Raw genomic sequence first — 72,089 nt, forward strand, 5'->3', positions numbered from 1 at the left:
ATATATTTATCCATTGATAGACATTTGGGTTGTTTCCACTTTTTGCCTATTGTGACTTGTGGGGCCCTAAATGGGAAACCTTAAAAGAGAAGGGCTAGCTTTGCGGGTTTAGAGCTAAGATGGCGCCTGGTGGAAGAGATGAGGGCGCAGCCTATGTTGTCTGTCAAAACTTTTGATTGGCTCTCTTGATTTCTGTGCAAGTAGACAGCACGTGATCACCATAGACTCCTGTTATAATGATGGCACATGATGATTTGACCTTTAATGTGATTGGTGCAACTATGGAAAGTCCCTCACAAACCCCTCCCTGCTTGCCTTTAAAAACCAAGAGCTTACAACAATAAAGCGGAACTGCTTAGATGGAACCCCTGTCGTGTCTGATTGTCTCTCGCTCGCTGAGGGGCTGGGTTGGTGGACAGCAGGCTCACCTCTCCTCGGGACCCCCTCAGCTTTGCTGAGGGAAGTTCCACCGCCTCTCTCTTTCTGCGGTGTGCCCCCCACAGAGACTAATGCTCTACATCTGTGTCTCTGTTTTTGCTTTGCAAATAGATCATCTATACCACTTTTCTTAAGCCTTCCCTGGTGGCTCAGATGGTAAAGCGTCTGCCTACAACGCAGGAGACCCGGGTTCAATCCCTGGGGAGAGAAGATCTCCTGGAGAAGGAAATGGCAACCCACTCCAGTATTCTTGCCTGGACAACCCCATGGATGGTGGAACCTGGTAGGCTACACCCCATGGGATCGCAAAGAGTTAGACACAACTGAGCAACTTCACAAATACCATTTTTCTAGATTCCACCTATATGCATTAATACACAATATTTGTTCTTCTTTTCCTAACTGACTTCACTTTGTATGACTCTCTCTTTTCAAATGACATGATTGTCAATGTAGAAAATCCCAAGAAAGCAACAACAACAAACTGCCTAAAACTAACAAGTAAATTCAGCAGCATCGTAGGTTTCAAGATCAACATACGAAATAATTGCATTTCCATGTACTAGCAATGAACACGTGGAACTGAAAATTAGAACTACAATACCATGCACAGATGCTTAAAAAATAGCTTAAGTGCAAATCTAACAAAATATTATTCAGGCCTTATATGCTGAAAACTGCAAAATGCTGATGAAAGAAATCAAAGACCTAAATATACAATGAGATCTACTCTATTCTCAGATTTATTCATAGTAGAGATCTCAATTCCTATCAAAATCCTAGAAAGACATTTTGTAGAGACACACAAATATATTATAAAATTTATACAAATAGGCACAGGCCCTAGAATATCTAAAATTCTTTTTTTTTTTAAAGAAGAAAGTGGCAAAAATCACCCTACTTGGTTTCAAGACTTACATAGCTGCAGTATTCACAACTGTGAGGGATTAGAGGACAAAGAGACACTTCAATCAGTGGAACAGAATAGAGAGCTCAAAATGTCAGATGTAAAACCACAGAACTCTTAGAAAAGGACATAGGAGAAAAGCCTAGGGACAGGGAATCTGGTGAAGAGTTCTTAGACTGGACGTCAAAAGTATAACTAATAAAATTTAAAAAGGATAAATGGGACCTCATCAAAATTAAAACCTTTGAGAAGGAAGGTATATATGTATACATAGAGCCAATTCACTTCATTGTACAGCAGAAACTAACACACCAGTGTAAAGCAACTGTACTCCAATAAAAAATTTAAAAATGAAAACTTTGATCCATGAGAGACTCTGTAAAGGGGATAAATAACAGGGTATAAACAGAAGGAAAGATTTACAAGCCACTTATTTGACAAAGAATTAGCATCTAGCACTCCAGTACTCTTGCTTAGACAATTCCATGGATGGAGGAGCCTGGTGGGCTACAGTCCATGGGGTCGCAAAGAGTTGGACACAACTGAAAGACTTCACTTTACTTTCGCTTTATACAAAGTGTACCTTCTAAACTCAACAGCAAATAGGCCAAACAGTTCAATTAGAAAATGTGTAAATATATTTTAAAAAACATTTCACTGAAGAAGATACTGGGATGGCGAATAAACACATGAGAAGATATTCAATATCATTTGCTATTAGAAGAATGCAAATTAAGACTCAGTGAGATATCACTGAACACTTATTAAAACAGCTAAAATAAAAGAAAGGAGACAACACCAAGGATGTGGAGAAACTGAAATTCTAATATGTAGATGTTGGAAAGTTAAAATGTACAACCATTCCAAAAAGTAGTTTGACAATTTCTTGTTGTTGCTCAGTCACTTAGTTGTGTCCGACTTTGCAACCAGCATGGGAAGGCCTGGACTTTGCAGCACACCAGGCTTTCTTGTCCATCACCAACTCCAGGAGCTTGCTCAAACTCATGTCCATCAAGTCAGTGATGCCATCCAACCATCTCATCCTCTGTCATCCCCTTCTCTTCCTGCCTTCAATCTTTCCCAGCATCAAAGTTTTTTCCAATGAGTCAGTCAGGTGGCCCAAGTATTGGAGCTTCAGCTTTAGCATCAGTCCTTCCAATGAGTATTCAGGACTGATTTCCTTTAGGATTGACTGGTTTGATCTCCTTGCTGTCCAAGGGAGTCTCAAGAGTCTTCTCCAGCACCACTGTTTGAAGGCATCCATTCCTTGGGGCTCAGCCTTTTTTATTGTCCAGCTTTCACATCCGTACATGACTACTGGAAAAAACAACTTTGACTAGAGGACCTTTGTCGGCAAGGTAATATCTCTGCTTTTTAATATGCTGTCTAGGTTGTTCATAACTTTTCTTCCAAGGAGCAAGCATCTTAATTTCATGGCTGCAGGCACTATCCACAGTGATAATGGAGGCCAGGAAAATAAAGTCAGCAGCCACTGTTTCTACTGTTTCCCCATCTACTTACTGTGGAGTGATGGGACCGGATGCCATGATCTTAGTTTTCTGAATGTTGTTTAGTTTTAAGCCAACTTTTTCACTCTCCTCTTTCACTTTCATCAAGAGGCTTTTTAGTTCTTCTTCGTTTTTTGCCATATGGGTGGTGTCATTTGCATATCTGAGGTTATTGATATTTCTCCCGGCAATCTTGATTCCAGCTTGTGATTCATCCAGCCAAATATTTCATATGATGTATTCTGCATATAAGTTAAATAAGCAGGGTGACAATATACAGCCTTGATGTACTCCTTGGCAATTTTTTAAAAATCTAAATATACAAACCATAGACTGGACAAGCAAAGTGAAGAGAAGTGTTAGTCACTCAGTTGTATATGACTCTTTGCAACCACATGGACTGTAGCCTGCCAGGCTCCTCTGTCCATGGAATTCTCCAGGCCAAAATACTGGAGTGGGTTGCCATTCCCTCTTCCAGGCGATTTTCCTGACCCAGGAACCTGGGTCTCCTGCACTGCATGCAAATTCTTTACCATTTGAGCCACCAGGAAAGCGCAGAATGGACAAGCAAACTTTTTGTCATTTCTCAAAGAAATGAAAACATACACACAAAAATCTGTGCCTGGCTCTTCATAGCAGGTTTATTTGTAATAGCCCCAAACTGGAAACAACCAAAATATCTTATTATGAGTGACTGGTTAAACTGTGATATACACTCAGCAGTAAAAATGCAACTACCGATACACCTAACAACTTGGATGAATTTTAAAAGCATTATGCTGAGTGGGGGAAAAAATCGATATCAAAAGATTGTATACTGTATGATTGTTTATACAACCTGCCAAAATACAGAGCCGGAGAATAATTAGTGATCAGCAGGGGTTAGAGGTAGGGGGAGTACTGGGTGTGACTGTAAAGGGATAGCTTTATGGAAATCTTTGTGGTGAGAGAAGAGTTTTCTGTCTTGGTTTTGGTGGTGGTTACAGGCATCTACACTTGGTATAAAATGACACAGACCTACACACACAATATATCACACACATATCAGATTCCTGGTTTTGTATTGTATTATAGGAAGAAAAGTTATGACCAACCTAGATAGCATATTCAAAAGCAGAGACATTACCTTGCCGACTAAGGTTCATCTAGTCAAGGCTATGGTTTTTCCAGTAGTCATGTACGGATGTGAGAGTTGGACTGTGAAGAAGGCTGAGCACTGAAGAATTGATGCTTTTGAACTGTGGTGTTGGAGAAGACTCTTGAGAGTCCCTTGGACTGCAAGGAGATCTAACCAGTCCATTCTGAAGGAGATCAGCCCTGGGATTTCTTTGGAAGGAATGATGCTAAAGCTGAAACTCCAGTACTTTGGCCACCTGACGCGAAGAGTTGACTCACTGGAAAAGAGTCTGATGCTGGGAGGGATTGGGGGCAGCAGGAGAAGGGGACGACCTGAGAATGAGATGGCTGGATGGCATCACTGACTCGATGGACGCGAGTCTGAGTGAACTCCGGGAGTTGGTGATGGACAGGGAGGCCTGGTGTGCTGCGATTCATGGGGTCGCAAAGAGTCGGACACGGCTGAGCGACTGAACTGAACTGAACTGATAGTTAAACAAGATGTAATCAATCAGAGAAACCAGGTGCAGGATACAGGAGACCTCTCTGTACTATCTGTGTGATTTCCTAGGAGCTTGTAATTATCAATAACACAGGAGAATAATTAAAAATAAATCTCATTTTGCCTTGGCTGGCTGTAGCCCTATTATAAGAGGAGAAACCGTGAGACTGTGGAAAACCACAGTACTCAGTTTTACCCAGACGCAGGACCTGGGGCTCCAGACAAGGTCTGCGTGCCAGAGACTGGGGAGCAAGGAGGAGTTTCCCACTCCCCCGGGAGGGTGCGGAGGCGGGGTCCCCGGGCTGAAGCTGGGAGTGAGCGGCGCGCAGCCGAGCTCCCGCGCCGCCCTCCGCCGCTCCGGAGCCGGTGCAGCGTCCGCACCGCGTGGCCGGGGAGTGAAAGGCGTGGGGACTGCCGCTCCGGCATTCCGGACGGCCACAGCGCCTGGCCTCAGAGAAGAGCAGAACTTTGACCTAGGAACAGTTTTGGTCAATGGGATAATCTCCCTCGCTTTGGCTCTCGATTATGAGTTAAAGCCCTGCACTGTTTTCCCTCCCCCGAACCTCTCGAGCTGCTGGCGGGAGCCCTCCCGCGCGCCGGAGCGCAGAGCAGAGGCTGCCGAGGCCTCCAGGGGCGGGAGGCGGCCGCCGGGCCGGTCCTCCAGGAGCCCGCGCCCCGCTGCGCGCGAGTCCGTGCCCCGGAGGTGGATGGCGCTAGGGGCGCACGCAGCATGCAATCGCTCAACATCACTCCGGAGCAGTTCTCCCGGCTGCTGCGGGACCACAACCTGACGCGGGAGCAGTTCATCTCGCTCTATGGGCTGAGGCCGCTCGTCTACACCCCAGAGCTGCCCGGGCGCGCCAAGCTGGCCTTCGTGCTCACCGGCGTGCTCATCTTCGCCCTGGCACTCTTTGGCAACGCGTTGGTGGTCTACGTGGTGACCCGCAGCAAGGCCATGCGCACTGTCACCAACATCTTCATCTGCTCCCTGGCGCTCAGCGACCTGCTCATCGCCTTCTTCTGCATCCCGGTCACTATGCTCCAGAACATCTCCGACAACTGGCTGGGGGGTGAGTTTTCTCCCTTTCCTTCTCCCCTAATCCCCAGCCTTCTAGGGAATCCCCCACCACAACACACACTCTGTGCTTTTGACTTTCTTACTCCCCCCCCCCCATCCCCCCTACCAAATGAATCCAGCGCCCTTTCTCGGAACTTTCTTACCTGCTCTCGCTTGGAGATAAGTTTTGGCTGCTTTTGTTTCCTTTCCACCGTTTTTCTTCCTGTCGCTTAGAAACTCAAGTTAGGAAGCACTTAGGAGAGGCTCGGGGCAGTGGGATGGGAAGTCACATCAGTCATTTCAGCTTCCTTTTCCATAGTTCCCTGGGTGAGTAAGAGCCCCTGGAGAGGGGAATGGCAACCCACTTCAATATTCTTGCCTGGAGAATTCCATGGACAGAGGAGCCATGGGGTCTCAAAGAGTCGGACAGGACTGAGCAACAAACACACACTTTCCATAATTATCAGAACTTTTTCCTTTTTATTTTAAATAAAAGTGAGATACTTTCAAATAATAAAAGCCCCAACATCTCATTCCTCTAATCTCCAGCCTCACTCCCCAGTTTGCCTATACAGGTATTTGTAGTGCAAGTATATTTACGGACTTAAAACTTTAAAACAAACCTAATGCATTAGCAAGAAAAAAAAATCTAGTCCTCTTAAAAAAAAAAATAGAGTCATACTTGGAGAAGGAATACAGAAAACATAGTCCCCCTGAAAGAAGAGATTATTTCTCTTCCTTAGGAGAGCAGAAATGGAAGAGAACCATTTGGAACCATTGTTGAGAGTAGTATGTGGGGAAAAATAGACACCGAACTCCCCTCAAATGATCCAGTCTTTCCAAAGACACATAGTTAGAGCATGTGTTTTGTAGTCCTAAATAGTAGTGGGTTGTATTTTCACCAATGCTTATGGAGTGCCCTGAGGAGGAAGCATTGGTTGTACCTGTATTTTCATGGGTGTCTGTACTCTTGTGACCACATCAAAATTCTAAAAAATGGTTGGAAATATAGGGAGAACAGGGAGAAGCTCTGTTTCCACCCATTCCTGAGCTAATCTCTTTTATTCTTATGGTAGGTGTTTATTTCATCCTACTATTACCAATGAGATCCTCAGTTTAAGTCTCTGGTGTTGTTTTTTGTTTTTCATTAATTTGCACTGGATTTATTGTTAGTGGATCAGGATGCTAAAATCTTTGTTTCCCATCTCATCTATGGTGTATGTTTTTCTCCAAAGGCATCAAACATTAGAGTACACAGCATTGGCTTAAAAGTCACACAATGCAGTGTCATAAATTGACTTATGGATTACTGACTTTCTTATGCACTCTGATTTAAATCATTACACTTCGGTATTTTAAAGTTGCTCATTGTAACTAACTCCACAGCATTAATGGAAAAACTTTTAACCGTCACATCTAGCTTTTTTTTTTTTTTTTTTTGAGAAAATGGCACAGGAGTCTTCATTTCTAAATGTTTGTGAAGACAGATTTGTGAAGCATGTTTGTATCGCTGGATGATGATAGCAGCATTTATAAAGTTGAATGTAATTAAGCAAAGTGAGTTCTTACACTGGGAATCAGAAGACTTGGATTACTACTTTGGCATTAATGGAAGTTAATGCAACATGTCTGGACCTCAGTTCAATTAAGTATTAGGGATTCTAGAAGCTTGAAAGTGGGATGGGGCAAATCTTTAGCCCCTATCATTGGAGAATGATGCCTAGGGAAGAGTACCTAGTGGACCTTCCCTCCCGAGGATTTAGGTGAGCATTGCAGATTTTTTTGAACTTCCTGTTTCCCTAGTTCATGGTGAACATTTCACTTTAACTTCAAATGCTGAAAGAGTATACTACATTGCTTACATATATTTCAGAGTTAGTGTGAGGGTAAAGTGTATTATAAAAAGTGCTTTGAAAAAATTTACCATTCCATGAATATGTAAGGAATTAATTCTATGAAGAAGTGTTTAAAGATGATCTATGTTCATCTGGAACCAGATTTATAGAATAAATGTTCTTATAAATTGAATAAGCAACACCAAAATTGAAAAAAAAAAAAAAAAAGCTTGTAGGCCAACTGGAGATAGTAGTACAAGGAGAACTAACTTGTACTTCACAGGATAGGATAATAATGGCAAAACTCCCCTGATGAATTACAAAAAGACAGTTAAAGGGAATGTAATCTAACAGTTGAAATCAGTTCACAGTTTTTTACTTTATAAAGCTATTGAGGATCTCCTTTGTTGGCAAAGCATTTTACTATGAGAATACAAAAATGAATAAAGCCCACATGTGGCTCTATGGGCCTCAGAGAATAGGAAATAACCTAAGCTGGGGCAAAAGGTAGGTATGGTAAGAGAGAATTTATTGAGCCCTGCAGCATGGAAAAGTCAGAAAGGTTTCATCAAGGCAAGAATCTTGAAGGGTAATTCAGACTGTTTCCAGAAAAAAAAGAAGGATGGAATGCATTTTAGGAACAGGACTTCAAAGTGTGGAGAAAAGAAAGGAAGTGATGTAGTCCGAGAATATTATTTAAGGAAGGCATTTCAGAGAATCCGGAAATACAGATTTTTATGCTGTTGGCATTAATTCAGATTTGAAAATAAAATGTAGTTGGGTAAAAGCAAACCTCTCTGTGGGTTTGGCCACATATCACCTGATGTGAAGAGCTGACTCATCGGAAAAGATCCTGATGCTGGGCAAGGTTGAGAGCAGGAGGAGAAGGGGGTGATAGAGGATGAGATGGTTGGATGGCGTCATTGACTCAATGGACATGAGTTTGAACAAACTCCGGACGATAGCGAAGGACAGTGAAGCCTGGTATGATGAAGTCCACGGGATTGCAAAAAGTCGGATGCAACCGAGGGACTGAGCAACAGCAACACAGGCCTCCAGTTTGTGACTTCTCTCCAAAGCCTCTCAGACATTTCTGAGAACAGAAGGGTTGGAAATGACTTGTGTTTCTTCTTTTAGTCTGCTCTCTCCCAAGAGCAACTTCTGAGTTAAAGCCTATGCTTTGATAAGATCCTCAAGTGATTCACACACACATGAAAGTTTGAGAGATACCGCTTTAGGTAATGGTTCTCAGACCTGGCTGCACAGAGAATCTCCTGAGGGAGTGTGAAAGCTGAGCCGGGCCAGCCCCGTCCAGACTGGTTGCATCTGACGCTCTGGAGTACTGACTTAGAGCCACCGTGTGCATCTCTACCCACCTCCCTGCTGCAGAACATGATGTTGTTGCCTTGACACTGGTCATGGCAGGAATATTTGAATCATGGAAATTGTTAGCTATATATTTGTCCTTTAAAAAAACCCAGACACTTGTTTTCCAGCATACCCCTGAGCAGAGGTATTGAGTTTCCTTTTGCCCAGTGATGGCACATCCATGACAGTAAGACAAAGTGTAGCCATAAACATTTAGTTTATTTATGAGATACAACTGATACTCAGCATCTAGGTGTTGCCCAGCATTGTGGCAAGCTGATGTACAATCCTGTTTATATCCTGTGTCTTACCATCCTGATATCAACTGTCTTTGACCTTTCGATTGACTTATTCCCAGGCTACTCCCGAGAACTGCTTCCCACATGGAATGAGGATTCTCTTCCCCCCAAAATAATAAATAACATTTGCTCCTAACTTTTCTTTGATCACTAATACAAGGATGTGTTATTACCATAGCAATTAACAGCAGGGCCTTGAAAGTTCTGTCTCCAATCTACTCTGATTTATTTGGTCAGACTCCAGCAGTGAGCTTGCTCACTGTGTTTGGGGCCAGGGAATTTACCTATCCTTATCTGTAGCCTACTTTTCTTCATTTTGTCTCTTTCCTCCTCCTTTTATCTTTCTTTACAATATCTACATGTGCCTCCACATTCACTGACTGAGTGTGCTCAACTTTTTTTCCAGCTAAAATCAGTGTAATAAATTGGGCTTCTGAGTAATGCTCTGGGACACTTTGCTCTCTTCTCTAGCTTTCCCATAAACTTCCCTTTTCCTTCTACCTTTGTTGCCTTTATGTCTCTGTCTCTTTCTTTATGCTTTCCCTTTGAATGCTTCTCACTTACCCTTATTTTTTTGCGTACATATCCACTGAAGCCTAGTATGCAGTCTTTTTTTCTTTCCTCATTCATTTCTGCATTGAGGCTACAGCCAGGACTCTTCCTTACTTTCCTGATGATTCTGAAATCAATATCTAATCATTATCTTAGGCCATAGTTCCTCACTCAGTTTGAAGGCATTTACACATGAATATTCTTTGAGCCCCTTTTTGGTGGGGGGGGCAAAAATACTGGAGTGGGTTGACATTCCCTTCACCAGGAGATCTTCCCGACCCAAGGATTGAACCCGGGTCTCCCGCATTTTAGGCAGATGCTTTACCATCGGAGCCACCAGGGAAGTCAAGTCATCTATTTCTGCTTTATTGACTATGCCAAAGCCTTTGACGGTGTGGATTACAATAAACTGTGGAAAATTCTGAAAGAGATGGGAATACCAGACCACCTGACCTGCCTCTTGAGAAACCTATATGCAGGTCAGGAAGCAACAGTTAGAACTGTACATGGAACAACAGACTGGTTCCAAATAGGAAGAGGAGTACGTCAAGGCTGTATATTGTCATCCTGCTTATTTAACTTCTGTGCAGAGTACATCATGAGAAACGCTGGACTGGAAGAAACACAAGCTGGAATCAAGATTGCCGGGAGAAATATCAATAACCTCAGATATGCAAATGACACCACCCTTATGGCAGAAAGTGAAGAGGAACTAAAAAGCCTCTTGATGAAAGTGAAAGAAGAGAGTGAAAAAGTTGGCTTAAAGCTCAACATTCAGAAAACTAAGATCATGGCATCTGGTCCCATCACTTCATGGAAATAGATGGGGAAACAGTGGAAACAGTGTCAGACTTTATTTTTGGGGGCTCCAAAATCACTGCAGATGGTGATTGCAGCCATGAAATTAAAAGACGCTTACTCCTTGGAAGGAAAGTTATGACCAACCTAGATAGCATGTTAAAAAAACAGAGACATTCCTTTGCCAACAAAGGTCTGTCTAGTCAAGGCTATGGTTTTTCCAGTGTTCATGTATGGATGTGAGAGTTAGACTGTGAAGAAAGCTGAGGGCCGAAGAATTGATGCTTTTGAACTGTGGTGCTGGAGAAGACTCTTGAGAGTCCCTTGGACTGCAAGGAGATCCAACTAGTCCATTCTAAAGGAGATCAGTCCTGGGTGTTCATTGGAAGGACTGATGCTAAAGCTGAAACTCCAATACTTTGGCCACCTCATGAGAAGAGTTGACTCATTGGAAAAGACCCTAATATGGGAGGGATTGGGGGCTGGAGGAGAAGGGGACAACAGAGGATGAAATGGCTGGATGGCATCACCGACTCAATGGTGGTGAGTTTGAGTGAACTCTGGGAGTTGGTGATGGACAGGAAGGCTTGCAGTTCATGGGGTCTCAAAGAGTCAGACACGACTGAGCAACTGAACTGAACTGGACTGACAGCCTCCAACATTCTCTCACCCTACTTTGTCCCTCTGCCCAGGGTCTAGGTTATTATTAATAGTACTGTGAGTCATTCTTGTATTCAGCATTTCCTAAGTATCTGCTCTATTTATTAGAATATTGTACGTGTTGAAAAAGCTGTGCCCTGGTGGAATAGCCAGGTTTCAGTTAGAGCGAAAAGGGAAGCAAGCATTCAAAGAAAAGATGGAGAATGCAGAGGATTTTGTTGATGTCAGAGTTCCAGACTACATAGTGGAGAAAGCACAATGCAAGTGTTGGGCGGCAGGGGCTTGAGTCAAGTTGGGACGAACCTGGATTGGGACCAGGAGCAAGGGACAGTCAAAGAGAATGGGCTTCACAGTGACTGAGGTACATGTGAACTTGAGGCCCAAGGGGTTATTTTATTTATTTATTTGGCTTCACCATGCCTTAGTTGAGGCAGGCAAGATCTTTGGTCTTTATTGGAGGTAGAAAGTCAGTTCTAATTCTAGGCTTCTTTATGGCTCTCAACATTAATAAGGTGAGATTGGGAGTGTTTGGGGAGAGGATGGAGTGGTCCCTTGTTGGCAGGGCTCTGTGCCCACTTTAATCCTGCTGTGCTTGTAATCACAGCCAGGGGCAAGGATGGTCTCCTTGGGTGTACAGAGAGCTCCGTGGCTCTCCCTGCAATCCTGCTTAGGGCAATGAAAAGAATTTTCTAATGGTTGTTAGAAAATTAAGCAAAAGCTCTTCTAAAAAAAGAAATTCTAAAAATATCCTAGGTGATGGCTGCATCAGTGAGGGAAGCGTATATCCTTGTCTACACTTGAGGACTTCCAGCTTGGGTGATAAAATGTAAAATATCAGAATTCCCCCTAGAGCAGTGGCTCTCAGTCTTGGAAAAACACACAAATCACCTGGGAAGTTTTGAAAACGATGCCTGATGCTTTTCCCCTAGAGATTCTGATGTAATTGATCCCTGAGTATCAGTGTGATCCCAGGGTATCCGATTCTCAAGTTTCCTGATGGAAAATATTGTAATTATAACCAAGATTGAGAACCACTGATGTAGGATAAATGCACCAACACTTGGACTGTTGTAAAGGTTAAAAGAAAGAATGTATGTAAAGTGCTTAAATAGCATGATACCAGTCACATGTACCAGTGTAATATATTGTAGCTATTATATTTTTTAAAATAGTAGTTGGAGTCAGAATGCTCAGAAAATACAGAAGCAGGTTGCATAAAATTGAGGCCAACATGGAACTCTGAGGCAATTCTTTTACTGTACACAGCCAATTTCATCTATACTGATGCCCTTAATGTTTTTTGGAGTCTTTCCCAATGGATTTGAGAAGAAGTAAAAAATGATTTTAAAAAAATGTTGAGATCTAAGCTATGCAAAGGTGAGAAGAAGTTTTCTCTCATCTGGAGAATAGAACTCTAATACTAAACTAGCACATCCAAGCCATAGTGGCTGGTGGGGGTGGGTGACTTGTGACAGATGAGGTAAAGCTCTCAAGCTTCATCAGAACAACTCCCTTCTTTCTTTTTAATAGATAGGGTTTTGCCTAAGATTTCCTTATGAAAAAGAACAGTTTTACTGAAAGGAGGAAGGGAGGAAAAGAAAGAGCCCTCACTGAACACAGCATGACAAATTTAGGTGAATTTTTAGAGATTTTGAGCTGATGAATTGTGAAGTGGGTTATTTTAAAAAGTTGTGAAAATTTTATTTGATGATAAGATCTTAATTCTTTGGGCCAGTTCAGAACAGAGAGATTAGATTGAACTTCTTCAGGTCTATATTATTGTTTTTTTATTGACTGATTAGTGGTTAGAAAATACCATTTGTACTTATTATAATAATTTGTTCTAGAACAGCTCAGAAACTTCAGAGTCCCAGGGGAAATTTAAATATGGTGAAATTGATGTAAAATCAGCAGTATTACGGACCTTTAAAAAATCTTTTCAGAGGGATAATGAAAGTTATTGATGAAGAATAGTCTCATTAAAGTATAAAAGAAATAAATCAAAGGGAGGCCCAATAGCAACAGCAGTTTGGAAATAAAATAAAAAATTGTGCCATGGGGCTGGCCTCTGGGTGATCTTTCCTGGAATCAGCTATGTGCACACTTTGAGAAGGAAAGATGCCAGGGGTCAGAAAATCACTAAATTTTCTCAGATGGTTAGATTGTCAGTAACAGCAATGGGATTTGTATAAAATATTCTCTCTACTTAAGACAAAAACATTTTACAGTTAAAATAAGGAAAGGATTTAACAATCAGAAAGTTTGAAAAACTTTATTGTTCGCATAGAATGAAAAGAATCTTCTTATAATTTGCTTTTCTGGAACATAGCTCAGCATGTTCTTTGACAAGTGGTTGGTTTATTAGGATTCTTGTTTGCAAGTAGCTATGGTTTTTCCAGTGGTCATGTATGGATATGAGAGTTGGACTGTGAAGAAGTCTGAGCACTGAAGAATTGATGCTTTTGAACTGTGGTGTTGGAGAAGACTCTTGAGAGTTCCTTGGACTGCAAGGAGATCCAACCAGTCCATTCTGAAGGAGATCAACCCTGGGATTTCTTTGGAACGAATGATGCTAAAGCTGAAGCTCCAGTACTTTGGCCACCTCATGCGAAGAGTTGACTCATTGGAAAAGAGTCTGATGCTGGGAGGGATTGGGGGCGGGAGGAGAAGGGGATGACAGAGGATGAGATGGCTGAATGGGAACTCCAGGAGTTGGTGATGGACAGGGAGGCCTGGCGTGCTGCGATTCATGGGGTCACAAGGAGTCGGACACGACTGAAGCGACTTAGCAGCAGCAACAGCACGCTGTAGTGTGGGCGTCCCAGGTGGCACAGTGGTAAGGAGTCCACCTGCCAGTGCAGGAGGCGCGAGAGACACGGGTTCAATCCCTGGGTCGGGAAGACCACCTGGAGAAGGAAGTGGCGACCCTCTCCAGTACTCTTGCCTGGAAAATTCCACAGGCAGAGCAACCTGGCGGGCTACAGTCCATGGGGTCGCAAAGAGTCAGACATGACTGAGCGACTGAGCACCACACCACACAGACACTGTGGTATATACAGAAGTCAAAATACAGTGTACACATGAATTTTATATAATGATACAAGCCAATGTCTTCAATACATTCTTTAAAGTGTTAGGTGCATTGGTGTGTAGAATGGTTTTATAATCAATAAGGATGATAGAATGAAAACGCTGTCTGTACCATGTTACTAATATCTCAGATACATATGATAATGTATATATACAAAACAACTACAAATAATCTGGCCCATTGATATTTTTGTTGTTAAAATCTTGAAGATATTCACTTCCACATGCAGACTATTATAAAAATTCAAACTAATCATTTGTATTTAGAAAATAAAAGAGTGCTTGATTTCTTTTGTCTCAGAAGCAATAATATTTAATATATCCCTAGAGGAGAATTAGGTGGTAAAAAATGTGTTGGGGCTGGTGCAGATTTTTGTAATTCCTTGCAAGGCTCCTGCCTCTTTCCAGGCCACTCCAGGCTGCAGGCGCGGTGTTGCCATGCCCATGTCAGTGCCAAGCTGTCCCACTGAATCGTGCCTCCTCTTATAGTGCAGAGTCTTAAGGTCCCTCAACTCCTCTGTGCCACCCTCCCCATCCCACCCCAACTGAACCTCCCTTGATTATGAATCTGTGCTGCCGGTACCTTGTGAACATCCCTGCTGCCCAGCTGATGGCATGAAAAGGCACATCAGGCACCTCAGCTTGACAGAAACATGACCAGAGTCATAGCTGTGGTGAAGCATTGACATCAGTTTCATGACTGCTGTCCTTTACTCTCTCTTGCTGGCATGTGAGATTTGCTGGGATCTGAGCAATTCTGGGGCTTCCCAGGTAACACTAGTGGTAAAGAACCCACCTGCCAATGCAGGAGATATAAGAGATGGAGGTTTAATCCCTGGGTCAGGAAAATCCCCTGAAGGAGGGCATGGCAACCCGCTCCAGTATTCTTGCCTAGAGCATCCCATGGACAGAGAAGCGTGGCGGGCTACAGTCCCTAGGGTCGCAAAGAGTCAGACACGAGTGAAGCAACTTAACACAGGCAATTCTGGATGCTAGAATCTCATCGGCTCTGTAGAGAAAAGAGAATATTACTGAAATGAATACCAAACTCTTACTATAGAGCTTTCTATGTGCAAGTCTATTATTATCCCCATTTTACATGGGAGAAAATGAAGGGACAAAGAGATGGTGCTATGGATCATTTATCTGTTCTGCATAACTACTCACACTGGTGGATTAACAAACACTCTGTTTATTTGCTCATGATTCGGTGGGTTGGTATTTTTAGCCTGGCTCACTGGGCAATTTTTTGCTAGTCTCACCTCGGCTTTCCAGGTAGCACTGCTGCTGCTGCTGCTGCTGCTGCTGCTAAGTCACTTCAGTTGTGTCCAACTCTGTGCGACCCCATAGACAGTAGCCCACCAGGCTCCCCTGTCCCTGGGATTCTCCAGGCAAGACCACTGGAGTGGGTTGCCATTTCCTTCTCCAGTGCATGAAAGTGAAAAGTGAAAGTGAAGCCGCTCAGTCGTCTCTGATTCTTAGCGACCCCATGGACTGCAGCCTACCAGGCTCCTCCGCCCATCGGATTTTCCAGGCAAGAGTGCTGGAGTGGGGTGCCATTGCCTTCTCCGACAGGGAGGTCTGGAGTGCTGCAATTCATGGGGTCGCAAAGAGTCGGACACGACTGAGCGACTGAACTGAACTGAACTTTCCTCAGAAACCTTGATGAGAAGTTGTTCTTCAGTTGCTCAGTCATGTCCCACTCTTTGCGACCCCATGGACTGCAGCATGCCAGGCTTCCCTGTCCCTTACCATCTCCTGGAATTTGCTCAAACTCATGTTCATGAAAACTCATGCTCAAACTCCTGCAAAATGACGCTCAGTAGCTCTTCCCACCAGTCCACTAATAATTGGACTACTAATACACACACAGAGTCCATACTAATTGAGATACAGAAGAAATTGTCAGGTTAATCTACAGATGAAACCCCATGCTTGGCTTTTTAAAACTTTCTCTTTCCTGTAATATCCACAGATAATAAAGGACTTCTTTTTATGAGGAGGAATTTTATTGGATCAAACTGTAGTCTTAGTATCAATAAGAAACTGATCCAAGCAGGGATTGTCTTAAATGGACTCTGAGAAAGAAATAGTAGTAAATTCATTTTAAGAGAACAGTTTTACTTTCTTTGTAAGAACAGGCTTAGAAATTAGCACTGATCTAGTGCTTAAAGCAAAGTAAGTGAGACTTAATGAAATAAAATACAACACTTTGAGTAAGATGTAGATCCTGTTGAAAATTTCACATTACCTATAAATAGAATCATTAGGTTTAAAATGTAGATCTTCACACTGTGTCTGCAGGATGCTAAAACAGCTGGTAAATTCAGCCAGCACATTATTCAAATTAGATTTTCAGTGTTGGAGAAATAACATATCTAAACTTTATGACTTTGAAGATACAATTTATTTGAGTATATATATATATATATATATATATATAAGCCCTGGTGGCTTAGACAGTAAAGCATCTGCCTGCAATTCGGGAGACCCGGGTTTGATCCCTGGGTCGGGAAGATCTCCTGGAGAAGGAAATGGCAACCCATTCCAGTACTCTTGCCTGGAAAATTCCATGGACAGAGGAGCCTTGTAGGCTACAGTCCATGGGGTCGCAAAGAGTCAGACACGACTGAGCAACTTCACTTCTTCTGTATGAGATATATATATATATATATATATAGGCTTCCCAGGTGGCACTAGTGATCAAGAACCCAGCTGCCAATGCAAGAGACATAAGAGACACAGGTTCGATACCTGCATCAGGAAGATCCCCTGGAGGAGGGCATGGCGAACCACTATGCCTAGAGAATCCCATGGACAGAGGAGCCAGGTATGGGCTACAGTCCATAAGGTCGCAAGAGTCAGACATGACTGAAGTGACTTAGCAAGCAAGCATACATATATGTGTGTGTGTATGTATATTTGGTGTCTTTCACTAGAATGGGCTCCCCTGGTGGTTCAGACAGTGAGGAATCCACCTACAATACAGGAGACCTGGATTCAGTCCCTGGATCCAGAAGATCCCCTGGAGAAAGGCATGACAACCCACTCCAGTATTCTTTCCTAGAGAATTCTGTGCACAGTGGAACCTGGCAAGCTACAGTCCATGGGGTCGCAAAGAATCAGACACTACTGAGCGACTAATGCTTTCACTAGAATGTAAGTTACATAAGGTCAAAGATTTCATCTGTCTTGTTTATCCAGCACTTAGTTTGTTGCCCAGCAATAGAAGGTTCTTGGTATCATGTAAGAGGTTATCAATAAATATTTTTAATGAATTTATATAATCTTATCTATCATTGCACTGATGTTTGAGGCTTTTAATGAATAAGTTGTATTTATTTTTGTGATGTGCAGAAAAATGAGATTGCATTGACTTTTGGTTTTTTGGTTGCAATGAGCAAAGATTCAGTTTACCTCAAATAATTGGAGTTTTGGTGAGGCTGTTTTCTCAGCAATAAAGGAAAAGGGCTTCTGTGTTGAATTTAAGGATGGTGACAGGTAGATCTCATGGAAACTGAAGTTGGACCCAATTGGCAGCTGTATGGAACACCCCATGAGAAGTCATGAATCTTCAGAGCTTAGCCACAAATGTGACTTTGCTTCCCTTCAGCAATTGAAAGGCCTGCTATTTAAATCTGATTGCTTTTTACTACCACAGTGTTTAATCTTTGGTTTATTAAGTCTTTCTACTGTCTCATATCTTCTGCCTTCTGCTTTACTCTTGGTAGCCTGAATAAATCCTAGTGTTCTAGGCTAGGCTAGGCCCAGGCTAGGTACTGCATCACATTCTAAGAAACATAGTCCAGTAACCAACACTCATGTAAAATAATTTAAAATTTTACTTGTATACTTCAAAATATTTTAAGGTTTTAGCTCACTTTTCACAAGGTTATTTCTTAAAACCCCTTTCTTCTCTTCCACTCAGGTGTTTTCTGTCACAATTTGTCATGTCTCACAAGACTCTTCTCAACCTGCAAGTCTCAGGTATCTTTTCAGACCATCTGTACTTCAGACACAATGTTGCCATGTTGTATTAATGCAAAGCCCTCCCCCTGACTCTTGCCCTCCTCCTTGGTAATCCTGGACCTCTAGACTCCTCAACTCCTTTGTGCTACACTCCCCATCCTTCCCCAAGAGAAGCTCCCTTGATTACCTTCCAGTTATCTTGAGTATATTCCAGTTGTCTTGAGTATGTTCCACTTATACTGTGGACATTCTTGCTCTTTAAGTCCTTTCCTTTCTCCAGCCTGGTCAGTCTTTTCTCTCTTTTTTCCTTTCTTCGCTGCTCTCATTCCTGTTCTTTTTTTTTCTTCTCTCTCTCCACCTGTTCCTTTTCCTCTGTCCCTTTCCTTCTCCCATTTCCTCTCTCTGCCCTTTAAATCTCAGTCTTATTGACACAAATACCCCATCCTAATATCTACCCCCCCACACTTATCCCACACAATCTGGCTAATAAAATGGCCCCTAGAGGGAAATATCTAGCAAATATTTTCCTTAGTTAAGGAGTGAAGTGTTGAAGAGAGAACAAAGCTGGGAAAACTCATCCTATTCTATTTATTCATCTTTAGCTTTTCTATTTCCTCAAAATCCTGTGGTCTCCACTCTTGCTTATGTCTTTTCTGTGTATCTTCTGGCTTCATTTGACCCTGTATCTTTATTTAATTTACTATGTCTTAGCCCAAAGAGAAGCTTTGATTTGGGGCACAATATGCTTTGACATTGGGCCCAATATCCAGTCAGCAAAGGGCTGTGGGAGAAGGGGCAAGGTCATGAGACCCACACAGGGCATCTCCTTCGGCAGACTTGGAGAGAAAGGGTAGTGGTGTGCTGTGGCAAGATTGACACATGAAGCAGGATGTAGTTTGGGCTCCTTCCTTGGGAAATTTCTGGAGGCTGCAGAATACACTAGGCTTGTGTGGACTTCAAAGAGCTTAATTGACTAATTTGTTTCCTTTAAATTTATCTATTAAATTCTCAAGTCTTTGGAAGAACTGTTCTCTGTGATAATTGATAATTTGCAGAGTTATTTCAATAATTATGATGGGAATTTCATGGGATAAGTATAAACCTTGGTGAGTTATCTAGATTGGATTTGCTTTTTATCCTTGACAGACTTCTCTTTAAATAGTCTTTATTGTAGTAAACATTCCAGAGAAAGACTTTCTCTTTAGTTAAAGCATCTCTATATATATTCCCCATTTTTCCTCTCCTTGGAAAAAGGTATATAGTAAAAACAAAACAAAACAAAACAAAAAATCTTTAATCAAGGAAAGGAACTGGAGGAAAACTACACCTTCATTTTTCTATTATTGTCAAAAACTCTTGACTTATAGATGTTCCTGACACATGGGAAGCTGACTCTCTGAGACTGGGATTTGATTATCTTCCATTAAAAACTTGAAGGAAAAAAAAAGTTAAGTTAGAGGAATATGAGCCAAAATAGTACAGTGAGCTGTTTGGGTTCCATGTGACTTTTATGTATCTTTTCAAGATGTTTCAGTTCTATGTAGTAGCAATGTAGAGAACTGACAACAACTGAAGTTTCTGATGTCAATGAAAAGTGGCTGCTTCACTGATAACTGGAAGATATCTTATTCTGGGAAGAATAGTACTGGTTCCTTTTAATTTGAAATTCTGTGGAGGGAGGAAAGGCTGCTGTTTGGCTGAAACAGTTCCTCCAGCACAAGTCATTAGGTCAAGTGGTCATAGGACCTGCTTGTGGCCCAGTTACCTTGGTAACACAAATATTTGAAATGGGAAGTAATGCTGCCTAGGATCAAAAGAGAACTTCTTCAATAAACTGTGTACTTTTCATGAGTGCTTCGTACACGATGATCCCATAGTCTTACAAAAGCTGTTGCATTAGAAACGCTAGTATTTCAGGTCAGTAATGCCAAAGCGAGGCTTTTGTAGTTGTAATTTTGTTTCTCAAACTGGCCACTTCTAAAATGTAGACATTAAACATAGATGTCTGCAAAAAATAATAAAATAAAAATTATGTGCTTTTCTTGTTATTTGGGCTTAAATAATGCTTTCCTTTCTTGTTGGACTTAAAGCTCAACATTCAGAAAACTAAGATCATGGTATCTGGTCCCATCACTTTATGGGAAATAGATGGGGAAACAGTGGAAACAGTGATAGACTTTATTTTGGGGGGCTCCAAAACCACTGCAGATGGTGACTGCAGCCATGAAATTAAAAGACTGTTACTCCTTGGAAGAAAAGTTATGACCAACCTTGACAGCATACTAAAAAGCAGAGACATTACTTTGCCAACAAATGTCCATCTAGTCAAGGCTATGCTTTTTCCAGTAGTCATATACAGATGTGAGAGTTGGACCATAAGGAAAGCTGAGCGCCAAAGGATTGATGCTTTTGAACTGTGGTGTTGGAGAAGACTCTTGAGAGTCCCTTGGACTGCAAGGAGATCCAGCCAGTCCATCCTAAAGGAGATCAGTCCTGGGTGTTCATTGGAAGGACTGATGGTGAAGCTGAAGCTCCAATACTTTGGCCACCTGATGTGAAGACCTGACTCATTTGAAAAGACCCTGATGCTGGGAAAGATTGAGGGCAGGAGAAGGGGATGACAGAGGATGAGATGGTTGGATGGCATCACCGACTCAGTGAACATGAGTTTGGGTAAACTCCAGGAGTTGGTGATGGACAGGGAGGCCTGGTGTGCTGCAGTCCATGGGGTCACAAAGAGTTGGACATGACTGAGTGACTGAACTGAACTGAACTTTCTATTTAGAGTCTGGGCAATAGACCTGTAGCATCGTATCACCTGGAATCTTCTTAAAAATGCAGTCTCAGATTCTGTTCCAGACCTAGTGAATCAGAATGTGCATTTTAACAAGATCCAAATTCACAAGGAAGTTTGAGACCTATAGGTCTCAAATACACTATTGATCTCTAATACACCATTGATCTCTAATGCGCCATTTCTGTGTTCCACTTCGGGACAGATTATTTTCCCTGATGGTAATAGGCCACCACTAAGCATTTTTCATTAGCAAATAAACAGGCTAAATATTTCTCTTTGATTGTCTATTATACCACAGAAGTAGTTACTACAATAACCAGGACTTATGTTATTACAGCTCATTTTTCCAAGTCATCATTATACCAAGGTTGTGTGGAACTTAATACACAGTCAATTTTATTTGTCTGTCAGATTTGTTGATGGCCAAAATCCAGCTGAAGCAAATTAAATGGGGGAAAATTTCCTCAAAGTAGATAAGCTTTTATGAAAGTGTTCACTTTAGTTTCCAGAAATTATAATTTTCCTTAGTAAATCTCTAGGTTATTGAGTGCTTTTTTGCCTTTCTGTAGCCTAAACCTACATTTGCAGAGTGAAATCTGTGGAATGTTATTGTCAAAGTACATTATTTGAATAGATTTTTATCTAATTTTTCCTTGGTTCATTATTCATTCACTTACTGATTCACCTAATATTTTTTGAATCCCTAGTTTATGCTAGTCATTATGCTGAACTCAAATACAAGGATGAACAGTATACAATTTATGTTGTGTAAGATTTTGAGGAAAGAGCAATTTTCCTGGAAAATGTGAGTAGTCTGTATTCTTGAAGTTTAGCATGCAAAGAGAAAGTGGTGAGAGATGAAGCTGGAGAGGAAAAGAAAATCATAAAGAGCCTTCTAGTGCTATACGAAGGAGTTTGAACTTTATTCTGAAGCAGAGACATTTATATTTTGGAGCAGTGAATTTCAAACTAGAAGTTGAAACCTGTTAATTAGTCATTTGTGCATCAGGATTAGCAATTTTTGAAAAAAGCTGAAATAGAATAGAGAATTTCAAAGAGCATTTACATAGTAAAAATTTGGTTGTTTGTGTATGTATAATCATATATGTATACACACATGTAGTAAGAAATTAAATTTCACGTCTGTGTGACTAATGTAAAGATATTTCCTATTGTAGGTCATGGTCAAAACTGCTACTGTAAAGGAGATCAAGTTAGAGCAAGTACAGTTGCCCACAAGCAAACAAAACCCAACAGAATTCAGCAGCGTCATGGTTATGTTCCATTACTACATGTGGAAATACTCTGTCAGCCAACTCTCAGAACTGAATTATTAAGCTGGAGGAATTGATGATGCAATTTATATGAAACACAGTTAATTTTAAAAAATTTATTTGGGTTGCTAATAAAGTAGAAGTTTGTATTCCTCTTGGAATGTGTGAGTGTGGAATTGTTCAGTTGCTCAGTCGTGCCCAACTCTTGGCAACCCCATGGACTGCAGCACACCAGGCTTCCCTGTCCTTCACCATCTCCTAGAGCTTGCTCAAACCCACGTCCATCGAGTCACTGATGCCATCCAGCCATCTCATCCTCTGTTGTCCCCTTCTCTTCCTGCCTTCAATCTTTCCCAGCATCAGGGTCTTTTTCCAATGACTCAGTTCTTCGCATCAGGTGGCCAAAATATTGGAGCTTCAGCTTCACCATCAGTTCTTCCAATGAATATTCAGGACTGATTTCCTTTAGGATAGGCTGGTTTTATCTCCTTGCAGTCCAAGGAGATAAAGACTCTCAAGAATCTTCTCCAACAGCACAGTTCAAAAGTGTCAATTCTTCGGTGCTCAGCCTTCTTCATGGTCCAACTCTCACATCCATACATGACAACTGGAAAAAACAGAGCTTAGACTATACGGACCTTTGTTGGCAAAGTGATGTCTCTGCTTTTTAGTACACTGTCTAGGTTTGTCCTAGCTTTTCTTCTAAAGAGCAAGCAAGTGTGGAATAGACCATGACAAAGGCAAAGAGATGAAATGAGATTGAGATGAGATTTGTTGAAATGAGATTATGCCAAAAGATGCAGGTGGTGGCTGCATGGAAAAATGGCTGTCTTACATGGTTTTTTGCCTCAGGCCACCTAGCTCTCTGACTGCTTTTATTACTGCAGCAAAATCAGAGCTGTTCCTAGAAAAACAAAAATATGGTGTGTGTGTACGTGTGTGTTTGTGTGTGCTCAGTCGCTCAGTTGTGTCCATCTGTTTGTGACCCCGTGGACTGTAGCCTGCCAGGCTTCTCTGTCCATGGAATTTACCAGGCAAGATTACTGTAGTGCGTTGCCATTCCTTCCTCCAGGGGATCATCTTGACCCAGGGATCAAACCTGTGTCTCCTGCACTGGCAGGCGTGTTCTTACCACTAGCATCACCTACGAAGCCCATAAGGCATTAAACAGGGGCAAAGAAAAGAGAGAGCAGAGGCAAGCAGAGATAGACTTTCATGATGTTGCAGAACTGCAGAAGTCAATGAGAGCAGTCTAGGGAAAGAGTTGAAAGAGAAGCATGTTAGCCAGGGTTCTGCTGGGAAACGGAACCAATAGTACATGTGTGTACGTATGATCTATTGTAAAGAATTGACACACACAGTTATGGAGGCTGAGAAGTCCAACAGTCTGTTGTCTGTAAGTCAGAGACCAAGAAAGTGTGTGGTGCTGGTAGTTCAAAAGCCAGAGAGCCACGGAAGCAACGTTGCAGATTTCAGTCTGAATCTGAAGGCCTGAGAACCAGGGGTCTTCAGGACAGAAGAGCAGTTTCTCAGCTCAAGCAGTCAGGCAGAAAAAAAGTTCAACCTTCCTCCAGGCTTTTGTCTATTTAGGCCCTCAAAAGACAGATATGCCCAACCACACTGGGAAGGGCCATTTGCTTTACTCAGTTCATCAATTCAAATAATAATCACCTCTGGAAACACCCTCAAGTAATGTTTAACACACCCAGATGCACCCAAAAGTAATGTTTAACCAGACATCTGGGCACCCCATGGTCATTCAAGTTGATACATAAAGTATCACAGAGTATTGAACAGAGTTCCATGTGCTATACAGTAGGTCCTTGTGAGGTGGTAGATGTTAACTATATTGATTGTGGTAATCATTTTGTAATATATACTTGTTTCAAGTCATGTTTTACACCTTAAACTAATGCAAGGTTATACGCCAATTTTATCTCAATGAAACTGGGGGAAAAAATAAACATTATAAGTCCACTTCCCATTTTCTTTTCTTTCTATTTTGAACATTGTTTAGTGTCTAAGCCCACACCAGTGCTATAGTGTTTATTGAAAAGACTTTTTAGGATATCTAAATATTGTATTTGGAAAGCCCTTCATTTCTTTGACCTTCTCTTTCAGAGCTGATTTAGCTGTGTAGGAACCTTTATTTTTCCATAAGCGTTTAAAAATAAGTTTGTACGTACTAAGTTGCTTCAGTTGTGTCCAGCTCTTTGCAACCCTGTGGATCATAGCTCACCAGGCTCCTCTGTCCATAGGATTCTCCAGGCAAGAATACTGGAGTGGGTTGCTGTGCCCTCCTCCAAGGGATCTTCCTGACCCAGGGATCAAACCTGTATCTCTTATGTCTTCTGCCTTAGTAGGCAGATTCTTTACCACTAGTGCCACCTGGGAAGCCCCCCAAAAATGTTTGTTCCCCTGGAATTTTGATTGGTATTGTATTCAATTTATGTGTCATTTTGGAGATAATTGGCATTTTTATGATAAGTCACTGTGCAATATTAAGTCGTGTTAATTCTATGTGATAAAACAGAATACTGGTCCTTCAAAGATGTCTATGTCCTAATCCTTACAGACTGTGATCATGTTACTTTACTTGGCAAAAGGGATTTTGCTGATGTGACCAAGTTGAGGATCCAGAGCTGGGGAGATCAGCCTGTATTATCTGGCTGGACTTTCTTAATCACAAGGATATGTAGAGTCAGGAGTGTCAGAAGCAGAGAAGGAGATGTGGCAACTGTGTCACAGGTCAGAATAATGCAGAACTTTGAGTCAAGGAATGTAGGCAATCTCTAGAAACTGGAAAAGGTGAGGAAACAAATTCTTTTCTAGAGCCTTCAGAAGGAATACAACCCTGCAGACCCATTTAAACACCTGACTTCCAGAACTGTAAGGTATAAATGTGTGTTCTTTTAAACTACTAAGATTGTGGTAATTTGTTGTACCAGCAATAGAGAATTAATAATATCACCCTTTGCAAATAGGATAATTCTATTTATTTAGGTATTATTGGGTATTATTCCTTCCAAGCAGAAACCTGGTATGTTAGGTACTGGATGGACATGTTCTTCAGGGATATTTAGGATCATTCTCAGCTCTAGGATTGGATTTCATTAATTTAGGTCAGTATTTTAAATTTCATTCCCCTTGTCCATGATGAGTTATAAAATGGGCATACAACCCATTTTGGCCATGGGGGGCTGGGGGGTAGTCCAAGATTTTCCTCACTTTCATAAAGGGTTTGAGAAAAGTATATATTTTCCTTTCCTCTCTTGGCTTTTGAATATTGTTTGAGTTGCAGTGCTTAGAGATAGTGTAGTCATCTTATTTGCACAAAGGTAGCATGCTAAGAATAAAAGCAGAGCCATGCTAAGGAGGATGAAGTAATCCAAAGGAGAGAACGCCAGTCCATGGTGAAATCATTCAGCTATAGAATTTACTTCCCCATGATTGCTCTACCTTCGGAATCGCTTTCATGTGAAGTAGTACATCTCCCTTATTGTTTCAGCCAGTTGAGATGAATTTTCTTTTATTTGCAGTCCAAAACATCCTAATTAACATACAGAACAAACAAATATGCATGCAGAAATATAAAGAAAATTTATGTATTTCAAATCCAGAGGTAATTATAATGAGAATTTTAGTGTGTTATACTTTAGTTTTCCCCTGAATATATTTTTAGCAAAATAGAAACTCCAGTGTTTGAGTGTATGTGTGTGTATGTGTATGTCTAAATGTATATATCACTTGTTTACTGCTTGATTTCAGTTAGTTTTCATTTTAAATCATCCATTGAAAGATGGCTTAATAATTTACATTATATTGACACAAAAATTATTTACTCATACAGCTGTTTTTTGCATTATGTTAAATTAATTTGACATTGTTTTATGTTTGGTGATCAACTGAGTACATAAATTACATGAATGTTTAATATTTTTATTAAGCTTTTCTTGGAAGAACACTTTATAATGCTCTTTTTTTGCATGATAACCTTTATATCCAAGAATTTTTTCCCTAATACCTAACCTGGGTTTCTGTATTTCTTTCCTCGTATACAAAAAAAAAAAGGAAAGGAAAGAAAGAAAAATCCCTCCTTCATTGTTTGATGGTAAGTTATTTTAACATTTTAGCCTAATGAAGCCACATTTTTTCTGCTTTCTGTTTTATTACCCTGATGTTTAACTTGGGCTTATTTTATTCTATTATTTGAAAATCTCACTATTGCCATTAATGGAAAGTAAAAAGTCAATTCAGTTACTTTTTAAAAATAGTATTTGTACCTATTAGAGTAATGCAAATAAAAATAAAACTACCAGAAGAGATATAATTTTACTTCGGTCTACTTGTTTTTTCTAGCACAAATATACATGCAGAAGTTTCTTCTTCTAGAATAATTGAAGGAAGCACTCTGAGCAGGACTACAGAACTAGTACCAACTTGGCTCCACAGGGAAAAACCTCAGAGTCCTGCAATTTGTATGACCTCTAGAGGAAGCCCATTCATCCTAAATCAAAGTCTTTCTGAGGACAACTCCAGCTCATGCACACAGAGAAGCCAGAAGTCTTTCATGTTGCTCCATTCTTACATGTGTAAAGGCAACCAAGGATTGTTAGGCAGTTGAAGAAAGTTTGCAGAATAAAAGGGAATAAGACAAGGCAATGGCACCCCACTCCAGCACTCTTGCCTGGAAAATCCCATGGGCAGAGGAGCCTGGTGGGCTGCAGTCCATGGAATCGCTAAGAGTCGGACACGACTGAGCGACTTCACTTTCACTTTTCACTTTCATGCATTGGAGAAGGAAATGGCAGCCCACTCCAGTGTTCTTGCCTGGAGAATCCCAGGGATGGGGGAGCCTGGTGGGCTGCCGTCTATGAGGTCGCACAGAGTCGGACACGACTGATGCAACTTAGCAGCAGCAGCAGCAGAACATCAAAATCACAGATATTTTGAACAGCATGCCTAGTGTCCACAAAGGGATGTGTGTACAGAATGTTGCTGACATTAATAAAAGAAACCACACCATTTCACACATTCTCATTACTTCCTTGGTAGCCTAGCTGGTAAAGAATCCACCTGCAATGCAAAAGACCCCAGTTCAATCCCTGGATTGGTAAGTTCCCCTGGAGAAGGGATAGGCTACCCATTTCGGTACTCTTGGGCTTCCCTGGTGGCTCAGCTGGTAAAGGATCTGCCTGCAATACAGGAGACTGGGTTCAATCCCTGGGTTGGGAAGATTCCCTGAAGGAGGGCATGGCAACCCACTCCAATATTCTTGTCTAGAGAATCCCCATGGACAGAGAAGCCTGGCAGGCTAGTCAATGGGGTCACAAAGAGTCAGACACGATCTAGCAATGAAGCACATCACACATTCTTTGCAACTGAGCCATTCTTTGCAATCATTAGTTTTGAAAAGGAGACTCACTTTGCAAAGAGGTCACTGGAAAAGAGATCAAATTCTTTAATTGCATGATGAGAAATTAACAAGTACTGAAGTTGTTCAGAATATTAGTCTGAAAAATTTAATCACAGTTGTAACCAGAAGGTATTCAATTAAACTACTAGATACTGCTTGCTAAAAACTATTTGTGGATTCTGCAAATACATTGATAATCATTATCTCTGAACTTGGCTGCCAGATATTTCTTATAGCACCATGCAATAAGACTAGAGGAGAGTAAGTAAAGCTTTATTCTGAAATTTTTCATCCTAAAATATCAACTATCTCCCCTGAAGATTCATTCAGGAGTCTTTACCTGAGCACAGAGGTGATATTAAAAAAAAAAAAAAAAAACCCGACAGCTTCTGAATTTTATAGTTTGCTTGAAATTGTACCTTTGCACCCCAACTTACCCATGATATCATTCTCCACAACCAATGACAATGATTACACTGCAACCCTCCTTGCCTCTCAACTTTCTTCAAATTTCCAGTCTGTTCCTTTCTTCATGGGTAACAGGTCATCCAAGGTGATTGCCCTGTTTTGTTGCAAATTATACCTGAATTTTTCTCACATATTCATTAATTTCTGTGTGCTGGTTGCTATAGCGTGTTGGAAAAAAATATTCATGATGTCCCATGAAAATGCTGCATACAGAACAACATGCACACAAACAATTAGATGAGAACATTCTAATTGCTTTTGCAGTTGGAAGCAATATTTTAAGCACTTTTGCATGCTTTAGTTACACTTAAGGAATTCTGTTGGAAGTTTAATTTGGAATTCTAAATAATAGGGAGTAGGCTCCGAGTGCGCACTTTCACACAGAATGTATCATTTTCATGAATGAGTTACTGATGATAAGTGGGAGGTGTCTTGATTTAAGAAGAGATTGACTTCATAATTCAAGAGCAAGCATTTCTGAAAAGAAACAATTTGAGAATAAGAAAAGCTCTTAAAAGTGAAAATATGATTACTGAATTTATATATAAGAATTGGAAGATAAAGACAAGAAACTTTTTATAATGTGGACCAAAAGGACAAAGAGAATTTATAAGATAAAAAATATGTATAAACAAAAGATATTCAACATGGAGGATACACCTAGGAATTCCAAAATCTGATTAATAAGAGTTTCACACCCCCCCCCAAAATGAACAAAACAGAAATAAAACACAGAGATAATGGAGTCAAAAGTCTCCAAATTCAAAAAGCACACAAAGAGCAGAAGAATAAATGGGCCATGCTTCAACACATATCCCCATAACATTTCAGAATCCAATTACAAAGAGATCAATAAAAGCTTCCAAATAGTAACCAGGGTACTCATAAGGGAGAAAAAGTCAGTCTGATGGTATAAATATGTTAACACCAAAAGTGGATGTTAGAGATCAATAAAGCAAGATTTTCAAGATTCCAACGGAAGATGATATTGAACTTAAGTCAAATTATAGCCATTTTCTGATAAGCAAGAACTTACTTTAAACTCATTATTTTGAAGAAGTTATATGAAAAAGATTCATGCAAAATGAAGATGATATGCAAGAATTAAGTAGCAATGAAATAAAAGGAACAGTGGAGAAGGTATCCATTCTAAATGAATTTCAAAATTATGGCTATAGAACAATCTTAAATAAATAAAGAACTGCAGTCATCAAAATTGGAAATCGATAGTGTTCTAGGGGAAAGTTTTAAAAGAAAAATGTTAGAAAAATAAATAACAAATAAGGACCTACTATATAGCAGAGAGAATTCTACTCACTACTCTAATATCCTATATGGAAAAGAATCTTAAAAAGAGTGATTTGGACACACAATTAAAATGAAAGTGAAAGTAAGTGAAGTCGCTCAGTCGTGTCCGACTCTTCAAGACCCTATGGACTGTAGCCCACCAGGCTCCTCTGTCCATGGGATTCTCCAGGCGAGAAAACTGGAGTGGGTTGCCATTTCCTTCTCCAGGGGAATCTTCCCAACTCAGGGCTTGAACCCGGGTCTTCCACATTGTAGGCAGATTCTTTACTGTCTGAACCACCAAGGAAGTGACGGACACACAGTTAACTACTGATTAACTCAAGATTCAAAGCCAAGCAGTCTAATTCCAGAAGGTGAAGTGAAAATGAAAGAGTGAAAAGTGAAAGAGTCGTGTCCGACTCTTTGCAACCGCATGGAATATACAGTCCATGAAATTCTCCAGGCCAGAATACTGGAGGGGGTAGCCTTTCTCTTCTCCAGTGGATCTTCCCAACCCAGGGATTGAACCCAGAAGGAAATGGCAACCCACTCCAGTACTCTTGCCTGGAAAATTCCATGGATAGAGGAGCCTGGCGGGCTACAGTCCATGGGGTTGCAGAGTCGAACACGACTGAGTGACTTGACTTCTTCTTCTCCCACATTGCAGGCAGATTCTTCACCAGCTCAGCCACAAGAGAAGCCCCTAATTCCAGAGCTCATACTCTAAACTACCATACCGTGCTGAAGAAGGTGCATGTTTCTTCTTCAAACCAGAAAAAAAAGTAAAAAAGAAATGCAAGGAAAAATGAAATAAATGAAAATGCTCTACAAAAGAGCATAGCCTTGATCAAAACCACATTAAATTATGGCATACTTAGGGCAGTAAGTAAATTCACAAGGATCATGACTATAAAATCAGAGAAAGAGAAATGTATTTAGAGCATACCTACTGGCTTTGTACTTAAAATATTTAAATAGTCATACTGATGAAAATGCTGTTTATAGTTTTAATCTTTCATAATTAAAATGTAGGCCAAGTGCAGAAGATTTAATATGGCTATGAAACAGAATGAAAAGCTATTAGTCTCGATAAAGTACATGTAAAGGTATGGCTGATAGAAGTTATAGGGAAGAAGAGAGAAAGAAAAGGAGGAAGGAGGTGATGCAAGGAGGGGAGGTATTATCATCTTACAAAGTGTGGGGTGAGATAAACTGTTGGAAGCTGAGAAACTAAGGAATAGCATGTTAAGTATATTACTTCATGAGTCAAAGATAGGGGAAAACACATACTTGAATTTAGGAATCACACTTCTCAAAATCTTTTCAAAGAAATTATTGAAGAAAGTGTTTTAACTATAAGAAAACTAAAAGGAGAAGCAGACATAGGAGGTGATTAAAGTGAACTAAAAGCCCATCTTTCCTAGAAGAAAGTCAATGCAGACCATCTAAAATCAGTAAATCAAAAACCAAAAGCAGTTAGATTAGAGATGTAAAGGTGCCTGACAGAAGAATACAACACAAGTAGATGTTGGAAGTAAGACAGCAGGTGAGTGAGGGTGGGAGAGACCCATTCTTTTTTATTGTAGCCCTTTTGATTTAGAAACATTTGCTCATAATTCTTTGACTAAAAAGATATTCTTAAAAGGAAGAGACACAGTTAGTTTGCACCCACACAGCTGCCCTTACCCCCAGAAAAATCTCCCTGCCCAGATGGTTTCACTGGAGAAATCTGCCAAATATACAAAGAAGAATTACTACTTTTACACAAACTCTTCCTGAAAATAGAATAGGAAAAAACATTTCCTAAACCGTTTTCTGAGGCATTTTTTCCTCTGGTAAATAAACTAGACAAAGACAGTACAATAAAAAGAAAACTGCAAACCAGTGTCTCTCACAAACTTAAACATAAAAATGCTCAGTATATCAGCAGACAGAATCCAACAGTGTATAATAAAGATTATACACATGATCAGGTGGGATTTATCCCAGGTCTGAAAGTGTGACTCAGCATTCAAAAATCAATGCAATCCACCATATCAACAAGCTAAAGAAGAAAAGTCATAGAAGCATAGCAAATGACACACCAAAAACATTTGACAAAATCCAACATACATTTAGAAAAAGTTCTCAGCAGGTTAATAACAGAGAGACTCAGCTTTATAAAGAACATCTATGAAAACCTACAGCTAACACCACATGTAATAATGAAAAACAGTTTTTTTTTCCTTAGACTTGGAACAGAGAAAGGATGTCTATACTCACCACTCTTTTTTTTTAATTTATTTATTTTAATTGGAGGCTAATTACTTTACAGTATTGTAGTGGTTTTTGCCATACATTGACATGAATCAGCCATGGGTGTACATGTGTTCCCCATCTCGAACCCCCTTCCCACCTCCCTCCCCATCCCATCCCTCAGGGTCATCCCAGTGCACCAGCCCTGAGCACCCTGTCTCATGCATTGAACCTGGACTCGTGATTCTTTTCACATATGATAATATACATGTTTCAATGCCATTCTCCCAAATCATCCCACCCTCGACCTCTCCCACAGAGTCCAAAAGGCTGTTCTATACATCTGTGTCTCTTTTGCTGTCTCGCATACAGGGTTATTGTTACCATCTTTCTAAATTCCATATATATGCATTAGTATACTGTATTGGTGTTTTTCTTTCTGGCTTACTTCACTCTATAGAATAGGCTCCAGTTTCACCCACCTCATTAGAACTGATTCAAATGTATTCTTTTAACTGATTCAAAAGTAATACTCCATTGTGTATATGTACCACAGCTTTCTTATCCATTCATCTGCTGATGGACATCTAGGTTGCTTCCATGTCCTGGCTATTATAAACAGTGCTGCGATGAACATCGGGGTACACGTGTCTCTTTCAATTCTGGTTTCTTCCATGTGTATGCCCAGCAATGGGGTTGCTGGGTCATAAGGCAGTTCTATTTCCAGTTTTGTAAGGAATCTCCACACTGTTCTCCATAGTGGCTGTACTAATTTGCATTCCCACCAACAGTGTAAGAGGGTTTCCTTTTCTCCACACCCTCTCCAGCATTTATTGCTTGTAGACTTTTACTCACCTCTCTTATGTAATATAGTGCTTGAAGTTCAAGCCACTGCAGGGAGGCAAAAAAAAAAAAAATGAAATGAAAGACATTTTTAAGTTTGGAAATGAAATATAAAACTGCCTGTATTTACAGATGACATTATTTTTGGCATAGAAAATCCCAGAGAATCTACCAAAATCTTTGAGAATTAAGGGAATTCAGCAATGTCAAAATATACAAGATCAACACACAAAACTCAATGGTATTTCTATATTAATAAGCAACATGCAAGAAGTGAAATGAAAAATACCACACTGCTTCCAACTACTCCAAGAAAATGAAATACTTAGGTATACAGTAAACACAGCACAGTTTTCCATTCTATGTACCTGAAAATGACAAAATGCAGGTGAAGAAAACCAAAGAATACATAAATAAATGGTGAGACATACTGTGTTAATGGTTTAGAATACTCAACATATTAATGATGTCAGTTTTCCCAAAAGTGATCATAGGTTTAAAGTAATTCCTATCAAAATCTTAGCAAGGATTTTTTAAAACATAGATGAGTTTGTTCAGAAATTTATAATAGGCACAGAGACTAGAAGAGCTAAAATAATCTTGACAAAGAAGAATGAGGTGGGAGGAATTCCTCTGCCTGTTGTCAAACTTTTTATGTAGATAAAGTAATCAAAACAGTGTGGTATTGGCAGAGGGATAAACACACGTGAATGGAGCAGAATGGAAAACTTAGAAATAGACCTACACAAATATGCTCAACTGATTTTTAACAAAGGTGTGACTCAATGGAGGAAGGAATGCCTGTTTCACAAACAGTGCTGGAGCAGTTGACATTTGTAGGCAGAAATAAACCAACGAAACAAACAAAAACTACTCATCTTAAATCTGACACTTTATACAAAAGCCTACTCAAAATGTGTGATAGACCTAAAAGTAAATGTAAGGCTATGAAACTTTGGGGAAAACCATAGAAAATGATCACGGGTGAGCACGGAATTCTTGGGATTCTTAACCAACACCAAAAGCTCAGTGGTAAAAGGAAAAACTGATAATTTGGACCTCATCAAAATTAAATACTTCTTCTGTTAAAGTCCATGTGGGAAGATGAAAGGACAAGCTACAGATGGAGAAAGAATGTGTACAAAATGTATATCTTACAAAATACTCGTATTTAGAATATATAAAGAACTCTCAAAATTCAGCAGTGAAAAGACAGCGTAATCAGAAAAGGGGCAAAATACATGAAGAGAAATTTCATCAGAGAGGATATACAGATGGCAAATGAATACATGAAAAGATGTTCAGCCTTATAAAAATCAGGGAATTGAAAACTGAAATAATACCAATACACATAAATCAGAATGGCTAAAATAAAAAATAGTGACAACATTGACTGTTGGCAAGGATATGGAGAAACTGAATCACTTATACATTGCCAGCAGGAATGTCCAATGACACAGCCATTCTGGAAAATAATTTTGCAATTTATTATAAAATTAAATATGCAATTACCATTCCATCAGAGAATTAAACTCTTAGGTATTTATCCCAGAAAAATGAAAAGTTTTGTTCATACCAAAACTTTTGCATGAATATTCATAACTGCTTTTTTGTAATAGTCAAAAACGGGAATACCCCAGATAGTCCTTAGTGGATGAATTAAGCAAACTGTAGCACATACATTCTCTGGAGGATTAGCATACAGAGGAACAAACTATTGATAAATGCAACAACTTGGATGTGTGTTCAGGGGTTTGTGCTAAAAGAAAAAACCCAATCCCAAAATGTTATTTACTATATTACTATATTTACACAATATTTTTGAAATGAAAAGCTTAAGGAATGGAAAACAGACTAATAGTTGCCAGTGGTTAGGGACAGGGAGGGGCAGAGACAGGAGGAACATGGGTGTGATTATAAAAAGGCAACGGGAGGAACTAGTCAGTATCTTAACTGTGGTGGCAGATACATGAACCTATTAATAAAACTCCATAGAACACAAATAAGTACAAACAAAATCTGAATAAGATCAGTGGATTATATTAACGTCAATGTCTTGGTTGTGATATTTGTGTAGTTTTACAACATGTTACCATCAGGGAAAACTGGGCAAAGTGTACAAGGGGTCTCTCTGTATTACTTCTTACAACTGCATGTGACTCTACAACTATCTCATGACATTTTCAATTAATAAAAAGAAAGAAGAAATAAGAGGTCAGGAGAGCAGAGTCCTCATGAGTGGGATTTGTGCTCTTGTAAGAGAGATCCCATGGGGCTCTCTGGCCCTTTCTGCCCGGTGAGGACACTGTGCAAGGTCTGCAAACCTGAAGGGTCCTCCCTGAACTATGCTGTTCACTTTGACCTCAGGCTTCCAACCTCCACAGCTGTGAGAAGTAAATCTCTTTCTTTATAAGTCATCGCATCCATGGGATGTTCTTACAGCATCTCAAATGGACATGCTTCCTCTCAGAGCCAGCTGGGGGGCCTTCTGTCTCCTTCCCTAAGTATAACAAGAATTCTGGAAAAAAAAAAAAAAGTGGCTTATCTCCCTTGCTGTCAGTTTCCTCCTACTGTCTCTCAACAGAGACTCTCTCTTCTTGGCACCTGGGAACTGTAAGATTTTTCTCCTTGCCCCTCTACTCTGCAAGAGTCAAGGTGCCTTCTGCCTCCTCTGAGCCTTCCCCTTCGCTGGGAGCCAGGCTTTCCTTTCCCTCGGCTCAGTTCCTCCCTCTTTTCTGCTGCACAGATGTAGCATTATCGGAAAGTTCGTAAATCAGAGGATAATTACTAGATCGCTTTATAAAGGTCTTACACTAATTAGGGATACAGTTGACCCTTGCACAACACAGATTTGAACTTCAAGGGTCCACTTATATGCAAAAATTTCAATAGTAAACACAGCAGTATTGCACAATCCAAGGTTGATTGAATCCTTGGATATGGAAGGCTGACTGTGAAGTTACTGTCTGATAATCAGCTGTGCCCTAGTCAATGCCCTAACCCCCATGTTGTTCAAGCATCAACTGTAATTATCAGGAGGGCTGAAGTTTTAGGAGAGATTTGTCACATATCTGTTTTAAATTTTAGTCTTTTATGGTTTAAATTGGCAGAATCCCCCAGTCCACTTTGGAGTTCTTTTTTTTTTTTTTTCCAGAAAAACATTTACTTCTGCTTTATTGACTAGGCCAATGCCTTTGACTATGTTCAGTTCAATCGCTCAGCCATGTCCAACTCTTTTTCATCCCCTGGACTGCAACACACCAGGGTCAGTGCAAACTGTGGAGAATTCTTCAAGAGATCTAATGCCTGATGATCTGAGGTGGAGCTGATGTCATAATAATAGAAATAATACTGCACAGTAAATGTAATGCATTTGAATCATCGCCCCCATGAAACCATGCCTGGTGTCACAAAGGTTGGTGACTATTGCTCTAAACATTTTCTTGGGGTGGAATGTTTTTCCCTGTTTTTAAGTACTCTTACACCTTCACAGCTGTGGAGACTTATGGTGAATGAATCGCTTTACTGCCCACTGGGTATGAGTGTATTTTTTCTGCCAGAATTAAGGTTCTATAACTTCTTTGAAACTGCCGGTGACTTATGTGCTGGAACCACGTTAAGTTAAACTGGATTCAGGTGGACTGATCCAGCTGCAGCAGGAATGGAGCTCAGAGCCTCCTCTCCTTTCTTGGCAGTTCCTAGAGCCTGCCTGCAGGAGCACAGGGCTCCATGGAACACTGATGGAAACCCTCAGCCTGGATCCTTGCTGGCAGGGCCTTCCTGCCAAGGAATTCCACAGTTCTGTTCCATTGTGGTTCTCAGCCACAGGTTGTATAGCAATTCTGACTCTGACTGTATTTAGTTTGTTCCCAACCATTGGATGTGGTTGAGGGAAATGCGGTTAGGATTCAGGATTTGGTAAATTTATTAGCAGCTAGCTGCTTAAGAGGAAAAGGCAATGGCAACCTACTCCAGTACTCTTGCCTAGAAAATCCCATGGACGGAGGAGTCTGGTAGGCTTCAGTCCATGGGGTCGCGAAGAGTCAGACACGACTGAGCGACTTCACTTTTACTTTTCACTTTCAGGCATTGGAGAAGGAAATGGCAGCCCACTCCAGTGTTCTTGCCTGGAGAATGCCAGGGACAGCAGAACCTGGTGGGCTGCCATCTATGGGGTCGCGCAGAGTCGGACACGACTGAAGCAACTTAGCAGCAGCAGCAGCTGCTGCTTAAGAAATGCTGTAGAAAAAAACTAGAAACTAACAGCCATAATGGGACAGGATCATCAATTGTTTGAATATGGCTTAATTTTTTTGTACAGGAAATTAAATCCCAGATTGTTTAGTAGTTTGTTAGACTATTGTTTCAAATAGTGGTTCTATAAAGTAATCTTTCCTTTAAAACTGCAAATATCTATTCATTTTGTTTATTACCAACCTTGGAACAAATTATTCACAGACATCATCATAGTTATCATCATTTCTTGCAATCATAGCTCATTCTACCATTTTCTAAATTAATAAAGGAATGTTTTTAATCTTTTCTAAGTATGAAAACTCTGGTTGTTTTTCACTCTGTCCTTTCCACTTGGATCCCTTTTTAAAGTCACTAATACTGGCCAAGTTGTTTTCAATTTCCAAGTATCATTTTTAGAAATAATGAGATCTTGTTTTGATTCGAATCATTGAGACCTACACTATATACGATAGGAGGTGAGGACCAGTATGGGTAGGTAGAAGAGTGGATATCATTCATATGCAGAGCAAAGAGTTCATTTTCTGGAAAATTAAGTTGTATAAACGGGTGGTGAAAAGAAGGCTTTCTGTGCTTAGTCGCTCAGTCATGTCCAGCTCTTTGCAGCCCCATGGACTGTAGCCCACCAGGCTCCTCTGTCCATGGGGATTCTCCAGGCAAGAACACTGGAGTGAGTTGCCATTCCCTCCTCCAGAGGATCTTTCCAATCCAGGGACTGAACCCAGAACTCCCGCATTGCAGGTGGGATCCACCAGGAAAGAAGGCAATAAATAAAGAAGGAAATAAATATTTAATCAAAGCATTTGTTTCTAATCCAGTAGGCAAAGGAAAATTATTGTAAATTCTTGGGAAAGAATTTGATGTAGTAGAAATAGAACAACAATGGAAGCAAACTATAATAGTAGGATTTGAACTGTTATATAAGCCTTAGCAATACACACAGGAGGAGTGCTAACTGGAGTATTCTACATTTTAGGAAATCTACCTTCCAGAGAAAAAGTGATGAAAGAGAAGTAGCCAAAAAAAGTTTACTTGGTCTGCAGTTGATAGCTAAGTAGCTTAAGAGAAGGGGATATACCAGAAAGATGTTGGAGGCTCACAAGATCATGAATCTGTAGGAAGGACCTGCAACAGGCAGGGACCAAAGGTGCACAGAGGTGAGCAGCCACAACTAAACAGTGTTCTGTTCATGCTCATGATCTGGTGAACACAGGGCCCACCACTTCAAATCTCCCTTCCATCTTCACTGCACTCTCTCAGCAAGTTAAAAAAACTGAGATAAATTTGGCACATTTGGAGCCAATAGATTCTTTGAGAGACTCCATCCTGTGTTTGCCTTGTCTTCTCTAGTAGGGCCTCTTCCCTAACCTTCTTGCATAGAGGGGAGTTCATGCACCAGAGGAAATTGTGCTTCTATTAGAAAGTGAAGGTAGATGTTAAACAATCAAAATGTGAAAAATAGAGAATTTCTTGGCAGTCTAGAGGTTTGCACTCAGAACTTTCACTGCCAGGACCCAGGTTTTGATCCCTAGTCTGGAAACTGACTCACAAGCCACAGTCCAGAGTCCAGTTCAGTCACTCAGTCGTGTCCAAGTCTTTGCAACCCCATGAACCGCAGCACACCAGGCCTCTCGGTCCATCACCAGCTCCTGGAGTCCACCCAGACGTGTGTCCATTGAGTCGGTGATGCCATCCAACCATCTCATCCTCTGTCATCCCCTTCTCCTCCTGTCCTCAATCTTTCCCAGCATCAGGGTCTTTTCAAATGAGTCAGCTCTTCACACGAGGTGGCCAAAATATTGGAATTTCAGCTTCAGCATCAGTCCTTCCAATGAACACCCAGGACTGATCTTTAGGATGGACTGGTTGGATCTCCTTGCAGTCTAAGGGATTCTCAAGAGTCTTCTCCAACACTACAGTTCAAAAGCATCAATTCTTCAGCGCTCAGCTTTCTTTATAGTTCAACTCTCACATCCATACATGCCCACTGGAAAAACCATAGCCTTGACTAGATGGACCTTTGTTGATGAAGTAATGTCTCTGCTTTTTAATATGCTATCTAAGTTTGTCATAACTTTCCTTCCAAGGAGTAAGCATCTTTTAATTTCATGGCTCTAATCACCATCTGCAGTTATTTCGGAGCCCAGAAAAATAAAGTTAGCCACTGTTCCCATTGTTTCCCCATCTATTTCCCATGAAGTGATGGGACCAGATGCCATGATCTTAGTTTTCTGAATGTTGAGTTTTAAGCCAACCTTTTCACTCTCGTCTTTCACTTTCATCAAGAGGCTCTTTAGTTCCTCTTCACTTTCTGCCATAAGGGTGGTGTCATCTGCATATCCGAGGTTATTGATATTTCTCCTGACAATCTTGATTCCAGCTTGTGCTTCCTCCATCCCAGCATTTCTCATAATGTACTCTGCATATAAGTTAAATAAGCAGGGTGACCATATACAGCCTTGATGTACTCCTTTTCCTATTTGGAACCAATCTGTTGTTATTTCTGCATTACTGACTATGCCAAAGCCTTTGACTGTGTGGATCACAATAAACTATGGAAAATTCTGAAAGATATGGGAATACCAGACCACCTGACCTCCTTTCTTGAGAAACCTGTATGCAGGTCAGGAAGCAACAGTTAGAACTGGACACAAGCCACAAGGCACAGCTAAATAAATAAATATAGTCATAATTCACATTTAAAAAATAAGAGAGGTAGCCATTCAGGCAAGCTCTAAGAAACATAGCTCTTATAGTAACGTCAGATAATCCCTTAAGAACAAGAGGGAAGGACATCCCAAGAAAACAATGCCCTCTATAGGAAATTCTAGGGTTATTATCCCAGTTTAAAATTGCCATTTGTGGGAAGAAATGTCATAAGGGACACATTCTCACAAAATACCAGACCTATTTAGTTCACATTGGGAAGGCTGCAGTGTAGATCAGGCTGACTGTAGAGTCATCAGAAACATTCATCATTAGAACAAGGAGCTGAAAACAAAAGGGAAGGTCATTGACAGAAATTTAATGAAAGGCAGAGGGAAAAAACCAAGCTCTTCAATGCCTGTTTTTGCTTCAGTCTTCTAGATCTTGAAAAGTGACCTCCAATTTTAAAAGGGCAAAACAAAAATGACTTGAACTAAAATAAATATCCAGTATAAGTGAGTAAATAGCAAAAGAGCATCTCAGAACATCGAGTTGGTGATGCCATCCAGCCATCTCATCTTCTGTTATCCCCTTCTCCTCCTGCCCGCAATCCCTCCCAGCATCAGGGTCTTTTCCAATGAGTCAACTCTTCACATGAGGTGGCCAAAATATTGGAGTTTCAGCCTTAGCATCAGTCCTTCCAAAGAACACCCAGGACTGATCTCCTTTAGGATGGACTGGTTGGATCTCCTTGCAGTCCAAGGGATTCTCAAGAGTCTTCTCCAACACCACAGTTCAAAACCATCTACCTATTTTTAAAGCAACTCATATCTTCCATGCAGATAAATTATATGCCACAACACTGAAGACAGTTGGAGGTGTGATCAAAAAAACTTCTCAGTAATTTCTTAGAAAGTTGATTGGAGAAATATGAGAAGTAATGAGTTGAGCAAATGCTGTCTAGATTCATAAAACCATTACAATGACAGATTACAGAACTCCTCTTGGTACAAAATTTTCAAGTGGATCATTAAACAGATGAATTTTGAGCATGTAGACAAGAAAACAGCCATGTAGCATGGATGTGTTCAGATAAGTGAAGGTGACACAGTGGAAAGAGCTGGAGACAGACAACCTGGATTCATGCCTTCATTTTGTCAATAAACAGCTCTCTGGACATGAGCAAATCACAACTCCTTTGAGCTGCAATATATTTCTCTGCAAAATAGACTATTGAAGTATATGTTCTTTAATGGGACATTTAGCCACAAAGAATCTATCAGTTCCACATGTACTGAATTTACCAGTATTCTTTTAATCGGGCTGCCATTTATTCTTTTATTGGATATTAATGTCATTTTATGAAGTAGACACATTGGTCCTGTAACAGATAGGTATTATTAATTCTTTTTTACAAAAGGGATGAAATGGAAGTTTAGAGTAGCCGACTGAGCGACAGAACTGAACTGAACTAATAGGTTAGGTGAATCAAGATCAGAGTGTATCAGCTGACCAATTTTCCATACCATTGTGATGGACGTGTTGAGTAGATTTAGGATGGAAGCATTACAATAAGATAACACTACAACAATCATTTTTGTTTGGGGAGTTATACCTAAAATGTATTGATAATGGATCCATGTCCATTTCATGGGAAGTCTCTTGTGGTATTTCTTTAGCTTTAGTCTGTCCAACTTTTGTTCTGAAAGAATCAATTTGGCTGAAAGAATCAAGGAAATTCTGATCAAATTTTCAAAAAAAAAAAAAAGAGGAGAAATACCCAGATGAATAATTTGGTCATATATTCATTTTTTCAAATGTCACATCCAAAACAGGATTTCAGGTAAGCTATTTCATTCACAATATGGTCAGTGTTCAAGTAGTGAAAAATATGGGTACTGAAAGTATTGATAAATTACTGCATTTAGCTCAAAACTATCTTGCTGGAAAAGAAGGGCCTTAACTTTGAACAGGGTTGGAATTTGAGGATCTGGAACAGAGATTGGGAGTGTGTGGGACAGGCTCTTAGGTTGCCATGTGGAGCTTCCGAGAAGGATTAGAATGGAAGTATCTCTAGCGACATTAGGTCTTTTTTTTTTTTTTAACTAAATCACAAGATGGAAATTAAGGAAATCTTGAGTTAACAGAAATTTTCTGTTAAATGGACCCAATTAATTTCAAATTGACTTCAAGTTCAACAGACACCAACCATTTGAAAATTCTAGCTGATGTGTATTTCAGTTACACGCACAGAAGATGTTCAGACCCAGGGAAGCGGGACAGCCCTACAGTTTCTGCCTTATCCAGACCACATCCTGAGCATGGTGGGTTCCCTCTTGGGCCACATAGTCACAGACTGAGAAAGTTCAATGGAAGGTATCCAGGGAGTTGAAAGATCTGAAGAGCATGTCATGAGGAGTAGCTGGGGCAACTGGAAAAGACGTAAGCATGACATAAAAGTATCTTTTTAATATATGAAGAGTTGCTCTTTGGGAAAGATAGTTGGTTAATTCTAAAACTCTCGGAAAGAAAAATTAAAGAAGTGGATGAAATTATTGAAAGATCCTTTTCCCAGCGAGAGCCTCTCCGAAGTTGAATGATGTCAGTTTAACAAGGTTAAGAGCTTGCTAGTCATTCATCCTCTTCAGCTCAGTGAATGCCAGTTGAGAGCCTTCTGTGTACCATTCTCAATGCTTAGAACATGTCAGTGCAAAAAGAGACAAAAACCCTTACTCTCAGAGTGTTTACATCCTAGTCCGGGTGGGGAAGTTCCTCCCAGGTGCCTCTAATAGTAAAGAACCCACTTGCCAGTGCAAGAGACACAGGAGGAGGAGAAGACACGGGGTCAGGAAGGTCCCCTGGAGGAGGGCACGGCAACCCACTCCAGTACTCTTGCCTGGAGAATCCCATGGGCAGAGGAGCCTGGTGGGTTAAGGTCCATAGGGTCACAAAGAGTTGGACATGAACTGAAGCAACTAAGCATGCATGCACAGGCCTGGGGAAACTGTCAATAAACAATAAATCAAGTCAGTAAATTACATAGCATGTTGGAATTGGAAGAGTTATGGGAAAAGTGTAGAATGAGAGGAGGTGGCAAGGGACATGCTGTAGGGACAACAGGTTTATTCACGTAGGTCAGCCTCATTGAGAGGGTGACATCTGAGCAAAGACTTCGGTGAAAGGTGTGAGGAATAGTCTCCTGGGGAAGAACATTCCAAGCAGAAGGGAAAGACATGTGAAGACCTGAAGTGAGGATGTGCCAGCAAGGAGGGCTTCCTTAGGTCTCTAAGCAGAGCCAGGCAGAGCATTTGGGAGAGGAGGCGAAAAGAAGATCTCTGGTTTGAGCAAGTGGACTGAAGTCTCTTCCAACTTTTATACTCCCTGAGCTTATGCTTTTCAGATAGTTCAAAGTAATTAATTTGGTATTGATGAGCAGGGTGGATTCAAGAGCAGAAATGTCAGACTGTTATCTCACAAATACCAGTGGTGAGGGGGCTGGACACACAGTGTAAGAAATTTATAAATATGGGCAATGCATCCAGATATTTTAATTTAAAATATTATATATATCAAATGAAGTATGCTCACAGACTTTGAGACTTTTGCATTAGAGAATGTGAAATCAGTTAAGAGCATAATGGTATAATCTGCATATTAAGTCTTAGACAGAAAGTCAAAGGACAGTAAAAGATAAAAGAAGAAATCAGAGAGCCCTTTGGTGAAAATTATTCCTTTGTTATGATTTGACAGGGAACCAAAAAGGAAGAAAGAATCAAGAACCACTTTGTGGTTTAGACCCCAAGAAACCAGTTAATACCAACTTGGCTTTTTCTCAAGGAAGGGTCACACTGATTTTCTTCTGCTTATTGTCAATGGCCAGATACTTACTTGTCCTTTCATCATCCCACTATACATAATTACACATCATTTAGTAACTTGAAATCCACTTAAGGAAAGAAAATATCATCCAGTACAAACTTTCTCAATTATTTTGTATCTACTGTGTAATTATAGTCATAAAACTTTTAAACAGAGGCTCAGAACGAATCCACTGCGATAATGACAGAGAAGTAACACTTCTGTTCCTGCTGCCACTTAACTTGTCCTGGTACCTTGCTGCAGGTGCCTTCATTTGCAAGATGGTGCCATTTGTCCAGTCCACCGCTGTCGTGACAGAAATCCTCACGATGACCTGCATTGCTGTAGAGAGACACCAGGGGCTGGTGCATCCCTTTAAAATGAAGTGGCAGTACACCAACCGAAGGGCTTTCACGATGCTGGGTGAGGACATGCCCCTGGCAGCATTAAAGCTGTGCTTCATTACAGAACAAAGAGAATTTCTGTAATGTGAACCATGTTTATGAACTAGAGGAGGAACCTCCTGTCTGTCTTGTAGGCACTGGGGTGTCATTTCATGGTTTCAGTCATCTCCGAACTTACTGCTCCCCTCCCCTCTCTTCTAGAGGCCTAGCTCAGCACTGAAAATCTCCTCTCAGATTTCCCTGAATTGCTGTTCCTAACTTTTTAAGGTGGTGCTAGTACTCTTGCCTGGAAAATCCATGGACGGAGGAGCCTGGTAGGCTGCAGTCCATGGGGTCTCTAAGAGTTGGACAAGAATGAGTGACTTCACTTTCACTTTTTACTTTCCTGCATTGGAGAAGGAAATGGGAACCCACTCCAGTGTTCTTGCCTGGAGAATCCCAGGGACGGGGGAGCCTGGTGGGCTGCCGTCTACGGGGTCGCACAGAGTCAGACACGACTGAAGCGACTTAGCAGCAGCAGCAGCAGTGGTAAAGAACCCGCCTACCAGTGCAGGTAGGCATAAGAGATGCGGGTTCAATCCCTGGGTCAGGAAAATCCCCTGGAGGAAGGCACATCAACCCACTCCAGTGTTCTTGCCTGGAGAATCCCATGGACAGAGGAGCCTGGTGGGCGACCACCCATAGGGTTGCAAAGAGTGGGGTATGACTGAAACGACGTAACGCACACAGGCACACAGCTGACCTACAATCTGGCAGTGTCAGCTCCACATTAATATTCATTAGATTAGTCAGCTGTCGTCCTGAGGTAAGAAGCAAGTAGATTTCAACAGGTAGTTTTTGACAGAGGCCAGGAAGGTGTGTTTAGAAGAGTGGGGAACACGGGTGCTGCCTAGACGAGTCTCAGAGCGGAGTACACAGCAGCAGAAGGCGGCAGGACCTGTGAGGACACTGGGTCCCAAGTGCTGGAGAAGCCTGACAAAGGTGGGTTTCATTCACATCCTAACTGTGCTTCAGGCCCTCCTGAATCCCCAGCTTGCTGTAACCGTTTCTGAATCACCGTGTGTCCTGTGATGTATGTAAACCGAAAGCAATGTCCTAAAGCGTAGCACAGTGAAATGGAAAAATTTCTTTATTTGGTAATTATAATTGAGCCATTTAAAATTTCAATGTGGTTCTCAGTGAGATTTGAATGCACTATAGCTGAATAACCAGAGGTTTCAGAACAACAAATATGATAATCAAAGAGAGCAATTTTTACTAATATCTCACTTGAGAGGAATGAGTAAACATTTATTTCTGCTGTAAGAATTTAGCCAGCATGGGATAGTAGAGTTACAGAAAGAACTCCTGAAGGTTTTGCTACACTAAACTCTTTGAAATAGTTTGAACTGAATAGATAAGCCCATAGAGGGAAAAATTGTTAGTTATCTTCAAATTTATGCCACATTCTCCCTGAAAAAGAATTCAAAGACCTCTTGGCTTTTAATAATTGACATGTTTCCACCATCAGAACATCTGAAAACAGCATGTGGGTGTGGAAAGAGGGTTAGGAAAGAAATACATGGAGGGCGGAAGTTATTTTTAAAAAGAGAAGGAAAGAGAGTTTTGACATTTGAAGGCAAAGTTGATAATAGGCAGCCAAGTCAGTTCCTACTCAAAAAAGTCATAGGAGACAGAAAACGTTTAAATCAAGAAGATTCATCTCCCCAGGAGGCTTTCCTGCAGTACTGACTAACGTCTTCCTCTGTCTCTGTCACTCTGGAAACCAGCCTTGTCCTCTCACTGGGTCCGCCTCCTCACTGGGTCCGCCCCCTCACTGGGTCCGCCCCCTCACTGGGTCCGCCCCCTCACTGGGTCCGCCCCCTCACTGGGTCCACCCTCTAGCTGAATCCCCCACCCCCATGCCTCAGCCGGCAGAACCTGCTAGGCTTCCTTGCCTAGATTATACGAGTTATTGCCCTTCTATCACTGAGCAGACAGTGGACTCAAGAGAACTGGTAATGAGCTAAGTCAGGTAGGCTGAATGCCTCCAGAATTTCTACTAAAGACTGGAAAAATGATTGGATACGAGATAACAATAAAATAATGATTGGACTAAGAGAGAATGGCTGTATGTCGCAATGAAGAGAGAGTCGGGGACAGAAATAGAGACAATGATTTGTGAGCCTGAGGACAACCTGGAATCACTGATCCTTGATAACTTTCTATAGGTGGTGTCAGTCCGTGTGTATCTTTATAATAAATTCCAATCACAGTTTAAGTGGGTCTCAGTTCCTTGAGATCTACAGCAATGCAGTGTTTTTTTAAATGCTCCCACTCAATACAGAAAGAGCAAGCAGAGTTTGAGCTGGGAAACTTTCTTCAAAAACAGTGCTCTTCGTTCTGGCCTTGCCCTGGTATGTTAAAATTCTCTTTTGTTCTTTGCTAGGGAATGCATCATTGAAGTAATCCCCTCAACAAACTCATGGAAAATGGGAAATTTGGAAAAAAGTACTCTGGTTTTTTGTTATACATGTTTGTTTTGTAAACAAGAAAATAATGCTAGTATAACTATGCTTAAAATAAATATAATTTCAACTTTAAGAAGCTATAGAGGATTCGCTCTATCATGTTTATGTTATTCATCCAGTCAACAAATAGTAGGTGCCCAATCTGTTCCTGCCAAGGGAAATGGGAGCTGAGACCAATTCTGTAAATTCCTCATGAGAGGACTCGGGCATGAAGAACGTGAACAGAAAAGTCACAGGACACAGAGAGGCAAGCAACACTGTAGAGAACCTCCGGGACCCTTTTAAGGAATTTGAACTTTATCCAGCAACAGCTTTTTTTTTTTTTAATTAGTTACTTAATTACTTTTAATTGGAGGATAATTTATATTGTGATGGTTTTTGCCGTACATCAGCATGGATCGGCCATAGGCATGGATCGGCCATAGGCATACACGTGTCCCCTCCCTCCTGAAGACCCCTTTCACCTCCCGCCCTGCTCCTTCCCTCCAGGTTGGGTTCCCTGTGTCATGCATATATCAAACTCCCACTGGCTATTCTCGCAAATCATCCCTCCTCCCAGTGTGTCCAAAAGTCTGTTCTTTATGCTCCAGTGACGATTTGGAGGGTAGAGTGGAAAATGTGAGGAGACCACTGCCCTGCGCTAGGGAAAAAATGATGCTGTCCCTTGAACATAAGGAGTCTTTATGGTTAGAGAATTAAGTGCAGGTGGATTTTGCTTTGCTGAGTTGCATTCTAATGATCTTAACGTTTTGCAGGGCTGGTCTGGCTGGTGGCCATCATCGTGGGAGCTCCCATGTGGCATGTGCAACGACTTGAGGTAGACTGGGGGCTGGGATTGGTAATCACACTGTTGAAATGTTTTTCCACCCCTCTTACTTATAATCATTTTCCTCCCTGAAAGCACATTACAGCAAATTTGTGTGATCTCAATTTTTTCACTGGAGATTTTTCAAGTGGAATAAAATAATTTGCTTTAAGATAGTTTTCTCTGCTTTTTCAGCTCTTCCTTGAATTTATATTGTTAACACTTTAATGCTTAAAATAAAATGTTCCAGGGTCACTTTCTGCATTTGCCTGCCAGCAGGAACATGCCTTTCCTGGTGTTGTTCAGTGTCTTGTTACATCGTAAGAGTTTGATGCTCGCTCTAGATTTTTCTTTTTTTTTTAAGTTCTTTTTTTAAAAAATATATAAATTTATTTATTTTAATTGGAGGTTAATTACTTTACAATATTGTATTGGTTTTGCCATACATCAATATGAATCCGCCACAGGTATACACGTGTTCCCCATCCTGAACACCCCTCCCTCTTCCCTCCCCATACCATCCCTCTGGGTCATCCCAATACACCAGCCCCAAGCATCCAGTATCATTCATCGAACCTGGACTGGTGATTTGTTTCATATATGATATACATGTTTCAATGCCATTCTCCCAAACCACCCCACCCTCGACCTCTCCCACAGAGTCCAAAAGGCTGTTCTATACATCTGTGTCTCTTTTTCTGTCTCGCATACAGGGTTATCGTTACCATCTTTCTAAACTCCATATATATGCGTTAGTATACTGTATTGGTGTTTTCCTTTCTGGCTAACTTCACTTTCATCCACCTCATTAGAAGTGATTCAAATGGATTCTTTTTAGTGGCTGAGTAATACTCCATTGTGTATATGTACCACAGCTTTCTTATCCATTCATCTGCTGATGGACATCTGGGTTGCTTCCATGTCCTGGCTATTATAAACAGTGCTGTGATGAACATTGGGGTACACGTGTCTCTTTCAATTCTGGTTTCTTCGATGTGTATGCCCAGCAGTGGGGTTGCTGGGTCATAAGGCAGTTCTATTTCCAGTTTTGTAAGGAATCTCCACACTGTTCTCCATAGCGGCTGTACTAGTCTGCATTCCCACCAACAGTGTAAGAGGGTTCCCTTTTCTCCACACCCTCTCCAGCATTTATTGCTTGTAGACTTTTGGATCGCAGCCATTCTGACTGGTGTGAGATGGCACCTCATTGTGGTTCTGATTTGCATTTCTAATGTTAACCATTTCTCTACTTATTGGTTGATTCTCCTTCATAAGCATTTCCACTGCCTCTTAGTCACTGGCAAATATTTGAACTGGAACATGTAAGCCATTAATTTGTGACCTGAGAATGATCTTAAATCCTTGATTCTTAATAACTTTCTATAGGTGGTGTCAGTCTGTGTGTATCTTTATAATAAAGATAAACCTTTCTGTTCCCCTCACACCTCTGTCCGCTGGGCCCAGCCTGCAGTGGTGATTCACAGTGAAGAAAACACTGCACCATTTTTGGTGACCTGGTCTCTATACCGGGGCCTAGTTGACTGTGTCCCCCCTGGGAGGGCTAGTGTAGACAGTGGTCTTCAAAGACACTAGGGGGGTTGCTCACATGGCCTCTAGGATAATTTTTTAAATTACTTATCTTTTGCACCTTTTTAAATTAGTGTAGGTAAACAGAAACTGCTGGACACTCAGTGTTCCCCTGGCAAGGATATCAAATGAGCCCTCAGGCAAGAGTGCATTGTAAAAAAGTGACTTAGGGCTTCCCTCGTGGCTCAGGTGGTAAAGAATCTGCCTGCAGTGCAGAAGACTCAGGTTTGATCCCTGTATTGGGAAGATCCCACAGAAAAGGGAATGGCTACCCATTCCAGTATTCTTGCCTGGAGAATTCCATGAACAGAGGAGCCTGGCAGGCTACAGTCCATGGGGTCGCATAGAGTTGGATACGACTGAGCGACTGACACTTTCACTTTCCACTTTGATGTTTGATGCAACCTGTATATAAATGAGCTTGACTGCACAGGTAACAACAGAAGGCAGTTTTATTCTGTCTCTTACCACCTCTGAAACTGTGATGGATGAAGCCTTGAATGGGTCCTGTAACTCTTGAGGTCATTCAGAGAATAAAATACCTCTGGTCACTTTCAGTCACAAGAACAGTAACTGGTCACTGAATATTGTTAGTTCCCTTATCAAAATATCCAGTCCAGTGCCACAATCCCTCAAGTCCATACTTTCAAATAAATTTAAGATGTCTCCCTTTCCCCAGTTTGAGCCATTTTAGGCCTAGAATCCTAGGGTATGGAGAGGAGCTTTGATCCCTTTATTCTGCATATTACTGTTTCTCATGACTGATTCTTGATTTCATGGGTTCCTCGCAAATAATATCCCTGGGGCTTCCAATGGCTACTCCCTTCTTTAAGCTTCCACACACAGTTGGACATGGCCAACTCCTTTCTCTGAGGCTGCCCTTATCTCCAGCAGGAAACCCATACCTTTAAAAATAACCCAACCCAGTTCCCATAGGGACTCTAATTCTGGCTCATAGAACACAAGGAGAAGTGTCCATTTTTAAAAATAAATTATTTTATTATATGCTCTAAATTATTTTAAAATATAACTCATTTAGTTTGTAGAAAATTAATTAAATCTAATTGGCAAAACCAGTTCTCTCTGTCAGATGGATCAGCCAAATCAGATTTGCTTTCTGTCAAGTATGATTTCATTTTTCAAGTCAAGTAAATGTATTAATATGCTCTCCCACGGCCACGTTCTCACTCCTAAATTCTATTAGCAAGAGTGCAAGCATGCAAGATGGTTTAATTGCTCCACCGGCTGAAATGAAGCACCCGTGATGTCGCCATTTGCACTGATGTTCTCTTTGCTTTGCTCCTACTGCGCTCTCTCCCAGGAGTGATGTATCTGACAGCTTTCAGGGGCTGGAAGCAACAGGGTGGTCAAGTTAAAGTTATCATCACTTCTCCCCTTTACTATGGGGATAATGGGAATTCACAACATCTCATCACCTGTCAAAACACCTTTTTTTTCCTAATGTCAAGTTTCCCCTGAATAGAAATCCATTTAATACAGGGAAAGGCACAAAACCCTGTCCTGGATTTATGGTGCCTTGATCAAGGGGGCTTCACTGACATCTATAGTTCGGACCACATGCTTATTTTGGTGGTCCACAGTGAGATTGCAGTTGGGTGAGAGATAGGACTTGTGAAGACTGAAAGAAGAAGGATTATGAAGAAGGAACTGGAATCATGACACTTCAACACCACCCCACACATTCTCTTAGGCAGTGAGATTTTTGGAGAATTGTGAGTTTGGACATAGAAGGTCTGAAATTGGTTCCCATGAAACCATCTGAGCACACCCTCAGAAGGTCTCTGCTTGTCCCCAGGGGAACGTGCATAGTTCAGAGGCTGTCAGCCTCTCCTTGTGCTCTAGAATGCATCAGTATGTGACCCCCACTGTGGGCTATGCTTACATGAGTCAGAATAAGTTTCACCTTCATATCCTCTTCCCAGGGAGTACAGACCTTGCAGTTATTGTTTAATACTTTCACTCCTCATTGCATTTGAAAAATAACATCTAGATCAAAACTTGAATTGTCATACTTTTGATAACAATACCAGAAAGCTTCCCACCTCCCCCCATCCCGCCTCCACCACCATTCAGTTGACTTTGAAGACTGATGATAATACTATGGGAATGGAGGCAGAAATATGTGTTAAGACTTAAGTATTCCTCATCTGTAAAGCTCCAGAGTGACTCAGATGATAAGAATTTTGATCAATTCTCTAACTTTAATTCCTATTATCCAGATATATGACTTTTGAATGTACTTTAAATGTTTAGTTTTTCTCATATTAGCATTTTCTATGGTTTTCCTGGTGGCTTGGTTGTAAGCAATCCACTTGCCAATACAGGAGACACAAGTTTGATCCCTGGATCAGGAAAATCCCCTGGAGAAGGAAATGGCAACCCACTCCAGTACAGTATTCTTGCCTGGGAAATCCCATGGACGGAGGAGCCTGGCAGGCTATAGTACATGGGGTTGCAAAAGAGTTGGACATGACTGAGCGACTTAACAACAGCAACAAATTCTAATTGTTTTTATTAATTTTTGAACTCATAAGTCAGTCTCTTAGAAATAGTATTTATAAATAGAAATTGCCTTTCTGTATAATATATACCTCAAAGGCTTATAATTGGGTCTGAATATTAGTACATTGGCAATAGTCGAATCCTAATTTCTCATTCATCTCAAAATCTAAATGCTACAAGTTTCCTCTCTAAAATCTTTGCGAACAGCATGATCACTGCAATCTGAAACAGCAGTAGCAAAATACAGATTTTCAGTTCAGAAACAAAATGCAGACTGTCGGTACTTATTCAATTGGAAGAAGTCTGATGCCTTGTCAAAACTGATCTCATCAACAATTGAGGAAGCAAAATCATGTAACAGCAAACTAGCTGGTTGCTTTCCCATGCGGCACAGTGGTAAAGTATCTGCCTGCCAGAGCAGGGGATGCAAGAGACAGGGTTTGATCCCTGGGTTGGAAAGATCCCCTAGAGAAGGAAATGGCAACCCACTCCAAGATTCTTGCCTGAGAAATCCCATAAACACAGGATCCTGGTGGGCTACAGCCCACCGGGGGGGGGGGTCGCAAAGAGTCGGCTGTGACTAAATGATGGAGCATGCATGCAGCATAACTAGCTGGCATGCTAAAATAAAATTTTTTTCATACATACTTTGGTCATTCTAGTGTTTTTTCTTTCATTCAACTGAAAATTTAATGCTGCTGCTGCTGCTGCTAAGTCGTGTCAGTCATGTCCGACTCTGTGTGACCCCATAGACAGCAGCCTACCAGGCTCCTCCATCCCTGGGATTCTCCAGGCAAGAACACTGGAGTGGGTTGCCATTTCCTTGACTATCATGTAAAAAGGTGGAAAAGATTTTTGTTTTTAAGTGAACAGGCTATGGACCTCGATTCCATTTAAAATAGAAAAGAAAATATCAAACTGTCAAGAATCTAAGCAGTGAAGGGGAGAAAACACACTTCACAACAAAAGAAGCAGCAAAGTTGTATCTCATTTGAAACATCTGCCCACAGTAAACATTGTCAGAAGCCTGCCTGACAATAGTCTTGGTTGCTTTGTGTGCTTTGATGTTGCCTCTGGCTCTTCTAACTGAATTACACTTATTTTAAAGATTAAGTATGACTTCTTATATGAGAAAGAACATGTGTGCTGCTTGGAAGAGTGGAGCAGCCCTGTGCACCAGAAAATCTACACCACCTTCATCCTTGTCATCCTCTTCCTCCTGCCTCTCATGGTGATGCTTATCCTGTACAGTAAGATTGGCTATGAACTTTGGATAAAGAAAAGAGTTGGAGATGGCTCTGTGCTTCGAACTATTCATGGAAAAGAAATGTCAAAAATAGCCAGGTGTGTTGCATGGAACATTCACCTGTTTAAAACCTTCACCTGTTTTAGAGACAGTAGCCAGAGATTTCAGATGCCTGAGTAATGTAATCAAAGTGTCATTGGTAATTTATGTTGAGCACATGCGCTGACTTTGAACTTTTAATTTTACATATGACAGAAAGAAAGAGCAAGATCACCAGCTCCCAAGTCAGAGGGGAAGGTCACTGTTACAGATAGTTGCCTGAAATTTTTTTAATTGTTATATTTTCATCTGCATGTTGCTACCAATTGCTGTGACTCTCTCCTCTTTCCGCTACTTCCCAGCCACTTGATGCTGATAAATCTCCTTACTCCCAAGCCCCCGACTTTCCTCATATGTACTGCTGCTGCTGCTGCTGCTGCTAAGTCGCTTCAGTCGTGTCTGACTCTGTGCGACCCCATAGATGGTAGCCCACCAGGCTTCTCGGTCCATGAGAATTTCCAGGCAAGAGTACTGGAGTGGGTTGCCATTTCCTTCTCCGACCAGAAAGCATAATATCCATCCATACTTCCTCCTACACAAGGAATGTTGCTAAAAGATGTGAGATGATATGTATAAAAATACTCTGGAAACCAGAGTATGTTATTTATTTTAAATTGTTATCTTATATTTTATTTTGGGGCTTCCCTGATGGCTGGCTCAGTTGGTAAAGAATCTGCCTGCAATGCGGGAGACTTGGGTTCAATCCCTGGGTTGGCAAGATCCCTAGGGAAGGGAATGGCAACCCACTCCAGTATTCTTGCCTGGAGAATCTCATGGACAGAAGAGCCTGGAGGGCTACTGTCCATGGGGTCGCAAAGAGTCGACGCGATTGAGCAACTAACACACACATACACACCCAAAGAATGATGCTAAAAAGAGTGAGATGATACGTATGAAAGTCCTTTAGAAATGAGAGTATGGTATTTATTTTTAATTATTATTTTACATTTTATTTTTACCTAAGGGCTTTACTTTCTGATCATATGGACTAACAGAAATTTAAAAACACAGTTACTGCTATGGTAACTTGTGGGCCATTTGGTTTATTTTATAACCTACACTGCGAGACACCAGCTTAAGTCTAGTGGTGGACGAAGTTTATCATTTCTTCAAGTGTGCAGCGCCCTCTAGTGCCCGATTTGTATAAAGACGTACTCCGCCTCCATGTACAGGGTGCTAGACTGTTCAGCGTCTTGGGACTTACTGCTGATTTAGTTCTCTCTTTTCCTCCGAAGAAAAGGCTAACACGTTGAGATAATGAATACGACTCGTTAAAATTTGAAAATGTGCAGATCTTTGGCAGACGTTCATCTCCTTTACGTGACTAATAGAGAAAACTCTGAATCCCTGGTTAATCATATTACTTAATTATATAATGGAAGATTACATTTTAATTCTGTCCTGAGGACTTCCCATATTTTTCTATCACAGGCGTGAGTGTTCTTCGATATAAAATGAAATACTGAAGTTAGACTGCCTACGTTTAACTCCAGACTAAACTTTATAGTTTAAATTCTCAACTTTCTGATCTGCAAAGCCATCTGACTTTGCAAGTTACTTAACCTTTTCTGTGCCTCAGTTCTGCATCTGTCCAATGGCTTGTCAGGAAGATTAATCTGTGCCAAGCATCTAGCATGCTGCTAGTCTCATAATGAGCACGTATCTTAAGGATATTTGTAATATGAGAAATATAGGGATAAGGGTAATAGCAAGGGGAAAGATGATAAACAGTTCATAGCCTGTCATGAGCTTCATTAGAGGCTTCCCTCATGATTTAGTGGTAGAGAATTCGCCTGCAATGCAGGAGATACAAGAGACAGAGGTTCGATCCCTGGGTGGGGAAGATGCCCTGAAGAAGGGCATGATAACCTACTCCAGCATTCTTGCCTGGAGAATCCCATGGACAGAGGAGCCTGGCAGGCTACAGTCCTTAGGGTCACAAAGAGTCAGACGCAACTGAAGAGACTGAGCATGCACGAGCTTCATGCACGAGCTTCATTTACATGTGAAACTGCTCACTGAGAGGTCTGGACTTGACACAGCTGCCAAGGAAAAGTTAACTGATACAGTGTATCCTTGCGGACCCAGGAAGAAGAAGCGAGCTGTTGTTATGATGGTGACAGTGGTGTCTCTCTTTGCTGTGTGCTGGGCACCTTTCCACACTGTTCACATGATGATCGAATACAGTGAGTGACTGTCCTTCTCATTTGATGGAAGTTCTGGTTCATTCCCTGTTAGAATGGACCGTGAATCATTGAAATGTTTAGCCATTCACTTGGGTAGTCAAATCTCAAACATTTACTAGGTTTCTTTCAAGTTTTCAAGATAACCAGATCATTATGTGATGGGTAATTATATATGAGTATTATCGGATCTTTAGTAATTATAGAAGGTAAAGAAAAATGTTTGAGATGCATCTCCCACGCTATGCCGTCTGGTCTCCCTAAGCCATTTAAACCCTGGGAGAGGTGTGACATCCTGTGAGTGTTCCCTATTTGGAACCCTCACTTGAGCCACATGAATTTAATAACACCTAGGATTTCAGCTAGACCCTTAATATATCATCTCTGATCATCTGAACCTTAACCTGGTTCTCAGATGTTCGTGTTTCTGTAAGACAAGTGGACATTTGAAGGGTGACTGAATCTTCCAGTTTATGTAAAGCTTGAAATCATGTTGAAATGCAATAAGCCCTTTAACATGTGCTGGGCTTGTAAGCCTAGATTCTCTAGCAAGGAGGACACATTACAAAACTGGGTCTTCTTCAGACATCAGATGGCTTTCCCCAAAGTCTTGGAGAATTTTTCACAGAGAATTTTACATAGTTGTACAAGTGTAACTGTTTCATAAAGATGGAAGATAAACAAAAATGTTGCCTTATGTTCATTCAAACAAATATCCATCTAAAGCATTACTTTTTTATTTCAGGCAACTTTGAGAAGGAATATGACGATGTTACAATCAAGATGATTTTTGCTATAGTGCAAATAATTGGATTCTCCAATTCCATCTGTAATCCAATTGTTTATGCATTTATGAATGAAAACTTCAAAAAGAATTTTTTATCTGCAGTTTGTTATTGCATTGTAAAAGAAACCTTATCCCCAGCACGAAGGCATGGAAATTCAGGGATTACGATGATGCAGAAGAAAGCAGTGTTTTCCCGGAAAGAGAACCCAGTTGAGGAGACCAAAGGAGAAGCCTTCAGTGATGGCAACATTGAAGTCAAGTTGTGTGAACAACCTGAAGAGAAGAAACATCTCAAACGACACCTTACCCTCTTTAATTCTGAACTTTCTGAGAATTCTGGTTTAGGCAGTGGGCATTAATTATAACTGTCTTCATAATTCATGCTATTCATAGCTGAATCTGAAATTTGTTTTGAGCAAAAGTTAAAGACTTGCTTTTGATCTAGAAGTCTTCTCCATGTGCAGTGTAATGTAGCTTTCTTTCCATTTATTGCTAAGTTGAATGAGATAGCTTAACACTTGTGTTTTTTTTTCCTTAAGTTTAATAATTGAACACTATAATGTAATTTTTAGTGCATGATTGAAGGTTGGTGATAGTCTCTTGCAAATGAAGTCTGTCCAATAATCATAAAGCCAAAGACAGTGAAGACACAGCAGAGTGACAGCTTAGGTTTTGAGGTAGATGCCTGGGTTTCAGCTTCTCACCCATCACCATGGTTGTAATGACTGACCAGCCACTCAACCTCTTGAAGTCTCCTTTCCTTCTTGCATAAACTGGGGTGGTTCCTCCAACTCCAGGAAGTTGCTACCAGAACAAAATGAGATAGCAGTGGGAATGCACTTTACATTCTGAAGCACCCAAGTTCTGAAGCATTATTGTAGTTCTTCATGTCTCAGTACCACCCCACCCCATATCTGTTCTCTTTTCCTTTCTGAGACTTGACCTCAACCCTATTCAACTTTTCACATGTCCCTGTTTTGTAGCTAGTTTCTTTCATCAAAAGAATATTCCTGGGATCCTCATTCATAAGTTGACTATAATGTATTTTGAGAAGGAAAAGGCAAGCCACTCCAGTATTCTTGCCAGGAAAATCCCATGGGCAAAGAAGCCTAGTGGACTCCAGCTCATGGGGTCACAAAGAATTGGACACAACTGAGTGGCTAAACACATAATATATTTAGGCCAATCTAGCTATATCAAATATTTATATTTTTAAAACTTTTATTTTCACTAGTGGGATGAAAGACTTTTTGTCATGTTTAAGGGCTTTTAGGTGTAGTTAGTGAGAATCAGCTGCAAGTCCATGACATTTTATCATGCCCCAAACTGACCCCCAAGAGAGCTGGGTCAGGAAGAACAACAGAGCTCCTCACCTATATTCCTGACCTGATTCTCCCTTGAATGCAACCCCTCTCCTTTTTGTCTTTTCCTCCTACTCCCAAATGTCATGGTTACGGTGGTCACCCTCCCCATACTCTGTGGCTTCCCCTTCATTATCTGAGCTTCCCAAAGCCCGTTAGTCACAACCTCGTGGCCAAAGTGTTTCTTCTGCCTCCAACACTTCTTCTTCCAGCCAGGTATTAGAAAGGAAGGGAAGCTCAAAAATTCTTAAGGTATTTCACTTGTAGATTTTTCAGGTTTGGGAACCAACGAATGCAGGCCACTGATATCTTTCAAGATATAGACATTCCATTTTATATGTATGTTCATGTGAGCATGGTTAAAAAAAAAAAAAAACAAAGATGAAACAGTGTGTGATACCGAGTGAAATGTTAATATGACAGAAGAAAATTAATAGTCAAGAGGGAGAACCAATTGTTTGGTTGTGTTAAAATGGCCTCACCATGGGTTATTGATGTATGCTGTTCTCCCATTTTCCCTAGTTACCCTGTAGCAAAACAGTGATTATCATTATGCCATCAAAAATAAATCATATTCACTGACTTCTGGTATAGTTATTTGGCCAATATCCATAGGATTTTTCCTAAATTTGATGTTACACGTGCTCCTACTATGTCAATGAAGAACAAATAATGCTTTCCTGACCGTTCAATTATTAAGACTGTGGTTATTTAATTGCTAAGTCATGTCAGCTCCTTTGGACCCCAGTGACTGAGGCCTGCCGGGCTCCTCTGTCCATGGGACTTCCTAGGCAAGAATACTGGAGTGGGTTGCCATTCCCATCTCCAGGGGAATCTTCTTGACCCAGAGCTTGAACCTGTGTCTCCTGTATTGGCAGGCAGATTCTTTACCGTCTGGGCCAGCAGGGAAGCCCAATTCCCCAAGGTTGAATATTAATCACCATGATGAAGAGAAAGAGCTGGTATGTAAGAGAGAAATGGCAGCCACACAAATTCTGGTTGCTCAGTGATTCTTTACCACTGAGCCACTTGGGAAGCCCATGGTTAAGGAGAGGTAAAGAAAACTATTCTTCCATTTACCAGCCTTTGGGTAACATGTCTATGAAATCAGTGAAAAGATCTGTACCCCGTTCAGATGCTTAAGTCTTTTGTTTCACTCTGGAACACTGTGCCAAAAAGAGCTCTGTGTATTGACCAATGTAGCAACATAATTAAAAAGGGAGAGGACAATCTTTCAAACAAATGCTTCCAAACCAACTGAATACCCAAGTACCAAAAATAGGACCTTGATCTTTATATCACACATAAAAATTAAATCATAATGCACCATAGACTTAAATATAGAAGCTAAGTCTATAATACAAGAATAAAATATAGAAGATAATCTTTTCAGCCTAGATTAGGGAAAGTCAGAATTTCATAAATAGAGCACTAAAAGGAGAAACGCTAAAAGAAAGAACTGATAAAATGAACTCCATCAAAAACAAAATTCTGGGAGCTGGCCCTAAGATAGCAGAGGAATAGGATGGGGAGACCACTTTCTCCCCCACAAATTCATCAAAAGATCATGTGAATGCTGAGAAACTTCTACAAAACAACTTCTGAACTCTGGCGGAGGACACCAGGCACACGGAAAGGCAGCCCATTCTCTTCAAAAGGAGGTAGGACAAAATATAAAAGACAAAAAGAGAGACAAAAGAATTAGGGAAGGAGACCCGTCCTGGGGAGGGAGTCATGATGGAGGAGAAGTTTCCGAACAGCAGGAAACCCTCTCACTGGCAGGCCTGTGCTGAGTTTTGGGATCTCAGAAGGCAACACAACTGGGAGGGGAGAAAAAAAAAAAGAAACCCACAGAATATGTGCCTAACCACAACTCCCAGTGGAGAAGTAGCCCAGACACTCTCATCCACCACCAGCGAGCGGGGTCTGGACAGAGTGGCACAGGCTGCATTGCTTAGGGTAAGGACCGGGCCTGAATGCCCTGAGGACAATCTGAGGGAGCTAACGTGAGACAGAAACCCAAACTGTGGGATAGCCAGAGAGAGGAGAAAAAAAAAAGAGAGAGAGAGGACTTTCCGCAGAAAGCTCTAACCTGAGGCGCAGACTGGCCCACTCACAAAAACAAAGGATTGCACAAACACCAAAGGAGTGCTAGCCGGCTGCAGACCAGCCCATCCCCCCACCGGGGGCAGAGAGGCAGGCGAGCAACAGCCAGAGTTGGAAAGCAAGGGGCAATTTAGACCCCAGAGACTGGCATCCTCCACCAAACTGTGAGCAACTCCCAGTTGCTAACCATGTCTTCCTGGAATCCTAGACGGTTGACATCTGCCAGGAGGGTTGCAGCCTGAGATCAGCTCCCCAGAGGAGACACATGGCACCTGAGATGGCACTCTCACGGCACACCCAGGAAACCAAGTGGCCAGGATGGGGTGGTGATTAAGACTCACAGCCCACCTGGGAAGGTGCGCTTGCCAAACACCTGGTTGCCTGAGCTGCTCCGAACTGGGTAGGGCACAAAACACAGGCCCAACCATGTCTGTGCCTTTGTGGAGTACCTGAGAAGCTGAACCTGAGCAGCTTAGACCTGGGAAGTGCATGAAACGCAGGGCCTGATTTGGACAGCACCCCTGCAGAGCAGGCTTCAGCAACCTGGAGCTTGAGCAGTGTAGACCGGGAAAGTACACACTGCCATGAACTGGGGCAAACCCAGTGTGGTCCATATACACTGCAAGCACTCTTTGCACACACCAGTGATATGTTTTTGCAGTGTTCCTCCCTCCTCACAGGAGAACTGAACAAGTGAGCCTAAATAAGTGACCACTTTTGCCCTCTTGTGTCAGGGTGGAAATTAGACACTGAAGAGACTTGCGAACAGTGGAAGCCAAAATAAACAAAGAGGGAACTGCTCTGGCAGTGACAGGTGCAACAGATTAAAACCCTGTAGTTACAATTGACTAAGCATGAGACAGGGCCTATAGAGCTTAGAACAAGTATCAGCGCAGTTCAGTCGCTCAGTCGTGTCCGACTCTTTGCGACCCCATGAATCGCAGCACGCCCGGCCTCCGTGTCCATCACCAACTCCCGGAGTTCACTCAGACTCACGTCCATCAAGTCAGTGATGCCATCCAGCCATCTCATCCTCTGTCGTCTCCTTCTCCTCCTGCCCCCAATCCCTCCCAGCATCAGAGTCTTTTCCAATGAGTCAACTCTTCGCATGAGGTGGCCAAAGTACTGGAGCTTCAGCTTCAGTGTCATTCCTTCCAAAGAAATCCCAGGGCTGATCTCCTTCAGAATGGACTGGTTGGATCTCCTTGCAGTCAAAGGGACCCTCAAGAGTCTTCTCCAACACCACAGTTCAAAAGCATCAATTCTTCGGTGCTCAGCCTTCTTCACAGTCCAACTCTCACATCCATACATGACCACAGGAAAAACCATAGCATTGACTAGACGGACCTTAGTCGGCAAAGTAATGTCTCTGCTTTTGAATATACTATCTGGGTTGGTCATAACTTTTCTTCCAAGGAGTAAGCATCTTTTAATTTCATGGCTGCAGTCACCATCTGCAGTGATTTTGGAGCCCAAAAAAATAAAGTCTGACACTGTTTTCACTGTTTCCCCATCTATTTCCCATGAAGTGATGGGACCGGATGCCATGATTTTCGTTTTCTGAATATTGAGCTTTAAGCCAACTTTTTCACTCTCCACTTTCACTCTCCACTTTCACTTTCATCAAGAGGCTTTTTAGTTCCTCTTCACTTTCTGCCATAAGGGTGGTGTCATCTGCATATCTGAGGTGATTGATATGTCTCCTGGCAATCTTGATTCCAGCTTGTGTTTCTTCCAGTCCAGCGTTTCTCATGATGTACTCCGCATATAAGTTAAATAAGCAGGGTGACAATATACAGCCTTGACGCACTCCTTTTCCTATTTGGAACCAGTCTGTTGTTCCATGTCCAGTTCCAACTGTTGCTTCCTGACCTGCATACAGATTTCTCAAGAGGCAGGTCAGGTGGTCTGGTATTCCCATCTCTTTCAGAATTTTCTACTAAGGATTATATAACAGCAATATATCCTGCTTGAGGACAGTCTCTCCTTCCTGAAAACCTTCTGGCTAATCCTGTTATCTTAGAATGTAAATTATGGGAGTGAGTGTAGTAAGGTCTTCACAACCTTGAGACATTCTTTTGATTTATTGCAATAACTAATGAAAAAAGTATATAACTCCCTTGCTAACACTACACAGGAGGGCACTCTCCATCTCCCTTCTGATGTCCATGTCAGAACCTTTCCCTCTCCCTTTTCATGCCTTCATAAAACTCTGCCACACAAAAGCTCTTGAGTGATCAAACCTGGTCCTTGGTCCCAAAGCTAAGTCTTCTTCAGAGATCAAGAATCCAACACTGAAGGCTATGACTCGAAATGTTGAAACACACCCATGGTGGATTCACGTCAATGTATGGCAAAACCAATACAGAATTGTAAAGTAAAATAAATAAACAAATAAATTTTAAAAAAAATAAAAATAAAAAGTGTTGTTCAACACCAGAGAACTGAGTCAACAAATATTTTTAGAGCTCCTACTGTGTGTCAGACCTAGACACCGTCTTTCCATTTTGGGATCAGCAAAAGCATTTCTATTCTGAATCAGATGAGGCTGAAAAGAGTTGGGTGGCAAATTAGAGAATGGGGGGGTGGGGTGGGCGGGGAGAGTCATAAAAATCAGTTGAATCTATATATTTTTAAAACATACAGAGTTTTACTAGCTTAGATCTCAAATTCCTTTTCCTCTTGCTCAGCAAAACCTCATTTTCCAGAACCAAGAATATGAGTTCTCTATACAAGAAGAAAACCAGAGAGAAATGAGATAAAATAAGATCAAAATGCTGGTATATGAATGCAGCACCCCATGAGATGGTATGGGGAAATGCTACTATTCCGACTCCTTTGGCTTCTGGTCACTCTGCCAGATCTCTTGACCCCTGATATGCTTCTAAAAGGATCTTAGGTTGGCAAAACCTAGAAAATAGATATGAAGAAGTGATTTTTTAAATTAACTTTTAATGAATTGGCAAAGTCAATTAAAAGGGAGAGGTCACAAGGGAAAAGAGCATCCAAGAAACCTTCAATTTATGTTCATTCTCTGTAGGGAGTGGGCATTTAAGTGTGACAGACTCTAGACTCCACCAAGATTAGTGGTTTAAAAACTAATTAAGGAATAATTTCTTAAGATAGTAGACTGTCCAAACATATTTATTTTTTCTCCCAAGATCCTATCAGAGTGACAATGAAAGAAAACAAAGTGTATAAATCCACAACAATAAAGAAAAAGAAAATAGTCACAGTGAATGAGAATTTTCAATACATTTCTTGGAAACAAAAATAGGCTGCTGATGATGAACATCATGTTGAAGCCAAGACTAGTCATCAGTTAGATCCATTTACTGTAACTTGCTTAATTAATAACAAACTGTAACTGTCTTCCCTGATCAAGCTTGCTGTATGTTTTTATAAAGCTTGCATATCCTCCAAATGTCCCCTAGCCTAAACAGTAAGATGTTTGCCTGAGTTATTTTCCAGGGACTTGGAGTCAGCTGTGTCTAGTTTGAGCTCCAGCCATTTAAGACTGAGCCACTAGCCCTCCATCTGGGCATGTGAGTGTCCTCGGTGACCTTTTAACATCAGAGGGCCAAAACCTCCATCTTCAGGACATTTTTCTGAACGTGCACTCTATGGAGAAGCATTTAGCTTAGTTGCTCCTGCATAGAAGGATGATCACCTTTCCTTTTTCTTGTTTCTAGTCAGCTTTCCCCACACTGCTCACTCCTCAGCTTTACCCATGGATGTTCTAAGCCTCTCACCTTCCGGGAGGTAGATTTGAGAGTTGTTCTCCTGTCTCCTCACTCAGCTGCTTTGTGTATAAACCCTTTCTCTGCTGCAAACTTCAGGCTTTCCTGGTGGCTCAGTAGTAAAGAATACGCCTGAAATGTAGGAGATGCAGGAGAAGTGGATTTGATCGCTAGGTCAAGAAGATCCTCTGGAGGAGGGTATGGTAACCCACTCCAGTATTCTTGCCTGAAAAATCCCAGGGGTCGGAGGGTGTCAGACACGAGCAAAGCGAGTGAGCATGCAAGCATGCACTGCTGCAAATCTCAGTGTCTCAGAGTTTGGTTTGCTGCACATCAAGCAAATGAACCTGGATCAATAACATAACTATGAAGAAAAACAGTGGAAGTCAAAATTAGGATAAACTCGGAGAAGACCACAGGAGCAAGAATTAGTCTCTTCAGCAGAATCCTAGAGAGACTTGGGAAATTTTAGATAGTATCTGAATTGGAGAGTGAGAGAAAGAGATGGGCAAAGAGGGCAGATTCACTGATGGCTTGTCTACAGAACAGTTAGCCACCTCAGTCCACTCTAGCACTCACCATGGACAGAATGGGCATCAGTTCAGTTCAGTTCAGTTCAGTCGCTCAGTCGTGTCAGACTCTTTGCAACCCCATGAATCGCAGCACGCCAGGCCTCCCTGTCCATCACCAACTCCCGGAGTTCACTCAGACTCACGTCCATCGAGTCAGTGATGCCATCCAACCATCTCATCCTCTGTCGTCCCCTTCTCCTCCTGCCCCCAATCCCTCCCAGCATCAGAGTCTTTTCCAATGAGTCAACTCTTCGCATGAGGTGGCCAAAGTACTGGAGCTTCAGCTTTAGCATCATTCCTTCCAAAGAAATCCCAGGGTTGATCTCCTTCAGAATGGACTGGTTGGATCTCCTTGCAGTCCAAGGGACTCTCAAGAGTCTTCTCCAACGCCACCCTTCAAAAGCATCAATTCTTCGGCGCTCAGCCTTCTTCACAGTCCAACTCTCACATCCATACATGACCACAGGAAAAACCATAGCCTTGACTAGACGGACCTTAGTCGGCAAAGTAATGTCTCTGCTTTTGAATATGCTATCTAGGTTGGTCATAACTTTTCTTCCAAGGAGTAAGCGTCTTTTAATTTCATGGCTGCAGTCAGGAAGTTATTTACCCTTCAAGCCTCGACACTTCCTCCCTCCACAAACACACACGCATGCACGCACAGGTGCACAGGTTTCCTTCTGAGAGAAATTAGAGGTGAACCACAGCATTTAGTGTTAATATTGACAGAAACTGCAGTGTTCTGGAATGCTAGAATGGCCAACCATAATGACTGAATCCACACCCAATTACCATCCCATGTTCCAAAGAGCTCTTGGTCAGTTCACATTTCTGCACTCTTAAAGGATTGTTAGACATTCTTAAAAAAACTGAAAAGTAAAAGAATAAGGTTAAGATAAGTAGAAAACTAACTCTAGAATAATCAAATAAATACAATGTAACAAAAGAGAACTTGGACATAAATTTAATTAATTACTATTCTCATAGAGATTTAAGAAAATATTGCTTTTATAAAATAAAAAAAAAAGCATGCTGTGAAAAAGAACAATTGGATTAATAAAATATTGGGAAATTAAGAAATAGATTGCTGAGATTAAAAACAGGTAATTTACTCATCCTTATTTCCCATATATTTAATAAGAGCCTCTGCAAAACTTTCTGAAAAAGTGTTTTCTAAAGGATGTTTGTATGGCAACCTCAGCGAGCATATGTTTATCATTTGGAGTGCTGTTTGGAGACAGATGGCACATTCAAACCAAGTACCTTGAGGTGAGATTAACAAAGGGACCATTCACAAAGGAGTGAACGGGCTACATAAAAACAGAGGGATTAGTGCAGTACCAGCTGCTAAAAGCGAGGCTCTCTTCCCATCCCTGGGCCTGGAGGATGACAAGAAGCAAGAGAAAAACAAAGAAGAGGAGGGAGAAAAGGAGTAGCAGAAGAAGGAAAAGAAGAAAATGAGAAATAGAGAGGGAGAAAGCTATGTGGGAATAGAAACTGAATTGGAGCTATGACTTCGGGCAGAAGCATGAAGCCCATGCTGCCCTCATGGGAGGTCCTGTGACTCTTTATAAGTGACCTGATTCTCCCTCTCTTTGATCTATAAGTGGTCTTTCTTCCTCAACAGAATCAAATGCCTAGGGAGCCCTTTGATCCAAGCATCGGGCAAAGTGATGCAGTGTAGATGATTCAGAGTGGGCAAACAAGATACCCAGTACATGTGTCCCTGAACATTTGATAGTCATACTTTCATATTTAAATGGTGCTTTGCTGGATGTATGGGCTCCCCTGGTGGCTCAGAGGTTAAAGCATCTGCCTGGAATGCAGGAGACCCGGGTTCGATCCCTGAGTCGGGAAGATCCCCTGGAGAAGGAAATGGCAACCAACTCCAGTACTCTTGCCTGGAGAATCCCATGGAGGGAGGAGTCTGATAGGCTACAGTCCATGGGGTCGCAAAGAGTTGGACATGACTGAGTGACTTCACTTTGCTGGATGTAAAAGGTCTAAGGTCTAAGTTCATTTTCTTCCGTACATTTAAGCCTATAATGTTTTGGCTCTGATTCCAGCATGGCTGTTCAGAATTTTGATGTAAGTCTGACATACCCTCTTTCTCTTTGGTATTTTAAGGCTAGTTCTTCGACCCTTTGATCCTATGAAATTTCACTATCATGTGTTTACATGTGGTTTGTTTTTTTTTTTTTTTTTTTTTTGTACCATTGGAGTACTTTCAGTCTGAGGTTTCTAATCTATATTTTTGAAAAGTTCCAGTTATTATTTCTTCAAGTATTTCCTTTCCTCTATTTATTTTTCCATCTGGGATTTCTACTGTATGTATTTGACACTTCTATTCTCCTTCTCATTGAAGTTTCAATTAATGATTTTTTTCAGCCATTAAAACTTCCTTGATGTCCTTCTCAGAGAGTTTCTTAATATTCCTGCTCCTTAATTCATTCTTGCTCTAAATCTACTCTGCTTTACAATACTTTTATTTCAAATTTTATATTTTTTATTTGCAGTGTATCCACTTGACTTTTCGTTGCAACTACTAGATTTCCTTTTCATGTCACCAAAACCTTCCTTGACATTTCCTGAAGGATACTTACCATGTGTATTTTAAATCCTTGATCTCCTCGTTCCATTTATTTTGTGTTACTGCATAGATGTTTCAGTCTATTATCTGCCTCTAATAGTAGATGTGTTTTTTAGATGTCTCCTTAATTTACCCTTTGAGTTTATTTCCCTGTTAAAGTATTAGAGATCTTGGTTAGTAATATGCAGAGAACCTAAAAGACCTGAATACTGCCCTGTTAGTGAGTTTGCAGAAAGAATGTGCTATAGGGGCAGATAAGTGCCCCAGTTTAGACATGCCCTCCTGGGTTGTTTCTTTTATTCTCAGGCAAACCTGGCCATCTCACTATGATGTCAGCTGAATTCCTTTTTTCATTGAGGATGAACCCACAGACATTTTTACCTTATCCATTTATATATCTATCCAATATCTATTTGTTGAATGACTTCTATATGACCAAATTTGCATATGCAAGATAGTTAATTCTAGTTATTGCTGTCTCTGTCCACAAAATAGTCTAGGTCTTCAAAAAAAAAAAAAACTAACATCATCTTGAATATAAGTGCATGCTCATAACTTTACTAGTGGCCATTTTCTAAATTTTCAAGAATGTGATAAAACCATAATTTATAAAATTTGCCAAAACTAAAATATTTATATCTGCAAAAAATAATTTATACTTTAAGATACAGCCCAGTTAAGTGTAAACTGTAAGGTACTGCAATAAGAGTTAGGATTCCTGTCTGGAGGTTTAGACAACACTAGACAGTAAAGGATGTGTTAGCTGAGAGATATAATATTAATACAGAAATTTGGAGAGGGTCTTGGAGTAGTCAAGGAGACAGGAGAGAAACGGTAGCTCGCATCTGAAGTACTTAGAACACATGTAGGGTGGAATGACCAGGGGAAGAAAGAATGCTGTATGTACACAAGGAAAGTAGTGCAAATTTAGGTTCCTGCAGTTGGTGAGGGAGAAATTTGTAGAAATTCTAATAAGATGGTTTTAAAGGAAAGGCCTCTACTGTGAGTAACAAATAGTGCTTGGATGGATAGACTGTGTAGAAATTGTCTAGAACAGTCAGCTATGGGGAATGTGTCAATAGGAAATGATTGAAAGAGTTTCTGTGTGACAAAGTGGGCCAGATTAAAGCAAAGCCTCACAAGTTTTAGTGGTCAACAGAGGCAGCAGTTTCTAGTAACATTTTCTAACCAGGACAAAGAGCAAATAGCATTGTCTGGGAAATTCAGATCAGCAGAGAAGGTGAAACAAAAAGAACAATAAATTAAGAGGGATTTTCCTGAAAATGTAACAGCTGTTCTATTTTTAATAATGGAAAAAATGATGAGAAAGCAGAAGAAAACAGATAGGAAGGAGGTGGAGAACTGATAAAGGTGTATAAAGGAATGAGTAGGTATGAAATGTTACCCCTCTGTCATCAAGTACAGAGTGGATTCAGGAGGAGGTTAGAGGTTAAGAAGTGTTAGTTGCGGCCCAGAAAACATTGGTAAGACAGACTTTTGAGAACAGGTGAGATTGAGGGTTGTCTGACATCAGCGTGGCAGCTGACAATTTGATGTAGCTGAGCTTCCAGACAGCCTCTTTGCCTCGCCACTTGCCTTGGGGTTGAAGGGGAAAGATGCTTCTCCCCTTTGGGCTCTGGCCTTGCTCGTAATAAGGTTTTCTGAGAATGAAATCTCACTGAGGGTTTCAGAACTGGGTAGAAGAAATGTTACCTCTTAAGAGTGCCAGGGAAATGATTAAAGCTTTGTGATTCCATGGTTATAGATAACATACATATCCTTTCATCAGTACATGCCTGTGTCACAAGATAAACAAAGTAAACATATGTGGCTGAGTCACTTCATGTAACTGTTTACCAGGGGAAGAAAGGAAGTAAAAGCACATATTTTTATTTTTCCTGTGTCATCTTCATTATGGGAAGGACAAAATTGGTTGCATTTCTTTCTGAAGAGCTCAGCTTGAATTGATTTCTCTCCCAACTCTAAAAGCATCTCTGCCTGTGCACATTTATCCGGCAATTTGTCCTGCTCTGCCTTCTGTTGTTGACTTAGGACTTAGTTTCTGCATCCTCCTGTAACATGGATACATATAGACAGATTTCTGTAAAAGTAAGGAACGGGTGGGATGTTTACCTGGTTTTTGCCCACTCTGGATACCAGAATCTAAATGACCATAAATATGTAAGTAAATGTGACAGTATTTTTTAGTTGCTGTTGTCAGTCGCTAAGTTGTGTCCACCTCTTTGTGACCTCACGGGCTGCAGCTCACCAGGCTTCCCCATCCTTCACTGTCTCCTGTAGTTTGCTCAAACTCATGTCCATTGAGTCAGTGATACCATCTGACCACCTCATCCTGCGCCGCCCCCTTATCATCTTGCCCTTAATCTTTCCCAGCATCAGGGTTTTTTTCTAATGAGCCAGCTCTGCATCATGTGGCCAAAGTATTGGAGCTTTTTTTTTTCAATAAGTTATTAAATCTTCAGTTGGCCAGTAGGAACCCTGTCTGTGGGGGATAAAGAGAGGAGTCCTGCGCTCTGCCCTGTGCTCTGTTCTCATGGTTGGGTCTGCTGAGGGCTTTCCCCATCTGGTTATGAGGCCCATATTTATGGGATTTGTTTTGTTTCATTTTTTCCAAATGCTGAGTTCCATATTTTAATACTCCTGCCCTACCCTGCCACCTATACCATTGAAGAGTTGTGGTGTATGCTACAGTTCTTTCTCTCCCACCTCCCACCTGAGTATATTAATTATTTCTATAATATAGAAATATTATAGATATCAGTATGTTTCTTTCCTTGTGACAGCAGTAATTGAAAAATGTAAAAACGCTGAGGTAGGCATTCATTGTTTGTAGGTTTTGCCCTATTGAAAACATTCATTCTTTTTTATGGCAAAAAAATTTTTCTTTGGCAAATCACTCTTTCTCCAGCTTAGATTATGGTATTTGACTGGAATTGTTCCTACTCACAACTCCAGTAACATTCTATGAGTACTGTTAACCACAATGATGAGTTTAGGGATGGGCACACAGTCCCATTCTGGCCAATGAGAGTCAGTCCTAGGACTGGAAGTTTCACTGACTGTGAAACAGAAAAAGTTTTGACTTTCTGGCTGGATTCAGGACAAGTGCTTGTGCAGCCATCCTGTGAATAAGATAAACGGTGACTTAAGAATAAAATGTTCACTGAGGAAGTGAAGGCACAAACAGAAAAAGGAGAAACTAGACCTGGATGAAGACTCACTGAAAGAAATCAGCCCCTGGAATGCTCAAATACATGTCTCAATAAATTCAGTTTTGCTTAAGCTACTTGCATTTTTTTGTCACTTACAACTGAAAAAATATAAGCCATGGATGGTTAAAGCTGCTTTAAATATCCATTTGAAGGTGTTTGTGTAGATACACATTTTCAAAAACCATTTAATGAATATATTACTGACTGCTTGGAGTTCAAAATGAAAATGGACCCCTGACTTACTAATGCTTTGATATTTTCTATGTGAAAGAAGATGTGGTTCCTGATCAGTGGAGCTTGCTGTCACTGGGGAGGCCAGACATTATTAAATAGAGACACACATCAAATAAAGATGTGAAGAATTAAAGAGATTGAAGAGAGACTTTGTAGGCTGAATAGACATGATTTACTGGTGCATTGGTTATGGGGAGTAGGTATAGGGGGATGGATCCCAGGTTCCCACATAATGTAAGGGTAGATGGTGGTATCATTTAATGAGATGTAAGACCCTGGAGAAGAGCATGGAAATCCTCTCTAAGACATTTTGAGTTGTTTTTGAAGCTTCCAAGAAATCATAAAAAGCCAGTTGAATATATTGGTAAAAGTACTAAATATTTTCTTTGCCAAAGGCTTAAGAAATTGCTGTTTAATTATTTCATGCTCAGTACTGTATGAGTTGCATTTATGCCTTATTTTATAGACTCAAGGGAATATATATGTATACACATTTAATATATACACACATATATATGTATGTACATTTTATACATATATAAAACACATATGTCTATGTGTGTATTACATGCACACACATATGTTTGGACATGTATATTATATATACACATACACACACACACATGTATTTCGTACCTCACGGTGATGAAATATCATTTTGATGGATATGCATCCTTTTTTTCCTGCATAGATCACATGAGTTTACTTTCATTCTGTGTTTATCAACAACCTGATCCATATGGCACAGAGGAAATGTAGCAGTTCTAAAATGCGTGTGATACATATTAAAGCCCTACTAAAGATAGGAATGCAGTGTAGGAGAACTGCATTCTTCTACATAAAGTTGCAAGTACATAAAACCTGATACTGAATCATTGCTTTGGAGAACTTTATAATAAGGTCTCAATTTCGGTTCAGTTCTGTTCAGTTTCTCAGCCATGTCTGACTCTTTGAGACCCCATGGACTGCAGCATGCCAGACTTCCCTGTCCTTCACCATCTCCTGGAGCCTGCTCAAACTCCTATCCACTGAGTTAGTGATGCCATCCAACCATCTCATCCTCTGTCATCCCCTTCTCCTCTTGCCTTCGGTCTTTCCCAGAATCAGGGTCTTTTCCAGAATCAGGGTCTTTTCCAATGAGTCAGTTCTTTGCATCAGGTGTCCAAAGTATTGCAGTTTCAGCTTCAGCATCAGTCCTTCCAATGAATATTCAGGACTGATTTCCTTTAGGATTGACTGGATTTGATCTTGCAGTCCAAACACCCCAGTTCAAAAGCATCAGTTCTTTGTGATGGTAAAACTCTCACATCCATACATGACTACTGAAAAAACCATAGCTTTGATTAGATGGAGCTTTGTCAGCAAAGTAATGCCTCTGCTTTTTAATATGCTGTCTAGGTTTGTCGTTGCTTTTCTTCCAAGGAGCAAGTATCTTAAATTTCATGGCTGAAGTCACCATCTGCAGTGCTGGTGCAATAAAGCTCTCAATTTACCTAACGTTTTCTGTTTCTTGGTTATGAAATCCTTGAAAATTTTAGTGGGAGGTCTCTGATTTTCCAATAATGAAACATTTGTGGTAGTCAAAGTAAGAAGGTGAACATAAAAAAGTAGAAGATGAATACAAGTTCTGGGTCAGAGTGTAGATTCTGTTGCCGAAGGTGGTATATAGGAAGAATTGGAGGATGGAGAAGTCTTGGTTAATTCACTGGTTATCATGAAGACTTTATCCAGGGTTGATAATACCTGGGATCTTCTGCTCATTCCAAGAGGAGGGAAAAAGCTTTTAATCTGAGAGGAGGAACATTCACGATGGCCTGAAATACCTCCCCTGCACCCCATCCCTGCTTCTTTTCTAGTCATCCATCTGTGGAACAGTGAAGGAACATGGGCTAATGTGATATTCTTGAGTTCAAATCCCACTTTGCCACTTATTTGCTGAACTGACATGGGTCAGTCACCTGATATCTTTGGCTCTCACCTTTCTTCTTTATAGATTGAGGTTAAATTATGATGATTCAACAAGATTGTGTGGTTATTAATCTATCTTCTTTAAATAAAAGTAAATACATGTAAAAATTAATAAAATTAAATCTCATCACAATCTCTCTTTTACCAGATTGGTGAGAAATTTAGTTTAAACATTGAGTCACTGGGAACTCTTTTTCTGCAAGTAATAATTTATTTATATTTTGCTGTTATGGAAATTTGTATCTTGTTCTTGTTGTCGTCCAGTCATTAAGTTGTGTCCAACTGTTTGGGATCCCATGAACTGCAACACACCAGGTCTCCCTGTCCCTCTCTCTCTCAGAGTTTGCTCAAGTTCATGTCCATGAACTGATCTTATTGTATAGGTTGAATTTAAATGCCTATTCAGTTTTTCCAGGAACATGATTTAAAAAAAAAAAAGACAAAGTAGGCACATAATTACAAAAAAATGAGGCAGACTATAAACTTCCTTTTAGTAAAAAGAATAGAGATGTGAGGAATCTCCAGTAGCTGTTCAGAGTCATTTGTCTGCTAATTGTTTTTACTTTTACAGATCATTGAGAATATAAAAGTCAATACCTAAAAAGAAAGGATTTTTTTTTTTTTTTTTTTTGGCCATGCAGCTTGTGGGAGTTTTGTTCCCAGACCAGAGATAGAACTGGGGCCCTCATCAGTAAGAGGGAGAAGTCCTAAGCACTGCGCCACCAGGGAATTCCCAGATATTCTTATTTGATCCACTGAAACTGAAGTACTACTTTTCCTAGATGATAGTTCTTTATTGCTGCACATTTGGAAAGGTAGGGTGGAAAGGGTCAATAGATAAACTCACGTATACTCAATAGTAGAATGCAAGTGCATTTAAATCACAGTTGTACTTGGTGTTGTGATTGTGCATAATGTTGGGATTTTCATTAGTTTATCATAGCAGGGGAGTTACCCTTTATGT

At 40.9% G+C, this 72,089-nt stretch overlaps 1 protein-coding gene and 1 long non-coding RNA gene across 2 annotated transcripts; both read left to right on the top strand.

The window, feature by feature from the left end:
- Nucleotides 1-5,121: 5,121 nt before the first annotated feature.
- Nucleotides 5,122-57,371, top strand: QRFPR (pyroglutamylated RFamide peptide receptor). Its single transcript, XM_040237375.1, has 6 exons — nucleotides 5,122-5,541; nucleotides 43,442-43,600; nucleotides 46,847-46,908; nucleotides 52,115-52,350; nucleotides 54,440-54,537; nucleotides 55,280-57,371. Exons 1-6 carry the CDS (start codon nucleotides 5,202-5,204, stop codon nucleotides 55,678-55,680), a joined length of 1,296 nt encoding a protein of 431 aa, XP_040093309.1. The 5' UTR covers nucleotides 5,122-5,201; the 3' UTR covers nucleotides 55,681-57,371.
- On the top strand, nucleotides 16,921-22,327 carry LOC120861670. Its single transcript, XR_005720573.1, has 2 exons — nucleotides 16,921-16,960; nucleotides 22,075-22,327. It is a non-coding gene; the product is annotated as an uncharacterized LOC120861670 (long non-coding RNA).
- Nucleotides 57,372-72,089: the final 14,718 nt, after the last annotated feature.

The sequence above is a fragment of the Oryx dammah genome, unplaced genomic scaffold (assembly GCF_014754425.2).
Source record: "Oryx dammah isolate SB20612 unplaced genomic scaffold, SCBI_Odam_1.1 HiC_scaffold_3, whole genome shotgun sequence".
NCBI lineage: Eukaryota > Metazoa > Chordata > Mammalia > Artiodactyla > Bovidae > Oryx > Oryx dammah.

What these genes read in the sequence shown, in the direction of transcription:
- QRFPR (XM_040237375.1), top strand. Translation starts at nt 5,202, where the DNA reads ATGCAATCGCTCAACATCACTCCGGAGCAGTTCTCCCGGCTGCTGCGG. An exon ending in GGCATGTGCAACGACTTGAG is followed by an intron (nt 46,909 to 52,114) that starts GTAGACTGGGGG and finishes CTTATTTTAAAG; the next exon opens with ATTAAGTATGACTTCTTATA. An exon ending in TCACATGATGATCGAATACA is followed by an intron (nt 54,538 to 55,279) that starts GTGAGTGACTGT and finishes TTTTTATTTCAG; the next exon opens with GCAACTTTGAGAAGGAATAT.